At 31.8% G+C, this 62,083-nt stretch overlaps 1 protein-coding gene across 2 annotated transcripts; it reads left to right on the forward strand.

Moving 5' to 3' along the window:
- The first annotated feature begins 22,617 nt into the window (after positions 1–22,617).
- Positions 22,618–60,632, forward strand: LOC105333022 (receptor-type tyrosine-protein phosphatase epsilon). Of its 2 annotated transcripts, XM_034454675.2 has the most exons (29): positions 22,619–22,780; positions 27,763–27,993; positions 29,363–29,617; positions 29,705–29,842; positions 34,104–34,244; positions 35,355–35,489; positions 38,338–38,472; positions 39,720–39,854; positions 41,077–41,211; positions 43,305–43,439; positions 46,303–46,437; positions 46,813–46,921; positions 47,934–47,998; positions 48,530–48,699; positions 50,866–50,953; positions 51,040–51,116; positions 51,211–51,247; positions 51,434–51,531; positions 51,734–51,862; positions 52,187–52,329; positions 52,635–52,770; positions 53,125–53,274; positions 53,423–53,522; positions 53,751–53,824; positions 53,910–54,035; positions 54,157–54,279; positions 54,437–54,561; positions 59,823–59,958; positions 60,400–60,632. In XM_034454675.2, the coding sequence occupies exons 1-29, from the start codon at positions 22,714–22,716 to the stop codon at positions 60,469–60,471; spliced, it is 3,600 nt and encodes a 1,199-aa protein (XP_034310566.2). In that variant the 5' UTR covers positions 22,619–22,713; the 3' UTR covers positions 60,472–60,632. The 2 variants fall into 2 exon arrangements, with proteins under 2 accessions (XP_065929806.1, XP_034310566.2); XM_066073734.1 differs by lacking the exon at positions 60,400–60,632 and having other exon boundaries at positions 22,618–22,780; positions 54,501–54,561.
- Positions 60,633–62,083: the final 1,451 nt, after the last annotated feature.

The following is a 62,083-nucleotide window of genomic DNA, read 5'->3' on the forward strand; positions in this document are numbered from 1 at the left end:
ACTCCCTGGATAAAATTTAAATCTTTAAAATCTTACTGCACATCTATAGAACAGTCCCTATCATATCCCAAGATATGGTGTGTCTATCCATTAAATCATAAGAGGAGCTCTTGGATCTATGGTTTTTTGTTTAGTGATAAACGTCAATTTTCTGCTACTATTTGACTCCCTGGATGAATTTAACTTTTTAAAACCTTATTGCACATTTATAGGACAGCCCAAATGATAGCCTAAGAGATGACGTAGCTACTCCAAAAGTTAAAAGAGGAGTTCTGGGAACCTTACTTTTTTTGCCAAAAAACGTCATTATCTGTTGCCCACTGATCCCCTTAATAAAAAAATAATTCTGAAACCTGATCACACTTCAAAATGACACCCCCAATTATATTCTAGAAGATCATTTGGCTACTGCCAAAAAAATGACGTTTTTGAAACCAGTTTTTTTGTAAAAAAAAAAAAAACAAAAACAAAAAAACGTCAATTTTCAGCCATTAAATGACCCCCAGGACAAAATTAAAAATTCCGAAACCTTATTGCGCATCTATAGGATACCCTAAAACATATTCCAAGAGATGATTTGTCTATGGTTGAAAATGTAGGAGGAGTTCGAGGAAGAAGGTTTTTTTGTGAAAAAAACGTCATTTTATACCAATTATTTGACCCACAGGACTAACAGAGAATGTTTAAAACATTTTTACAAAACAACATGATACCCCAAATCAAACTCCAAGAGTTGAGTTTGCTGGTTTATAAGATGTAAGAGCAGTTTGAGAAAGTAAAACGTGACAGACGGACGGACGGACGGACGGACGAAACAGGGTAACAACAATATAGCCTAACTTTCTTTAGAAAGTGCGGGTATAAATAGAAAAACCCAAATCAAAAAGGTAAAATCTATCGATTTTTTTAACCTGACTTCCTTATCTCCAAACGGAAAAAATTCAAATATTCAGCTCTATTAAATATATTTTTTTTTTATTTCAAGAACTGCCTTACCGTAACATTTGTACCACTACATGCATGTCGTTTATGTTGCATTAGGGGTTGTTTAGAGTACTTTAACTGTTCATGTATTTCAATTTCCTACAAGTGGTCATCTCTCATATACTATCTAGCATTAAATTACAAGGAAGAATATACTTAGACCATAATAAACGTTTTTCAAAATTATATCGGAACAGTTTTATTTCCTACTCGGACATGCTATAAACACACTTAGACAAAAGCTGCGATGTTCTGCATTCTTTTGATATCACTGCTTCTTCTGATGGTACAATATGTCAATATGAATGTCTTGACAGTGTGAGTAAATTATTCAAAAACTATGTAAAAATGTTATATCACTGATTGCGTTCAGATTTCTTACTTAAATGTTTTAGTGGATATGCGAGTGACTGCTATGTGGATCATATATGGGATGTTGCAGGAAAAAAATGCACCCGTAAGTATACTTGATATTTACAAAAATTACATTAGTTTGCGAAATTAAAACAGTCATTCTCAAAATGAAATACGCCATTCATAATTTTTTTTCAGCCTGTCCTATAGGATATTTTGGGTTAAGCTGTAAAACAAAATGTGTCTACCCATTTTATGGGTTGAAATGTGCATTAAATTGTTTATGTCCTGAACGGAAATGTCATCATATTTACGGCTGCAACCAAAGACTAATCGGTGCGTTTTTATTGTCAAAGTACTCATGAACAATATAACGTTATGTATGTTAGTATTGTTTAACAATATTTATTTTGTAAGCTTTCATTTGCTCTTGAAAGAACATATTATTAGAACAATATACATCTGATTAACTCAATTTTCTGAAAATTGTATGTCTTATTTTTGCTTTCCATAATCCATTGAAAGTAAAATCTATCACAGTTGACCGTGTAAGAATGTAACTATGTATAAAAGAAGGAAAGTGTTTGATCCTAAATTATCATAAGTCTAGTTGAAACTGAGATCGTATCTAAGATTCCCAGCCATTATATTGGATATTAATTTTGTTTTTAGATGACACAACTATTATAGATTCACCAAAAACCTATGAAAAACTGACTACATTGTTTCATATAACAATTGGAAACACCAAATTGAAAGGTAATAGCAAAGTCGTTTACAAATAGAGAACTACATGTATCTACGATATTTGTTATCAACATTCCTTTTTATTGTACATACAATATGCAGAGGCTTCGGTGTGCTCGTTAAAAAAGAGCAGATGCATTATTAATTACATATTCCAGCGTGATTGTCTGTGCTTACATTACCTTTTGTAACTTATAGTCCAATGCACTCCATTAATGAAACGTACAATTGGGACACAAGCGTAGTTCACTTAATCATCCTAAATGAAAGAAACGTAAAAATATTAATGGTAGTAATATAATATTTTATTGAACCATAGCCGAATTACATAAATATACATGCACATGTAAATAATAATGCATCGTTCTTTAAATACTATCAAGTGATAAATTGAGGTCGGGCGTGATCAAAGTGCCTTTTAAAGCTATATACTTGTATATAAAATGAACTTTCCTCTTATCGTGCCATCTGTCACATATACTTTAATATTTCAATTTTACAAGTGGTTATAATTCATTCCAAGGAGGACACAGCAAAATATGCTCCATATGTTTCACATATTTTGAGATCGAACATACGTTTCACTTATGCGTATCATGTGTGAATCATGCGTGATTTTTCAACACATGTTAAATATGAGTTCAAAAACAAATGTTAAACGTGTGTATGGATACACACGTGTTATATATGTTAATTGTTCCACATTCTACACATACGTTATACATGTACATGCGTTATTCATGTCTTGTTTTTCTATAAAATGTTTTGCATACGTTATTTAACCCGCGATACACATTTGACGAAAAGCCTTGCTAGTGTACATTTTATTGGTTTAATTTAACTTAAAATATAGTTTTGAATAAATAAAGTTGTTTTGTCAACAGAAGCCACGTGTTTTCTTTTAATAAGTTTGATAGCGAATCTGGAGTTAAGCCAAAACCGGCTTTACTTTAATATACGTCACATTTGTATGTCACTGAGGCAGAGGATCGAACTGCAGGATGAATTTAGCTGAGGTAAGTATTGTCAAACATTCGTTGACAAGTATGTCTTTATTCAATTTATTAACTTACAACAAAAATGTTCGTAAATTCAGCTCTATTGTACAATTTCTTTCCTCTTTTTTTATATTTAAGAATTGCCTTACTGTACCATTTGTACCACTTCATGTATGTTGTTAATGTATATAAGATAATCGGGGTTGTTAAGAGTACTTTAACAACAAAACAACAATTCCATGTAATTCAATTTCATTTGTACACATTTTGTATCCACTATTTAGCACATTTTACACAAATGAGGATATATTACAGGTTGTTCATTGACATGCGATAAACACATTCAGAAGGAGAGATGCGATGTTCTGTGTTCCTTCAATTACGCTGCTTCTTTTGACCATACTGTTCGTCAATATGACAGAGAAAAAAATTTATTCAAAGATGATTTAACCTATTAAAGGTGAACGCTTGTGATAAGTTATTATATTTATTAATTTTATTTATTAGTAGAATTTGGTGTAACTGTCCTGCATATCACAAGTGGGAAGAAGGAAAATGCAAGCGTAAGTACTGCTTGTATATAAACAAAAAACTTGCTACAAAGAATTCATAGCACAAGCTACAATATTGTAAAAAAATGCATAAATTGTTTGTTTTACTTTATCTGTCAGTCTGTCCAAAGGAATATTCTGGGATAATTTGCACATCCGAATGCTTGCCTCCATATTATGGTTTTACATGAAAATCCATATGTAATTGTTCCAATTAAAAGTGTCACCATATCTTTTGCTTCAATAAAAATCCAGGTGATGAGTTTGACGGTCAAATTTTGTACATAGTTCAGTGTCTGAATGAAATGTTTGATTTCCAACCTTCAAAATTGATTTAAGTTTTGATTGTGTTTACAAATTTTATTGATAAAGAATCCCATATGCATATGGAAAACTTTCTTCGTTGTCACCGACAACAAATGGACGCGGCCAGGTACAATGTACTGACATTTTTTAACAGTGTTATACATGTAACAATGTACAATATGTGTGACATGTAAAATGTTACTTTATATCAATGATGCACTTTTTGGTAGAAATTGATGTAGCCGTTTTTGTGAAAAGGAAAAAAAATAGATTACTAAACCATAAATAGATAAATGGATGAATAAATCATTGACGTGCAATTATATTCTGTTAAATTCTGAAGATTCAGGAGTTTAGTATAAGTTCAGATGCAAATCTTAAATCCTGGGATTCTGTTAAAGTTTTGATATGAACTCTCAAATTCTCTGTTTAAATATACGCAATCGTATTTCTATCATATACTTAATGCATACATCTACATAACAATACGTTGATCCAAAATCAGTTCTTATTGCGTTTTTTAACTGCTTCACGATGAAAAAATAAGTAGTTCTGGTTATGTTTTCATTATCTTCGCTAGCCAAGGTTTTTTTAACATTCCGCTTCCCATAAACCATTGGCAGATTTAATTACGAAAACTCGGTGACAACTCAGTTTTATGATTGGCTGCAGCTGAGAGTAGCTGATCTAAATGCAGCGTTTAAAACAGGCAATTGTAAATATAAACTTTAGGAGAAACACACGTGTAATCTTTGGTAAAACATTTACACAGGTACTCGAGCACAGTGCATCCCTAACGATGTTCTAATCAAATCGTTTAAAAAACGATATATTTTAATACATGAGATCGTGGATTGAACAGAGATTTACAAATTTCCCAATGCTCGCGTGATATTATGTGAAGTAAACATTGCGAATGTAGTATACACGCCCCTGCTTATGGCTGTTGCTTTTAAATGTTTAATGAGCTGTATTTTATTTAATTTTTTTTCCCCGCAATTTTCATGACTATGATACATAGTTTTATTCCATCAATAGTTTCATGTATAGCGACTTTTTCACTCTCGGTTTAGGTCCCTACAAATACTATAAATAATGCATTCTTTGCTTTCTCTAGGTAGATGTATATCTTCATTTCTTTTTAAAAGAATCGTTAACCATGTTCCGATTCTCGCTAGTCAACGTGTTTTAAAGTTGTATTTATGGCGTTACGTGTATGTTACCCGTTGTTTCATTCTATTAAAATGTAAATATGCAAAGGGTGCAACTTAAGTTGCTCGCTAGATATTGCCACCGAGTTTTCGTAAAGAGATCTACCAAGGGTTTATTGGAAGCGTAGGTGACAAAAAAAAAACATTGGCTGGCGAAGATGTGAATCGCTTGTGAGTGCTGTGGTCGTCGAGATTTGCCGACCTAACTTTATATACATATATTCTAAATTTTGCAATTTTAATTTCAGACAGTAATGGCACTGCAGTAAAAAGTAAAAAACTATACCAACATGTACGACCAATCATTTACCACGGAAACAGAAAGTAAGTGGATGCGCCCCGTTATGTTTGGAGTTTTTGGATTAGCAGGACTGTTGTTTTTCATTAAACTGATTTACATGTATATAATTTTCAAACATCAACAGATAAAACGCCCAGCTGTTGCTAAGACCACTTGGCATAATCATGTCTTGGTAATATTTGTTTCTTTTGTGGCTCAGTTTATAAATTATTTGTATACGATGAACGCTGGTTATTGATGTCAACCATAGCAAACATGTTCTTATCTTATTTTGTCTGTCATTTATAAATTATCTATAAAAATTGGAAAAACTTTGCCAAAATAAATCCCGGAAGATTATTTTTCGCAAAGCTAAAAAACATACATGTAATTTTTGAAGCATTGTTTGCATATCTGAATACGGAAAACAAAATCAGTGTAGGCTTACATTGATTATGCATTATTTTGTGAATAGTTTGATAAACCCTTAAACTATTGCTATAATTTGATTTTGTTAGTTTGTATGTATAATATTAGTGCGTGTGAGAGGCATCTTTTAGAATTTGATTTTTATTACATCTAACTATTTTTTATAAAGATATGACAAAGTGTGTATTATTGAATGTAATTATTTCTCCCGTGATCCTCGCCACGCTTTTCTGATCTGATATTGTCTATCGACCGTCTGTCCGTCCGTCTGCAAATCTGTACGTACACTTTCACATTTTTTATCTTCTCCAGACTCTCTGGCCTATTTCAACCAAACCTGGTACATGTACAACTCACCGTAAGGTGAAAGGGATTCAAAGTTGTGAAAATAAAAGACCAAGCCTTTTTGCAAGGAGAGATAATTAGGAATTATTGAAAATTAATAAAAAAAACATTCAAACCTTTTTCTCAAGAATCATTTGGCCGGTTTTAAATATTATATGGAGGCATTCTCAGCTAGTGTAGATTCAAAGTAGAAAAACAATGATCACCGGGAGTTGTATGGGGCCACAATAAGGGGTTTGAAATTTTACATTGGGATATATAGGGTAAATCTTTAAAAATCCTCTCCGAAACTAATCAGTTAGGAAAGCTGAAAATTAAGTGGAACCTTCTCAGGTAAAGTAGGTTCAAGTTTGTTAAAATCATATTTACCGTATATGGGAGGGGTTACAATTGGGGTTTGAATTTCTACATATGAAAATATAAAGTAAATCTTTAAAAGTCTTCTTGTTTCAACTTGTTTGCCAGTAGCTTGCTTCGTCTTAAAAACTGTTAATAGGAAGAGCATGCCCTGGGTATCGAATCAACTGAGAGAAAAAAACACCATATGCAGGTGATGAATGTATATTGCTACATAATTAAGGAAGTTGAATATAGAAAAATTGAAGTAATCGTGTTTATCATAAAGTTTTGTTGTTAGGTTACCATAAATGTCTATGTCCAGTAAAACATTCAAATATGAAAAAATGACGCAAAATCTGTGGTATCTTTTATTTCAAGTTCAATGGGATATATCGAGTCGACGTAAGAATGGAAATAACAATTGTTAATTGATGATAAGTCACCGACATACCTGAATGTTGAGTTTAATGCCACAACGAGTGATTATTTTTTTCACTTACAAGTTTTTGAATAAATTTGCTTCATAAGAATACAAAAAATAGATCTGCTAACAATGGGGCACAATTGGTACCCACGGGACTTCCAATAGATTGTTGGTAGACTTGATTTCCAAAAACTACAGAGATGTACGCGTACCTGTGCACCCTGAGATCCCCTGTCAGTCCCTGTACACATCCCCTGTGTGCCACTGTAAGTCCCTGTCACCACTTGTATGCCCCTGTCATCCACTGTAAGCCATATTGAATAACTATTTCTGCAAATACCTCCGACATCCCCTTACGGTCTTTAACTGCTCGCTTAAGTATATAAATAGGTTTTAATTATGATTTGGGGTTTTTCAAAATATATACGTAGCAGTTTGTAACACATAAGAAAATGGAAAGCAAGAAAAGTATTCATGGTTTACACGGTGCTTGTTTTTCCTTGTAGTTCTCAGAAAGGAAATTAAAATTAATGTTGATATTTTTATTACTTTTTTCCAAATGTTTGATTCATTATTAAAGAGTTTGCGATTTTCAAAAAGTTTTTTGTTTGTGTTTTCACTATAATAATAGCAGATTTGGAAAGTGATCCATATGTTCCCCAGTTTGGCACAGTAATTAAATATACGCGAATTAGTGAAAATCCAGATAGTAAGCAGGACATAGATATCTGACAATAAAGCAAAGTTTACAGCAAAAAAAAATCTAGCGAGGATAGAACTCATTTTACTTACAGTAGTTTGTGTGTTTACAACGCTTTTGATCATCAGTACTAACCCTGTTTAGAAACATCAGAGTAAGATATATCCACGAGAAAAATATTTTTTAAAAATATTTAATGCACAGGAAGACTTTTGCTTTTTGATAAATGGTCCATTGCTAAATAACAGCTAATAAGTATTTATAATTAAAATCTCCAAGCCTATTATAGTCCCAGTGTTTTAGTACATCCCTCCTTTTTTATCCGTATTTTATAAAAATAAAAAATAAGAATTAAATTTTGAGCTCTTTCTCAATTCGAAATTCGTTTAACCCAAACTTGGCATTAAGCAAATTAATAATTCACGCATATGTTACAAAATGTACCTGTGTCTTGAAACCAAATCTATTCAGTAGATTCCAAAAAAGTGAAATTGGGCTTATTTACAATGTAATCTTGTTAGATTTTTTAGTTGAAGAGACTTAATTCAAATAAACAAATATATATATATATATATATATATATATATATATATATATATATATATATATATATATATATATATATATATATATATATATATATATATATATATATAAACAGTGGGGCCTCAGATATCCGGACGCCCGATAACCGGACGCTTCAGTTTACGGACGATTTTATTTGGGAACAGATTTTTTATACGTTATTTTGTCTCATTTATCCGGAATTCTGCGTTCCGGATCCGGACGGTCTGGTTTTACCACAAAACACTGATTTACTACTAATCTTGCTTCATTTAACCAGACATTAAGAATTGATGATACCCTATTCAGTACAAAAGATTACCCCTGTCAATTGGATTTTTACACTTTTCTTACATGCTAGACCCTCATTAGTAGCTTGTATAAACACACTGACTTCCCAAATCACTTTCAAAATTTAGAAAATTGCGAACAACAGTGTATTACACACATATCACACTTAGACACAAAGAATTTAGCTAGATTCGGTTATCATTATTGTCAGGTTAATATTTCATGACAAAATAATAATATAAAACAGAGTTCTTTATATCTAAAAACGTTCATATCAACAGACAACTCTAGCATGTGTTGCTATATGGTATGAAAGGCAAAAAACCTAGTATCAACACTGGGAGCCATTGTATACAAATACATTATCATTCAAGACAACAATCGACACATTTCAGATATCCGGATGCTTCACCTATCCGGACGATTGGACTTGGGAACGAAAGCGTCAGGATAACTGAGGCTCTACTATATATATATATATACATTTCGTGTTGATATATGCAAAAAATGTATATACATAAATTTTGGAAAAAAAATCATTAATAGGAACCATTTATTTAAAGAACTTTGTCAATTTCATTTTAATTTTAGATTGAATGCATTTTGATTTTCAACATGCACTTAAATGATCTAATTGCATTTGTTGTAAACTCATGCAATTATAGTTGACAACAGTAAAGTTCTTTATTCACTGTGTTACATCCGTAACGCGACAATTACGTGACAACCATCTTGCTCATTATAATAAATTTTCTTCAACCTATTTATCCAGCAGATGCTATTTTGTGTATCAGTCAGTGCAAGGAAGATTTTTTTTTTTTCGTGCATAGGCTAAACAACACCAAATTATTATTTTCATGTACTTAACAACAATTACAAATTATATATTGAGCGTAGATAAAAATGAAAATCAATGTAATGAAAACCATTATTTCTATTGCAAGGATTTTGATGAATTTACAATATTTGTTTCTTTGTTCCGCTGTTCAGTAAGTAAATCTATTTTACGTTTGAATATTTTACTAAACAGGTTTTGATTCTTTCATATTGACATCTGTCGATTATTTAGTGCGAATGATGACGCGTATACTTCAGGCTATATGTTGGATCCAACAACAAAGCAATGTATACGTGAGCACTTGAAAAAAACGTGACTGATTAATTCTTAAGCTAGAGATGTTATATGATACTTTTTAGATGAGTAGTGATTTGGTTCGTTTGTTATTTTTAGCCCGTCTTAAAGGATATTTTGGTGAAAACTGTGAAATAGAGTGTCCCTTTCCATATTATGGATGGAAATGTCTACAAGAGTGCAATAATTGTGATATTGAGGACTGCCATCACGAAAACGGTTGTAGACTACAATCAGAACAAACTAATCATTTTAACATTACAACAACCCCTGAAAGGTAGAGTTATTCGTGAAAGTGCACAATCTATATCAGTACCTTAATCAAAGAAACGTTATTGGAATTCCGTAAGGGATTTTAATTATTTAAATAATTGGGAATATGTAAGATTCAAAATATCTCCATATTTAGGTTGAATTAGTACAAGTACTTTAATAACAAAATAACAATAACGAAAAAAAGTGACGTTGCAAGGCATAAAGAAATTGCACGAAAATTTTCATTGATTCGAAATGACAGTCGTACGGTTTTTCTATAATGAAGTATATAAATCAAATTCAGAAAAACAGGTTTGCAATTCTTTTAATAGTATCATTATTTTTTCAATTTAATACAAAACTACTTTAATTTTAAATTATTGCATACGGAATTATGGTTTGTTGCTTTAAAAGAAACCAAGCTTGCCTAGTACAGTGTAAATTACAAATATAATGGAGTTTTGTAGAACAGAATTGCATTGGTAAGAGTTAAATGTTTCAACAATAATTATTTGACAACACAGTTTTTAGCAGGTATTTTTGTGATCGCACACATTCTGCTTGCATAAGTAGTTCTTATAAAAACTTGAAGTTTTGTTTAGTGTTTATATAACATTTTAAGCAGTTTTATTTCAATTCATTTACCTTAAGAGATGCAAACATACATAACATACAGTTAGACCTGTTAATTCAAGAATGAACATTTTTTCTCACGCGTAAGAATTGAAAGATTTTTTCAGTAATGCAGTTGACCTCGATGAACTGACCTCAACCATAAGAAAATGCTCCATGAACTGACCTCGATCTATTGATGTTGCATAATAGTAGTTAGGAAGAGGGCTTGATTTATAAACAAGGTTACGTTATAATGCGACCTCAATAGCATGTTATGATGGCATTCAATGTTTTTCAGTCGCATTAAATTATTTTAATACAATCTTTCTTTGCATACGTGTTAATGCTCTTTGAAGAGCCCTACTCAGTGTTCTGAAGAAGGAGAAAATACATTAACATTTAATAATTACGTTAAAAATATAAAACTAGACAAGGAGTTTACGAACGGCTTTCCCAAAATTTATTTCAAAATTAAATTTGTTGACGGTTTATAATGATGAGATTATGGTGTACAGATTCAAAATATTCTAAATTTTGTACAAATACAGTACTTTTTAAAATTATTTTACATTAAACTGATCATGCTGATTGCTTCTAGCTATCAATATATCATTATTGCCGATCATTCCTTTAAAAGGAATACTTGTTTAACATTTCAGCCTTTGATACCGGATTTTTGGGAATGAATTGTAACACAAAATGTCCGCCTACAAGTTATGGTGTTAAATGCTTATTAGAATGCAAGTGTAGCGAGCAAGACTGTCACCATATTAACGGATGTACGCAAACTTCAAAAGGAATATGCTTGCTTATACACATAAATTTAAAACAAAATCAGTAAAAATGTATGTTAGTCACAATATGCATATGTTTAAGATTCTATTTAACATCAATTTTGTAACAAGTAATAGTTAACACATTTGAATTTATATAAAATGGCTCTGTTTTGGGTTGTCAAAATCTACTTGAATATTCTTTTGTTTTTCTTTTAAATCAAAAAAAGGATAAAAAGGGTTGTCTTAACTACATGTAAAAATTGGATGTAATAAGATCAAATAAAGTGAGCAGTGTGAACTTCTTTTGCGCCTCACTAAAATGTATAAACTATATAAATCATACTCTAGGCTTTCTGAGGTAAGGTACTGTTCCTACCACATTTTTGATGAGTTTTAATGTGAAAACACAGAAGTAAAATAAAAAACAATACAAAAAAACATTAGAAATTCGTCGAGACTTTCTTTATGTTTACCAGATGAAATCAACATAAACAATAGTGGGGAATCTTTACATCTTTTCTACATTCGGAAGTACTAGGTACACATTGCACGATTTCTACGTTATCAACTTAACTCTTTTTACAATGTATAAAGTTTACTATGCAACATCCCCTTAGATTTTTTATTTTATGGTTGTGTATTGAAACCTGAAACGGATAAGAGTGAGTTTGGAATGCATTTCTGATGATCAAATGACATTTGGGTGCCAGTCGATGAGTTTTTTAAGGAAGATACAGAGCTCACAATTCTTTGTCATGTAAACAAGGCTCGTGCCCTGTTTCTGGTTACATAGGTTCAATATGCCAGTAAAAATCTTTTTCAGGCTGATTTGTCTATCTTATTATATAGACTTGCCTTATTTTAAAGCAAAATGTTAATGTCTTGTGGCTCACATCTTCCACCACTAAAACAAACAATAAACTGGTATGATTGTGTCTTATTTTCTCCAAAAAAAAATGAACATTTATGTAATTCCTTAAGAGCTTCTAAATGTTAAGTAGTGAGGTGTTTTAAACAAACTCCTGAGCAAGGAAACGAAGTATGATTTCCTGAATTTTATTCCAAAATAAATGTGGAGCCATTTTAAGCCTATAAGATACGGGGAAAAGTTATAATTAATGAGAACAACAAATCAAGCCTTGTCGAGTTATGTGAAAAAGATTCGGTGGATAAAAATGCATCACAATGATAGCTGCAGATTATTACTGCAATCACTGCATCTAATGCATTTTTGATTGATACATTACTGCTTACTGGTACATGTAACTTGACAAATATTCTTTTTAAGCTGAGTTTTTCACTCATTATTCTCCGATTTCATTTCAAGTTTGCTCGTAATTTACACTGATATAACCATAAATTGGTCATTAAACAGAATTCTGATGCATTTATGAAATACAATACATTTACGAATTAAAAAAAAAGAAATCATTGGACACTTTTGAATCAAATCATTGAATAAAACTGTGATCATTAAGAATACTAAGTAAAATCTTTCATAAAAATAATTGAGAATTATTTATTCTCAGCACTAACAGTACAATATCAGTAAATATCAGAAATTATCAGTAAAAAATGGCACTTTGTGAGATACATTTATGCGTCCGATCCCGATACCAGACGTAGAGTTATTACTCTATTTTTGTTTTTCGGTGGGAATGTTAGGACAAATTTTGTCTCTCAAACCGTTTCCTTCATCGTGTCATTCTGTGCATCCATGATACAGTGCATTTCAGAAAACTTTTTATGATAATAAGAGTACAACTATTCGAGAATTTAATTCATTAAACCCCGGAACAAACTTCATATAGAAGCAATTGATACGTGTTTGTTTGATTAATTATTTCAGGCAGAAAGAAAAGCTTCTCATTGACTGTTTTATAATAGCATTTAATTTAAAACTAACTCACTTTAATATGTGAACGCAATAGTTTGTCTTTGTAATAAACATAGGGATATTTCAATGAGTAAGTTAATTTTTCATATATTTTTAAATGTTTGAATTTCCAACATGCGTAGCTGAAATTACCTAAACGTTGCGTTCATTATCTGCATTATTATTCAATTTAAAAAAGGAAGAGAATGTTTTATGTAATAAGGCTTCCATAATTTTTTGAAAAAAGATACCGGAATTTATCTTTCTGGTTTTTTAAGCCGTAGACAACGATAAACATGTTTAGGGGGAAAGGTATGATGTTTTGCATTCTTTCATTAGTGTTGTATCTTCAGATTGTACAATGTGTCAATACAACACGGTAAGTGTATTATTCATATTAAACTTCTAACGTATTGTTTGTAAAAGCTCACAATTATATGTAGATAATTATATGTTTTCTATGTAGAATTGTAAGAAAGTGTTATGTTCACCACAAGTGGGATAATGCAAGAAAACAATGCATCCGTAAGTTTGCTTATTTTAAAAAAAATATATATAGATATGGAAATAAATTTGCAAACTATTTATTTGAATGTCTCAATTTTTTTTTTCAGCCTGCTTTGAAAAATATTTTGGGATAGAATGTGTAGCAAAATGTGCGTACCCACATTATGGACAATTATGTACGCCGATTTGTAACTGTACAAGAGGGGATTGTCATCATAAATCTGGCTGTAAAAGTCTTCTGGGTATTGTCATTTTAAAACATATAATGATATAGCACACACATATTTACCGATTAGTTATCTATTTCTATTTTTTTTCCTTTAAATCTCCTATATTTTATGACCGATCATTGATACCATCTCTTTTGAAAACACAGTATGGTTTATTTCCATTTTAATCACCTTTTTACTTATATATACTTATATATAGCCTCAATGTTTTAATATATTGCTGGTGTATCACTCATATCTGTTTCACATTTCTCATCATAAGTTGAAAGAAGTGAATGGAACAGAAAATGTGTGTATATAAGTAGATAGATATTGGTTTCTAATTCACCATGTGCTCAAATGAAATATATGTTTCATCCAGTACTAAATCTTTAAGATGGATAATGATATTTCGAATTTATCAATTATGTTCAAGAACTAAGTCTTGCCAGCGGCGATGATTTGTGCTTTGGTCCAAACACTGTTTCACTTTCGGTTTGTCAGAGTAACTGCAGAGGAGAGTTGATTAAAATCAACTCCCAAACTTGATAGGTCCTATTAATACTCACCTGAAGACTACGAAGATGACACTTCATTGTCATTGACAACTATTGAAGACAGTCAACAACAAGGTAAAAGCAAATTTTTACAACTATCTCAAAGAACTCTCTACCAAGCCATCGCAAAATTTGATTTTGTTTACTGCTTATTTGAGAGCGGCGCATTGCATGTAAATATAAAACAATACCAAACAGCTAACACGTGAATATTAAACTTCAAAATTAAATTGTTAATAGAAAAGAAACACGTTTGGAAAAATATGAGCATGTAAAAAATTTATCGTAAGTTTTGTCTTCATGTTTGAGCATAATACACGATATGAATGACAATTAGTTTTAGTCAAGTTTAATATGAGGTAAAGTTGCATAAAATAATTTTTAAAAGCAGATAAACAGCTACACAGTCCGGCATAACAGTAAAGATCACACAATCAAAGTGTGAAATATATTGTCATGCTGATAATATGATATGTACATAACTCTATTTTCTCTTTGCATTTTAGGTAATAAAGGAATAAGAAATTCTGAGCAAAAGCTCTAAACTAGATACAACTACAACGATGATTGAAATCATAGTACTCACACAAGTATCAATTGTCCTAAATCTTTTGATTACGTGTACATATCTATTGGAAAGTTGTAAAGCGACGACTAAAATTCACGATATCGAGACAATTGAGCTCACCAGTGTTTGAGAAACATTTGTAACTTTTTTGATACAGGTTCCTAAGAGTATTTTTTGTCTGTTGATGTTTTTGTTAAAAAGTGTTTGTAAATATCATTTTTATTATTACGATCAAATATTTGGATTAATGTTGATATATACTTAAATTTCAAACTGTATTTTTGTTGTTGCAAGATTTAATGTGTAAACAATATTCATTTTCGATTCATGTTTTCACACACTCAACTGCTTAAGGTAATTAGTAAACGGCAATGCTATTTGCACTTTAGAACGGAAAATTACATTAAATTCATCATCTTTGTTATTGAATATTTTAGAAGAACATACAGTACCGTCAACGCGGATCCCGTATTTTCCGCGCACCCCCGCGGTCCAAATTGCAACGCGGTTTAAACACCTGTCTCAGGTAAAAACCGCGTGCCCACGCGGTTTAATCACCCATCATGACAACACCCTCGTGGTTTGAACGATCGATTACAGGTGTTAAAAGTATCGAAAAGAAACACGAGTTATCTCCCTCGATAAAACAAAAATTTAACATGCATTAAACGTAAATGTAAGTTAACAAATGCATAAATTTAATCATGATCCTTTTATAGAAAATCACATATTTTGAAGGTAAATATTTTAAACGGCCCTTCCTTCTAACTTCAATGCCCTTGGGATCCAGAATTTGCATTAAACTATAAATCACTTTCCTTGGAACTGCAGTACCTTCTTTGAGAAACTGTTGATGCATCCATCTGTATCCATGCATGCAACCAGATCCACGAAGTTGTGTGTAAATAAAAATGGCGACATCAATGATATCAGTGTAATTTTTGTGACGAAAAAGATTTTGTCGACATAACACTCGTTTTAGAGTTCTTAAAGTGGCTCTATACACCAACAGTTTATTCCAATTTCACTAGAAGACTACAAAACATTATACTTATCAAATATTAAAATGATGATAGGGATCTATAGGTATTTTTAATGATTTGTTTAATGTTTTTCGCGTTTTTGTAAAAAAGTTTTTTTCAAAAAGACAGCTTTTTTTTATCAACCAATTGATAGGAAATTTTTTGTCATATGATGGATATTTCCTCCGGACACATGCGAAAATATATAACACTTCTTAACATTCAAAAATGTTATTATTGCAATTTTTATAAAGCATTTCCCCAATTCATAATTTTTCATAGTTTCTTACTCTGTTGACAAATCATCTGAAAAAGTTGCTTGATGTTATAAGAAAATGTATTTTAATAAATGTGACCAAAATAATTGAATGAAAATTATTGCAAATAAACAAATTATTGCAGATAAAATATTTTTCATACGTGGCCGCAACGGGCTTCCGTAATATTCTTATGTTTATAATCATTAGTCCTATTTCTAACAGGATGACTTTATAATCATATCACATGTTGAGTATTGCAGTTCTTAAAAAGATTAACGATTGTTTATATAAGGGATATAAAGCTACATCAAACGAACCTTCTTGTGAGGCTAAAGAATAGTCCCGGGACCAAAGTCTTAACAATTATAAAGAATCATCTGGCTGATTTGTTTCTGAGAAGATTTTTAAAGATTTATTCTATATATTCCTATGTAAACTTTTAACCCCCCCCCCCCATTGTGGCCCACCTACTCCATGTGTTAAATGTACACTATCTGAGGATGCTTCCACACAAGTTCCAGTTATTCTGGCTGATTAGTTTCTGAGAAAAAGATGTTTAAAGATTCACTCTTGTATTTCTATGTAAAACTGCGACCCCCCCCCCTCGTGGCCTCACCCTACCCCCGGGGGTCATGATTTTCACAACTTTGAATCTACACTATCTGAGGATGCTTCCACACAAGTGTCAGCTTTCCTGGCTGATTAGTTTCTGAGAAGATTTTTAAAGATTTACTCTATATATTCCTATGTAGAATTTCGACCCCCATTGTGGCCCCACCCTACCCCCAGGGGTCATGATTTTCACAACTTTGAATTTATACTACCTGAGGATACTACTACACAAGTTTCAGCTTTCCAGGTTGAATGATTCTTGAGAAGATTTTTGAAAATTTCTCAAAAATTTTCATTAGTTTCTAATTATCTCCCCTTGAAAAAGCTTTCAGCTCAGGTGAGCTAAAAAAGTTAATTAACTGACGTTAATTAAATTAAATAACGTTTTTATCTATTGTTATCGATGTCAACAACATTATTGACGCTGAGGGAGAAGCTGATTAGTAGAATGCATTTAAAATTGATAAGTTACTATTCTGTTAGCCCTAAATATTGTTCCACTGATTCTTAAATGATGCATACAGTACAGCTTACGAACACGTACGGTGCGACACGGCTCAACAACATGTAACACCCAGTGTATACATATATCTGTAAAAAAAAATGGAGGATTCAAGAACAATACGTTTTTGTTTTATTTAGTTATTTTTAACAAACTTAACTATGTATTAATTTAATAAAAAGAAACTAAAGGGGGAAAAATAGAAAACAACAACAACAAATTACAAGACAAACAACGCTAAGACCTATATAATTGTTCCGGTGTATATCGCCGACATATTGACAGGCTCAATCAAAACACTTATAATTTCTTTTTTGTTTAAATTATGTTTAAGTCACTTTGTAACTATAATATAAGATCGTATACGCAGTAGTCTGATCAATTTGAATAGCGGTAGAATTATAACGGTAGAACATATTTTGTTACCCGTATTATTTTGTCACGAACTCTATTCATCGAAATCAAATCTAAGGGCTGATGAAAACAATTGTACTTTATCAAAAATAATAATATACATGTAGTTTTGTATTTTGTGTTATTTTAATTTTTTGTCTATAATGCATGTTTGTGATGTACATGCACATGTCACATTGTAGGAACGTAAGTGTACAGTTTTAGGTAGTGATGTTTGTCGACGCGAGACAACAATTAGCGCTGCGAACAGAATTGTGATCGTACAATGTACATTGTAGACGGAAAATACGTAAATAACTAATATCTGGAGGGACAGTATAGCGATTTTTATACGGTTGTTAACTTGAATAAGTTAATCTTTATGCTCGTCATTTCAGTCTTAAAATCTTAAAATATCTCTTCGGAAAGTATTTTTATTGGATCAAAACAGTGCAAACATTCAATAAGAAATTGAATCATTTCTAGAAAAGTGTTTCTCATTTCTTTCACAAAACATGTTGTTTCTAGTTTTGAAAATAGTTCCCCAAAGCGATATCTTTCAGATAAAAAACTACATATATGAAGGAAGCAATGCATTCTTTGAATTTGAGGGGGGGGGGGGGGGGTTGTTTGTTCTGGGTTCATGCCTCGATATTGCTCACTGTGAGCGTAGCTCTTATAATTATGTACGGGTAGGTCTGATTTGCAGATGAACATCTGTATGCGTAGCTTCGAACATTACAATGAGCTATTATTGATAATATTTTTGTTGACCGAAATTACGTTTTGTAAGACTCGTTTTTCTTTTTAAAAAGGCAAAAAAAAAAAAAGAATTAAGAAAAAAATCGGACACAAATGTATACAAAAAAACAAAGCCCATTAATTTGTAAAATGTTATTTCCCGCGCTTGCGCGGAATGTCATCTAGTTATCTATACTATTAAATTAAGATAATAGACTCGAGTGTTATGGCTTTTATACTGAGAAAACGGAAGAGAGGTACTTGAAGATTACCAATTTGTTTTTATATCTTCCAAATCAAGCTTCCCTAATTAATAATCAACGAAAATTCCTTTTAGAAATCCGGAAAACATCTGGATTTTTTGGGATTTTACTATCTTGCGCATGCGCATTACATTCACGCTAAATCATGGGAGGCTCTTTACTTTATGTTTCCACAATATCACATGTGCATAGATAAACTCAAACGATATTACAAATACGTGTAAATTTTCATTGAAAATTTGTCGTATATTCAATTCATCAAAACAAATACGGGAGATAACTCTCAGTGCATTTAATATGTAAAATCTCGAGAGTTCCGAATGTAAACATGGTGTGTAGATTCGAAGCGAGTAAAACACGTTGTTGTTAATGTAATGCATATTGTAATAGAATCCAACAAAGCAGTTTCAGTCCATACTACAACTGTCAATCAAATCAAAAACTGCGAGCTGCACCATGTGCTCTTTCCGTGATAAAGTTTTTCAAGTCCGAGGAAAAAAGAAATATGTTTATTTTATAGTGTTTTTAATGTATAATATGATTCTTACACACTCTATGTGTGAGAATAGATTAGTTCACATACTACGTTGTTTAAGCAGAAAACTACACTTGTAAACCCCCTCTCTCTCTCTCTCTCTCTCTCTCTCTCTCTCTCTATCTCTCTCTCTCTTTCTCTCTCTCTCTCTCTGAGTGTAGATTTGGGTGCGAGCAATATTGGTTTTACATGTAACATCTTTCAAGTCCAGTCCAATCATTCCCATTTCCATTTTTTGTTCATCCAATAATATTTTTAAATTGAGATTGCTTATCAAACTTTCAGAGAGTCGAAGACCCCCCTCCCCCTTTTCCGCTACCTTCTTCGGGTTCATTGTTATATACCATTAGATTTGATAAATTCAAGGCTTTTTAAAATGTTTGGTGCTGTGCGTATTTAAAACATGGCAAATTTCGGCCAATATCGTCTTTTGTAATTATTTATAAATTACATGCATGCATGTATTTAGAGTGAAATACGGAACTTGGTCTTCAGTGAAAAAAAATATTAAACATGTAATAATTTGATTCTGGTTGTAACGAGGCATTTGATTGGGTAAACAAATTAAGTTACATATGTATAACCTGGTTTGCACGTCACAAGACACGTCACAATGCACCAACGTCAAAAACGTACCAATCCACTTGACGTTACGTTTAAATCTTGAACAGATTAATATCATTTTTAAAAGTAAAACGGACTCTATTTGTACAGCAAATTACAGAAAATTAAATTATAAGGAATGAACTCAATATCTACCCAAGTTATACTCGTATAACCTGGGTTGTAGTAATTTACGTTTTTTTATAATCCGCTTCGCGGATTATAAAGCGTAAATTGATTGCCCCAACCCAGGTTAAACTCGAATTACTTGGGAATACATTGAGTTCATTTCTTAAATTAATAAACCCGGAATTTCTACAAAATGAAGTAAAATGTTTGAAAGTAAAAAAAAAAGATTTTTCACAAATACTGCTTTTACGCATTTAAATAAAAGAACAGATGACTGCATTGAACCAATACAGAGCTCTTGATTTTAGTACGTAACTTTTTTAAATAACCTTTTAAAAGTTAAACTGTTTTCAAAGTATAACCTATTTTTTGTTCCATAGTCTATAAATCATACACACCTAATTTATTAAATGTCTTAGATTTCTTGATATCTATTTAAGATTGATTGTTTGATTAAAGGCACAAATCATTTTTCATTAACTCATGAGAGTATATATATGAATTAAACTAAGAGGGTTAAATTCTTTATTATCCATGCATATATTACTAGTATCTGCTTGATATAAATTGTGGCAGTTTAAACCACTACAATAAATATTTTAAAAAATAGCATACGAGCGTGTGTAATAAATATCTATTTAATCTAAGCCACCAAGTTTACTTTTCAATTTGTCATTCCCTCGTGAGATTGGGTATCATCAATTTTTGTGTGTACATTGGTTATTATGTGCGGTTACATATATCAAATTACGGAAACAGATAATTGGAACACCTTGCTACCTGAGTTTGCACGTCGTGTCAAATGATTTTTAAACTCTCAAGATTTTTTTTAAAGCTTGACATGTTTAAGCTATTTATAATTGAGAAGTCTGTAATAGGAAGAGAAATTCCAAACTAGAATCATCCAATTGTTACATCGTTTGACATAGAAATCTAATAATTTCCAATGTTATTGGATTTAGCTCTCGTGATAAATTACATTTACCAGTAGTGATTTATTTTCTGTACGACTGAATAAAAGAGTGTTATGTTACCTCTTCATATGCTCGTGTAATTACTTTTAAAGTACAGATCCTTGACTTTGTTTGCTTATGTTTATATTGTTACATTTTTAAACTTTAGATTGTATTTTGTTTAAGTAAGGAATGAGAAACAAAAGTAATGTTTGTTGTTTAAACTATGCAATTGTACATAAATGCTGTTTTAATGATGTTATTACAGGTACACGTTTTGTTGTTGTAAATGTGAAGAGGGTTCAGCAAGCCTAGCACTCTGTCACGTTTCCTTAATCCGCCTAAAGTTAGCTTAATTCATATATATCAAGACAGTAACCATGTATTTTATAATAATGACCCTTAATATGTGATGTTATATATTTATTTATTACTTAAATATGTCTGAATGTTTTAATAATACTATAAAGATTACCATTTCCGCCTTTGTCAAATAAAAAATAGCCATTATCTGACAAATCTGGGAAATTGGGCATACAAAAACAACTTTGATAAGACCTCTGGAACTAACCAGAATGTACATTTTTTTTGGACCATTTGATGCCTTTCACCAATAACTTTAATATGTAGAACAGAAAAAGAAATCCCTAGGGCAGAGGTTTAAACAAATGTAAAAATGTGCAAAATTGATACATTTTAAGCAAACTCCCATTGAGTCCTATGTTAAAAATTAACAAACTTTGAGATGACCCCTTAAGCAAACGGTGTGGTAAAAGTCTTATTTTTTTTTATCTTAAAATAATAATTATATCAGTAAAAATTCATGTAAGAAATTCCATTAAAAGATCTAGGGCAGAACAAATTAGACCCGGCCTCGTTAAGTAAGATTCGTGTATGCTTAAGATTCTTTTTTATAAAAATAAATGCAACCTATAATTGATACTGAACCAATTTTGATCTTTGATGTATGCAACTGTCATAAAAACAGAAAAAATCTGTACAAATCAAGGGTTTGGTTTTTTGTTCGTTAACGCGATATGCTTGAAACCATTGCATGACTAGTTAAAATCACAAAAATATATCGCTATTTCCCTTTAAAACATGCTTGGTTTAAGATAAGATGATAACAGTGGTCCATTTAAGTAAAATATGTCATTGTATTTGTATAAATAATTAATTCCTATCCTATAAATTTGTTTATATTTTGAAAAGCTGATACAATTAATTTTTACGGAATAAAATAAACCAATCATTCATTCATATTAATGCATGCCTTTACGTAAGTTTAAAAAACCAAGCAACTGTAAAGAATTGTTTGAGTTATTCGATAATATGACAGATAATTAAAGAAAATAAAATAATAATTAAATATATAACACTTTTTAAAACACGCTCTACATAACCAACATTCAAGGTTTTGTTTGCGATGGGCGGCAATGCTAAAATTAACTAGGTAGTTATATATAGAACACCTCTTCTCTTGAATCATAAGTGTTTTCTACAAAGTTAAAATTTACAACTTAAACCAGAGACATTTTTCCAATGCAGAGAGAGAGATATATAGATTTAAATTCTCAATATAAAGGTCTCGCTTTATTTATGTTCAAGCACCGAAAGCAAAAACTTCCCCTAACCAAACAAGGAAGTTAAAGGATTTCATTCTTCTTTCATCTGTTAAAACGATGTGGTCGGATCTAGCAAGAAATCTGCTTCTTCTACAAGTCTTGGTTAGTCGGACATCATGTTATGGTAAATATAGCTTATACATGACATGCTAATCATTAGATAAAAGTATAAGTTAGAGTTTGTTCTTTCACTTTAAATGTGACATGACAACAATTTGACAGAGGTTGGAAAACAACCCGGAATGTACATATGTTTAATGTATGATGAATAGTATCAAATTGCATTCTTCAAGCAATTTCATTAAAATCCATGTAAAACAATTATTAATTGTGTTTACCATCAAGAAAAATCGGAGTAATAAAGAAGCATATGCAATAAAACACACTATTTAGCGAACTTTACACTTGGGTTAAAACAGAAGAATACAGAGAATAAACAGGTAAAACGATTGCTGTCGAAAAGAAAATCTGATGACCTTGTTGATTCATCAGATACATGTGTCATGTGACACGATAAAGATTTTATTGGGATAAAATTATCTGATATATTTGACTGATAAAAATGAACAAAACGTTTATAATTTTACGCATATGTTAACCCTGTGTAAATGGGGAAATGTAAACGAATAACACCGATGCATTATCTTAGTTGTGAGTAAGCTGTAAACTGCTTTGTCCTTAGCGACACAAACGGCAACTTTCCAGACCCTTCCGTCATTGTTCTGAATTGAGCGCTTGACTATCTTCTTTGACATTAGACTCTTGTGAAAATTTTACTCGCGTAGAAAGACACTATCCCCTGTCCTTAGATGTTTTACTTGCATGCCGTTTTAGTTTCATTTGTAAACTGTCATGCAGGTGCCACACCACATCTTCATATATATATATATATATATATATATATATATATATATATATATATATATATATATATATAGATATATATATCGGTTAGAACATGAAACTAAATGTTCGGAAAACGACCCCCTTCTTTTTGGGTAAACTATACGGTATACAGTTGGTCTGAGTTCCATCGATGATAAAGAGTTTCTGCATTAAGTGATAACGACCGGGAGTTGCGTATGGTGCAAACTTCAGCCAGGTATTTAACTTTGCCTTTTAACAGCAAGTATGTCTAAATTCATGCAAGAACTACCAATGACTCGCTCTTATACTCCTCCTTGGGGTTGGGCATTTAAAAACAGGATTCTCTGTCGTCTCATCCTTTTGATATATCTTTATCATGTTATCTTAAACGTTACATGTATTGGTACTTAGGTGATGGTATTCTCGACAGCCCCCCCCCCCCAAAAAAAAACCCCAAAAACAAAAACCCCAAAAACAAAAACAGAACAAAACAAAACAAACCAAAAAACACCCCCTAAAAATAATAACAAACAAACAAACAAAAAACAAACAAACAAACAAACAAACAAATTAAACATAAACCTAACAGAAAACAACGCCTCCGTTAGACTGAAACAGTGTAAATGGTACACACAAAGAGTCTTATTGTATCTATAAGAGAACCACAAGTCTTAACGGTCACATATGTGTCATTACTCATAGATGGACATTCAGAGAGTCTTATTTTTGCACTTCAAAATTAAATTTCCACCTTCAAGACTTTGACTGTAATCCTCGCTCTTATTACTTGATGTTGGAGGGGGGGGGGGGAGACGGGATCGCACAGGGACTCTCTGATATTCTATACCCTAGCTCCAAGAGCATACTACTGTAAACTTACCTTCAATTTAATCTAATGCATCTTCTACAGGTTTCTGTGTATAGTTTGTCACAAAATCATCTGGATTTTAGTAAATTCAATACACTGGTATATTGAGCAAGATATATTTGCTTTTTCATCTGTAACACAAGCCAAATATATTGCAGTCGTAGCTATAGAAATAAACACATATTCCTGAATGCATCAGATGCAAAAGCTCTATATAAGAAGGACAAACAAAGATTTTCTTTGATAAGATTACACTCCCCAACTGATAAAATACAGAAACAATGAATGCATTTATTTATTTTTTTCTTATACATATTTACTTTGTGACCATATTGGCCCAACCCGAGAGCCTTAACCCCCGACCTAGGGACCATGACTTCCACCATGTTGTGAGAGAGGTTCATAGATATCATAACCATGCACTCAGCTTATCTCTAATCGTGAAAAAAGGGAAACAAAATGAAATTAAAATGTAAAAAAACAGGGCCACTAAGGTTTTTAAATGCCTTAGGGCTTTCCAAGTAATTTAGATAAATTCATTGATTTCTAATTGATCTACTGATGCAGATTTTGTACAACATCCAAGCACGAATTAAATTGCATTTAACTGATTTTTTTGTTTAATTACCATGTACCATGTTTCAGCTAAGAGTTTAATACTTTTTCTAACTATCTTGAACTTAACCTCATACAATTTGTTTGTATAATGATGTTTATACACTAGAGTATTTTTTTTTAATGTTTGTAAAGACTTCCTTTTTTGCAACAAAGACGATTTAAGCTGAATTTTACTTTTGTTAAATTCAAGGGTATAAACTGAGAAATCATCATTCTTAATGGAGAACCAATGTTTATGGCTTTTGTGGGTAACACCTTCCCACAAATTTACATGCTTACAAACGTATACGTAGGGACCATTTATTAATTTTTATCAAAACAATCCCAGTTACACTAATGGAGGGTACCATAGATTTGTATTGTAAAACCAAACATAAAATGATCGATGGGTAACTTATCGATAACGCTTGCAGCCGATATGTTGCCTTTGTCCTCACAAAAAAGATAACTCTTGTTTTAAGCAAAGCAAAGTTAGCAAAGTTATTATTCTTTGTTGTAACAAAAACAAAATAAATCACTGAAATAGAATTTGCTAAAACATAATGACCCCGCCAAACAGGAGATAGGTGTACCCCTACTTACGTTGACCACCACGGATAAAAACGACTCAAAAATAATTAATCTAGAGATTACTTGTATATCATATGTTATCTCTTTGCAATCTTAAAACCTAAATGATTGTGTTTTTTTTTTTGTTCATATTCAGTTCTGTTCCAACATATCAGTAAACATCGGTTTATATTTTGAGGTGTAGTTGAACGAGTGGTGCTACTGTGCTTCCCAGGGTGAGACAGTATAAACAGCTTCTTAGATACGATCACATCGAAATCCGTTCACTAAAATAACCTAGCATAGGGCAGTTTGTCATTAACTATGCCATACAGTGTAATGCACTAATACGACGCGACCTGAGGTGAATACCCGTTTTGTTCTTACCAATTCTCACAAACCAACGAATAGCTGAAGTGTGATGTGTGCTCCGGCACACCGAACACGGAGAAGATTTGTTGCTGTGTTAAGTTAATGCACTGCACTTAAAGCAGTTAGGGTGTTGCCTTCAAAATTAACGACGCTTTTTAAAACTCCCCTTGCGGAAAGCTTCACTTTCATTTTACGAATGGTTGTTTTTTATATTGTGCTCCTAATAAACGGGTCATTTGTTTGATTTTACCCCAAATATATTTTGTAAATATATTAGTTATTATGTGGTTGTTTCTGGATACATTTGCCGTGTTTCATCCTATGTTCTGTAGGTTTTAAGATTACCGTATATATCCTATTTTGATGGATTTTTGTACACTCCAAGATAATTTTACATCGCTCTCATTTTACCCATTAACTATATGAAGTGTTTAAATGGAGGTGGTTACTTAGCAAAGTCCAGGTATTTGTACAAAAAAATCTATGTTTGTCCATCTTCTTTTAGGCTACAACAAATGTAATACCAATAAATGTGCTGAGCTGTTTCAACAAATCGGCGAAAATATCGTTGTCAATCATTAATCTCATTCAAAATATCATATAGTTAGCATTGTTTTTATTCAATCCTGACTGTCAGGTTTTACAGGTTTTTGTCTTACATGTGAGTGATGCCTCTCTAATTGAATTGTCATCATATATTTACTCCAAACAACCTTAAAAATTGACTTCATTGACTGGAATTTGCTGGAATGACAATACAAATATTATTTCTTGCTTTGAGATTTGAAATTGGTCTTAAGTATATAACCAGCAAATCAATTAAAAACTATTCTGTTATGGTCACTGAGAGTTTGGCCTTAACTCAAGAGAGACTTATAGATGGCCCCTTTGTTTTTAGTTACATCTTTAAATCAAAAGCTGTGAGTCATAGAAAGGTTCAAGTGTGCGATAAGTTTTGTGGTTTAAATGATGTAGCATTTATGTGCTCAAGACCGCGCTTGAATTTGTCATTAATAACACTCCTAGTTATGTTAAAACATTGCAATACTCCTAAGATAGAGTTTATAATTTCAACTGTGGCATTTAATGCATTTGCGGGCGCAAATTCAAGAAATAATGGTCTGAACCAGAGTTTCAAAAATCCCTTACTAGATAATTGATGCACTCGTATCCGATATATTGGTATTTCTTGTCAACATAACTCAACTAGAATATATGTATATCCGTGCAGAATACTATGAAAAACATAAAGTTCTTGAGATAATGGGTTCTATTTTAAGGTACAAGTTATCATTGATACGACTTCTCTAGAATTTCTACAGGCTATGGTTCTCATATGATCGGCAAGGCACGTGGGCCTCTTGTTCAGTTAACCAGAGCCCTACCAAAATTTGAAGCATACGATATGCATATTTACTAGTTGTTACTAAGAAGTGTTGATTATAAAGAACGGTTCCTGCTATATGCATGGTAAATAATGTTACTATTTCGTCCGTTTTAACACATGACATTAGAAATACAGATATTCATAATAGTTAATTGACGTTTAGATCGCCATTTTAAAGCATTACTGATAATCTGCGCAACTAACAATCAATTTTGTTGTTGACTAAAAAAGTAAAATCCATGACAGATAATTGATACTCCATACAAGTTGAAAACTGAACAATATAATTTAACAAGTATAAATTTAAGTTCTATGTAGATATACATCGTTTTTAAATTACGAGTCATCGCGATACGGTACGTTACAGTTTTTTGTCAAAAGTTTTTTATCAAAAGTTGCAATACTGAATTAATAGATTTAAATTTTGGTGTTTCTTGTTTTCAAGTGAATGTGGCTCATAAACCCTTACAAGGGAGTGCAACGATGAACGGAATTCCCCACACTCCCAATTGGTCAGCCGATAAAGTTGTTGATGGAAATACAAACCAGACCGCTTACGGAGGATCATGTGCCATAATGGACTTTTCTAAAAACTACAGATCAGTTTGGCTGAATGTGCAGTTGCAACGACTCTTCAACGTTGCATATATTGAAATCTACTTCCGAAATGAAAATAGTATGTTGAATATGTAACTACGTTGTTTAAGCACTAAAAAGAAAGCAGGAAAACGGAAATAATAATTTACAACATTGACTTGTACATGTACTCTTTGAATTTGTAATTTACATGTAGATGAAGTTAAATATTGTACTATAGGCATGGGTATTGGTGATTGTTGATATAACAGGCAAACTATTTTGATATTCTATATTAAAGATATGTCTATAAATTGTGTTTAATAGACGTTGCAACTCCCACTTATTATTTCAAATGTTTTGTTTAACGCAATAGGAGCAAAGTCGTTTAAAAAAACAAAATAATAAAAAAACCACATAAAATAAAAACCATTCTTATCAGATAAAATCTAAAAAAAAATGAAGGGTATAAATCTTAAATTCACTTTATAAACAAGGATGTTTATTGATTATTTTTTTTGCATACTAGATGATTTGAATCTGCTAATAGAATAGATCCAACATAAACTTTACATTTTCAATCTTGATATAGAATTCTTTAATTTAAATACATCTTTAGATGTAACTGTTTTGGCATAGAAACATATATAGTGTTTGCCAGTATACACCACGTTTGTCAAGAAAGTTTTGGTGTTTATTCAACTGAATTGTTCCCCTGTATTTCTTATGTATAAAATGGTGTTATGTGTTAAAAAATAACCCTAATATTGTAATAAGACTCCACTTACTGTCGATAGTTTCTTAGGTTTTGCCCAAAAATAACTGAAGCCTCTTGTTTAATCTCCGAACCTGTCTGACGTTATTCCATGGCTTTGAATTCGTTGACAAAATATTTATTTAGTATAATAAAATGCTTACTGACAATAAGGATTGACAGTTTTACGCCATCATGATTAGTAAATAGGTGCATAATAAAATAGTTTTACTCTGCTGATTGTTTATGAAATAATAATTACTAAAAAGCTTTATATTTAGTAATATGTTATATGATTAAAAAAAAAACTGAGACAAGATTTGATATATTATTTAGAGAGTATATTTTAGTCTTATTATAGTTTTTTTTAGTATATTATAGGTTTTTTTAACATATAAAAAAGTTAACTTGTACTCTTCGAAAAAATGACCAAAACTTGAATGTTAGAAGAATTATTTGCTATGTAAACAAATAAAGCTCGAGCCTAATAATAACCATATTTTGACAAAATGACCCGTGGCAATTACGATTAACTGATTCAACGTGTTCATAAATTATATTAGCAACAGAAAAATCAAAATCTGATCGAAATTTTACCGAGAAAACACATATAAAACAATAACTAGACTAATGCTTTGTTTACAAGACAAAAAAAATCACTCTCTGTTTGTTGCTTGAAACTACATTTTTTACTTGAAACTGTTTCTTTTTAAAGCTTTCAATAGATTAGCTGGCTTTTCGATAAGCGCATTCAACGAAGAAACGTTTAATCCTGGATCACCTGACCCCCACAGCTTAGTGTACCACCATGACCCAATGTCCGGCTGTCCTGCACCGATACTGAATATAACTGTTAACAGACTTGCTCGTCAGATTGTGTTCACAAACCAGAGACCACAGGGATACCAGTCAACATGCTCTAGTAACGAAATGTATACAAACGTGGAAATTTGTGAAATTAAAGTAATGGGTAGGTCAACAGTTTTTTATAAAAACAAAATTAAATTACAAGCACATAAAACTTGCCGTGTTTCTCTAAGTTGACTGTTCGTTTCAGGATGTGATGATAACAGGTATTCTTCTGGATGCGGAAGCTTGTGCTCAACCGATTGTAAAGATCGACATTGTGACGCTTTCAATGGATCTTGTATATATGGCTGTTTAGATTCGAACGTAAACACATTAGATTGCAAAGGTATGACGTGTTTTCTTATGACTGTAAACACTATCAATGGTAAGTTAATATTTGTAAGTCATGTGTTTCATTAATGTCTGATTTTTGCAAATTCTGTTGGAATTAAAAAAAAAAGTCATTTACATACGTTCATCTCATTTGCCGATGTATCCAATCTGCATGCTATCATCTTGCAAGGAAATCACATTTAGAGATTTCTTTCTTTAGAATGAAATGAAGTGCAAGGACACTTTTGACAAATTTGAATGGAGACTATTTTTACAGTCAAGAAAAAAACCCAACTTAAAATGCTCAAGAAATAAAAGAAATCAATTTGACTTTTCTAATGATAATAAATAAAATAGTTTTTTTGGACTTGATTTTAAATCAACTCTACTATGTAGTTTCTCAGGCAAACCGAAAGTGAAACAGTGTTTGAAATTAAGCACAAACTAACACCGCTGATAACATTAAGTCCTTGAAAATAATCGATAAATTCGATGTAATGTATTCTAAAACATTGTTTTTCAAAGAAACTTAATTATAGATGCCTTGTAAATAGTCAAATCTTAAATGAGACGAACAATTTAGATATTTTTTGTAGTCATACATTGTATGTATTCCTACGCCAGATTTCAATATTTTCGTAAACTGCCGACAAGCAGAGAGTCTCTGTTGCTTATCGTAGACTAACGGGGACAGCCGAGCGTCTGGTTGAACGAGACTAGATTTTAATATTGCTTGGATCCATATTATTTCTTTGAAATATCGATTACTGATACGTAGTTTGATGGAATACATTCTTTGAATAATACACAACATGATTCATATGGGGTTTTCGCGAATTTCTTGTCGGATAATAATTCATATTTTAAAAAAAAATGTGCATAATTCAAATACATATAGGAAACTACCTGCCATGCAAAATAATATATCGCTGATTTAAAAAAAAATAATAATCGATAAAATCAACTCCCGTCAGTTCTTCAGTACTTTGATTTGTATTCAGTTATACAAATATCTATTTTTAAAACATGGCACATTATTATTTATACATACAAATAATATATTCACGAAGGAGTCTTCTCATGCTTCTAAACTTTAGTAACTATGGGAAATTCACAAACTTACACATACATAATTACCCAGAAAGGATATTTTTGATGTCAAATTTAACCATTTTACTCTCGCAGCAGTGTCACGTCAAACTTTATCTATTTAACCTCACTTAAAGAGAAACAATAGAGGCAGTTTTTCATGTTGCATTTATTTATCTATAAAATTATGTTTATCTTCTAAATGTTTATCAGTTAATACTAACATATGTCAAACTGAAATTGATAAGTTTTTTTAAATAATTAGAAAGAAAAAAATATAAATGTTCATGCAAACTATTCTTTATTTACATCATAGCCAAAATTTCGCGAAGGAATAATACTTGAAAACATCTAAATAATCACACGCTATTTCCATCCTAATATTAAAAGAGGAATTTCGAAATAACGGTAGTCGATGGTTTCTCAGATTAATGCTTTTATCCATAATTATGACCAATAGCTTATGGGACGCAGTTATAAATGACATGTGGTCAAATTGATTTCAAGTCAAAAACTTGAATTGTAGTGTTCAAAATCATTGGGTTCAGATTAATGAATCAACCAAACATTGGTAAAAATAAACAAACCTTCCCCTAGAACAGCGAAAAAACTTAAGTTTTAATGCTATATATGTATACTGTTTGCTCGTAATAACATCATAACAAAAGGCCCATGGGCCACATTGCTCACCTAGGCCTGAACAACAGTTCCTTGTTACATTTAATTTGGTTTCATGTGCTATTTCTATTTTAAACGTTGAAAATCTTTCTGGGGCCCCAGTATTGGTCTAGGGTTTATGGTTAGCTTTAACAATTTACAATCTACACTATTTGAGGATGCTTGCATAGTAATCTCACAAACTGTAGGATTGTAATTCTCGAGAAGAAAATTTTCCATTTTCCATACATATTTCTATGTTAAACTTTGAACCCCTTCCGGGATCCCAGTATTAGATCGAGGGTCACGGCTTTAGTAACTTAGAATCTACACTATTTAAAGATGCTTACGTAATAATATGACACATTAAAGCAGTGTAGGTCTCGAAAAGAAGATATTTAAACATTTTCCATATATACTTCTACGTTAAAATTTGAATCCGTTTTGGGTCACCAGTATTAGTCCAGGGGTCACTATTTTAAAAAAGTCGAAACTACATTATCCAAGGTTGCATGCATATTGATTTCACAAAGTGTAGCATTGCAGTTCTAGAGAAAAAGATTTTTAAACATTTTGCCTATTTACTTCTATTTTATACTTTTAACTCCTCTTGGGGCCCCAGTATTAGATTTTACCAATTTAGAATCTATAGCCACGGATGCTTGCATAGTAATCCCACAAACTGTTGCACTGTAGTTCTTGAGAAGAAGATTTTCAAACATGTTCCCTATATTTTTTTATGTTAACTTTAAACCCCTTCTTGGTCCCCAGTATTAGTCTGGGGGTCACGGCTTACACAGATAAGAATCTTGACAATTTGAGGATGTTTGCATAGTAATCCCACAAACTGTTGCATTGTAGTTCTTGAGAAGATTTTAAACAGTTTCCCTATATACTTCTATGTTAAACTTTGAAACCCTTCTGGGGCCCCAGTGTTGGTCCGGGGGTCACAGCTTTTACAATTTAGAGTTTTCACTATTTGAGGATCCTTGCATAATAATCTCACAAAATGTAACATTGTAGTTCTCGAGAAGATTTATAAACATGTTTCCTATATATTTCTATGTTAAACTTTGAACCCCTCTTGTTGCCCCAGTATTATTCCGGGGGTCACGAATTTAACAATTTAGAATCTACAATAGCAAAGGATGTATGCAAAGTAATATCTCAAACTGTTGCATTGCAGTTCTTGAGAAGAAAATGTTTAAACATTTTCCTATACATGTTAAACTTTGAACCCAGTCTGAGGCCCCATTTTAGGTCCGGGGATCACAATTCTTACAATTTATAATATTCACTATATGTTCAGGCTTTTGTGTAAATATTGACATTTCTGGTGCAGTGGTTCTTAAGAAGAAGATTTTTCAACATTGTTCCTTTGTTTTTCTATGTTAAACTTTGAACCCCGCCTGGGGCCCTAATTTTGGTCCGGAGTTCACGAGTTTTGCAATTTAGAATCTTCATTATATATACAAGTTTTTATGTAAATATTGGCATTTCTGGTGCAGTGGTTTTTAAAAAGAAGATCTTTAAACCATTTTCCCTCTGCATTTCTATGTTAAACTTTGAACCCCACCTGGGCCCCCTGTTGTGGTCCGGGGGTCACAATTTTTGCAATTTATTATTTTCACAATATATGCAAGCTCTTGTGTAAATATTGGCATTTCTGGTGCAGTGGTTCTTGAGAAGAAGATTGTTTAAAACATTTTTCCGTTGTATTTCTATGGTAAACTTTGAACCCCGTCTGGGGCCCCGGTTTTGGTATGAGGGTCATGGTTTTTGCAATTTAGAATTATCATTAAATATACAAGCTTTTACGTAAATATTTGCATTTCTGGTGCTGTGGCTCTTGAGAAGAAGATTTTTAAAGACATGCATCCTATTTTCACTGTTTCGCAATTATCTCCCTTTTAAAAAGAAATTAGTCCTTTAGTTTAGCAATTTATAATTGCCTTCCCATAAGGATGCCTTGTACTATGTTTGTTTAAATTTGGCCCAGTGGTTTTAGAGAAAAAGTCAAAAATTTGAAAAGTTTACAGACAGACAGACGGACAGACGGACAGACAGACGGACGACGGACAACGGGTGATCAGAAGAGCTCACTTGAACCTTCGGTTCAGGTGAGCTGAAAAGAATTGTTTTTATATATAAATTGCACGAACCTCTACAAATATTAGAGGTAGGATCAGTTGTTATTGAAGAGTAAGCATCCTTGCAAAGGTTTGTCAGAGTTGTCAGATTTTCTTTTTTAGCAAAACAATGCAGTTGCTCCATGTTTGGAAAATTTATCACGCTGATGTATGTTGCTCATGCTATACACAAAACAATAGTGAAATGAACGCTTTACCGAATTATGTCATCTTACCTTTAGTTTTTGGCGATATTAATCATCCTCAAAAAAACACACTTATGGGTGTCTTTTCGCATAGGCAGCACATTGAAAAATACATTTAAAACGTTGAAACAATCGACCAGCTAAGCAAATTTATTTTATAATACTTTAATATGATATTTTTTATTATTTTCAGAATGTATGGATGGCACTTTTGTTTCTAATAGAGTGTGTCATAAATGTCCTGGTCATTGTAAAAATGACGAGTTTTGCAATAAAACGAACGGTAAATGTGATAATGGGTGTAAAAACTACTGGACTGGATATTTTTGCCACCGTATGTATATCGAATTTTTTACGTATCAACGGAGACATAAATAACAAAGATTGGCAACTGATCGAGAACTCGCGAAATCTCGCGGTCCCTATTGTAAAGTATTCCCAGTTTGAATCAGTATGTCTTTCTAATAAACAATTATATCGAAATATAAACAGCTAAAACCTATTACAAAAACATTCAAAATATTTTATATTGTGAGTTTATGTCTTATAAACAATATTAAAAGAGGAGTTTTATGTAGCAATTGGCTACCCATCGTCCAAGATTTCGCCGATGATTTATACCTGGCAAAAATATTTTCTATATATTAATCTTATTTTTCAATTTTTTGTTTTAAACAGATCTAAAACCTATGCACATTTTTCATAAAAAACAATATGTACTTTTGATTTAAGATCATTATCTCAGTTTACTAACATGTTGTTCTCAAAATAACGTTGGTCCCGTAACATTTTTCAAAAACAAAACATGCTAATTGCGGAGTTGGCAATCTCTATTATTTATGTCTCTGATATTAACCCTAAAATAAACAAAATGCAATATGATTTACAAATAAATATGTGTTAAAAATAAACAAGTAAACATATTATTTGATTCTTCTCTTATTTAAAAATGAGCGTAAGGGCTTTGGTTCAAATACTTAATGAATTTATGTTTAATGATCATCTTGACCTTGTTAAGCTAAAAACAATTTTACCGATAGCTAAATGGATTTTAAACTAACGTATTAAGCAGTTATTACAGACTTTTCTCATAGGTTCTTTTAGTGTATCAAATCATTCATTATATCGGTTCGTGATATTTGGATGAACAAAGTAAGACAGGTGTGCATCGCTTAGCCATTAACAGTCATTCTGTTTTTATATATTTAAACATTTTGGCTGTGTATGCAGCAAATTTACTTCCATTTTCTCCCAAAAATCCATTTCAATAAATTTTATTCTCTCTAACTCTATTCAACTGCGTGAACGCAAAGCTAAAGCAGGATAAACACTCTCGATACTATAGCTGAAGTGACACAAGTTATTGATATTTGTGAAAAAATAAGAAGTTATATATATATATTTTTATCAATGAACAATATTGCTTTATTTGTCTTTATTTCAGTGTGCAGTGATCATTATTTCGGTCTCGACTGTGGCACTCCTTGTGGACACTGTTTGAACAATGACGTATGTAATAATAAAACAGGTATATGCCCAGGGGGATGTCACAATCACTGGACAGGGGAAAGGTGTGACGGTGAGTTTTAAATCGCTAACAAACCGAAAAATTGGTTGGTAGTGATTACGAAATTCTGAGTCGATAAATATCTTACTTTATTTGTTGATAATTTAAACATATTCTTATTGACACTTTAACATCAAAGTTATGTCTAGGTATGCTGAGTATTAAGCCCATACATATCTGTTTTTATCCTAATTCTTTAAATCTGGCGGTATTATGGATCGGTTACTTTAACTGTAATACAAACATGTGGCCTTAATGGGTATGTGTGAGGTTTAATGACTTCATGGTCATATTTTTTAGGTCAATAAAGTCACTCAGGTGACTTTTTGCGACTGGTCTTTGTCCATCGTCGTGCGTTAATTATTTTACATTTTTAACTTCTTCTTAAAAACTTCAAAACCAATTGTTAACCATTTTTAGTGTGAAGCATCTCTATGGTAAGATAAAACAAAATTGTGAATTTATGGTTCTATAACCTCCGAGGCGCCACAGGCGGGGCCAAATAGCCAAATTTTCAAAAAATCGTTTTCTCCACTTCCACAACATGTGGGAAAAAACTAAAAGCATTGTTATAATGTCCATGAAGCTTTCTAATAAAATTGTGAAATTCATTACTCTTGGTTCAGGCCCTAGGGTGGGGTTATTGACTGTAACATGACCATACAGCAAGAGTGTTATCAATGTTCGAAAATCATCTTCTTTACTCTTATATATTTTTTAGAAAAACTAAATGCATGGTTATGATATCCATGATTACCTAAATTGTGAAAGTAATGACCCCTATGACAGAGGTTTAGACCCTAGGGTGGACCAATATGAGCACATAGTAAAAGATATTAGATCTTAAAAGTTTACGCTATTCTCATTTGTATTTTAGAAAAACTAAGCCAGGATAATGATCTCAATGAAGCCCTTAACCAAAAATTGTAAAATTCATGGTTCCTGGTTCGGGGGTTCGGGCCCTAGGCTGGAGCAAGTGTGGCCACATAGTGACATTTTTTTATTTACAATTTTTTCTGTACCATCACAGTTGTAGGATATTTTTATCTTGAAAGCTACATGGTAAATTTGCACTTGGCAATATTGAATTGATATGTGTTTTATTTAAGAAAAAAAATACTTAAAATTTCTTTCAAAATTCCTCTTCTCTACTCCCACACATCTGTAAGAAAAACTGAATTCATAATTATGCAGACCAGGGATCCCTTTTCCAAAACTGTAAATTATATGATCCCCTGGGAAGGGGCTTTGACTCAAGAGTAGATCAAAACTAGTCATATAGTGTTGAATTAAGCCATATAATGTATGCAGTGGAATGCATATTGTGTGAAAAAATTGATTTATTTTATTCAGCTCTTGAACTACAATGATAGAAATGATAACATGTTTAGGAAAGTGAATGAATGAAGCTATCAAAAAAAAAGTTATCATAAAAACCTTTGGCATGAGATTGGGTAGTGGGTGCAACAGTTAATGGAGTTATCTGCCCTTGCTTTTTCATATTTAATAATTAATTATTGTTAAAAAACCAAATCAATTAAGAAATCAATGTAAGATATGAACAGAGTTAAACACATATTTTGTTTATTTAAAACAAAGCAGCTAAAACAATATTTCAAAATTTTTCAATCAACAGTAGACTCAAAAAGGGGCATGGTCACGATTTTGGCAACAATTATTTTTCCAATTTGAATAATTACAATGCTTACGTGAGGCATTCGTGAAGGGCAAAAAAAAAATTGAGTGACATTTGTTGAGTTATAAGCGAATTACAGAGCTTCCTATTTTTTGACATGTAAACAAAGGTTTTGTTTATAATTTGAATGTTGAAGTAAAAATTTCAAATTTCAACCTAAAATGAATGTGTTAAACGTTAAGAACTGTTTATCTATGCTTAAAATGAATAAGAGGATAGAAAAACCAGCTTGAAAAAGGTTTATAATTGGCATATTGAACCTATGTAAACAAAAACAGGACACGAGCCTTGTTTACATGACACATATTTGTTAGCTCTGTATCTTGCTTAAAACTTAAAGACTGACTCTCAAATTTCATTTGATCGTTAGAAATGCATTTCTAAAGCATTATAAATATTCAAAATAGAAAAATAGAATTTGACGAAAATCGTGACGATGCCCCTTTAAGCTTGTTAAAAGTAAAGTAAAAATTATTTAGCCAAAAATACTGAAGTGTGGTATGTGTATAATATTTTTTTGAATAAATGCCAGATGGTATCATTAAATGGATAACAGATAACTGAACAGGTACAACATGACATTTGACTTATATCAGTGATTTTTGTTTTTGTATAAATATCCTAAGGGGGAGAGTGTCTGTGTGGCACCTGGGGGTGGGAGGTGCGAGGCGGGGTTGTTATTGTTGTTTATGTTTTTAAGCATTTGCACCAGCCATATTTGGTTTATCTATGAAAACATAAAAATATAAAAACAAAAACAAAGAACAACAAATATAAGACAGTTTTTTTCCTATAAATGCCCTTGTAAGATTTCAGGTAAGAATTTTATTCAAGAATGAAACTTAATTAATTGTATATATGAGAATCCTCTAATAATTTGTGTAGGTGATATGGTACTCAAGTGACCGTTGAGGCATAATCCCTAGCAATTATTAGCTTTCTTAATCATTCGTTGCATCATGAATTGAAAGCAATTGGTAACGTTGATAAACGTTGCAAGTAGAAATATTTAAAATATATTGTACGCTTCCCAAATATCCGTATTGGAACTGTTGATTTCGCTCGTATGAATCTGTATTTAGTTCGCGATTCAGTGCAAACATTCTTATATTTTCTGGAAAGAAGCAACTGATTTTCTTTGACCAATAATAATTGTCTTTGCAGTATGCAGCAATAACTATTACGGCAGTAACTGTGACACACCATGTGGTCAATGTAACAATAATGACGTGTGTAACAACGTGACAGGTCACTGTCCTAATGGATGTCAGAATCATTGGGCTGGAAGCAGGTGTGACGGTAAGTTTGAGGATTTTCATTGGGACACTCGTGGTTGGCGGGTTGCTAGTCATAGATATAAAACGGTTAAAATGAGCATGGTCACGATTTTGGTCAACATTTTTTTTTTTAATGTTTACAATGCTTTCTTTGGGCATTTCTAATAGGCAAATAAAATGTTAGTGTCAGTCGTTGAAGTAAAAGCGAGTTGCAGAGCTTATAACTCTTTGCTATGTAAACGAAGCTTTTGTTTACATTTTGAAGTAAAAATTCCAATTTTAGACATAAAATGAATTTGTTAAACGTCATAAAATGAATTTGTTAAACGTTAGGAACTGTTTTTTATGCTTAAAACAAATTAAAAAATATACAAATCTGCTTCATAAACATTTTAAACTTGTAAATTGAGACTAGGAAAACAAAAACAGGATACGAGCCTTGTTTACATGACAGAGAGTTGTGGGCCCTGTGTCTTGCTTGAACTTAAAGACTGACTCTCAAATTTTATTTTGTCATGACAAATGCATTCCTAAAGCACTGTAAGTAATAAAAACAGAAAAAAAAAGAATTTGACCAAAATCGTGATTATGCCACTTTAAGCTGGTCAGTTTCATCCATTGTATGGTACTCCATAGACAAATTGTGAGAAATATATATATCTTTATTTATTTAATCATAACAAATTCTCAAGTACCACTAGCTTTTTTTTTATTTTAGATATGACATATTCATTCGAATGCTATAGAATGGATTGCAATGATTGGTGTTGTTTACCTTAAACGGTATCAGGACATAGACATTTTATCATTTTCCACAAAAGAAATTCAATAACATTTGGCTTGAAAAAACCCTTTGAAATTCATTTGGGTACATGTAGAGTCATGTTAACATTCTCTAACAGAATCATATCTATTTAGACCAAATTATATTTAGATACAACTGAAAACGTAGTATCAGCTTTCACTTTAACATTTTAAAATTCTGTGTAGGTGCTATGGTACTCAGTTGACCATTGAGGCCTGATGTCTTGCATTTATTAGCTATCTAAAGAGTTCGTTGCATCATCAATTGAAAGCAGTTAGTAAAATTGATGAATGTTGCAAGTAGAACTATAACACAAATATTGTACGCCTCCCAAATATCCGTATTGGAACTGTTGATTTCGCTCGTATGAATCTAGATTTAGTTCGAGATTAAGTGTAAACATTCTTATATTTTCTGGAAAGAAGCAACTGATTTTCTTTGACCAATAATATATGTCTTTGAAGTATGCAGCAATAACTATTACGGCAGTAACTGTGACACACCATGTGGTCAATGTAACAATAATGACGTGTGTAACAACGTGACAGGTCACTGTCCTAATGGATGTCAGAATCATTGGGCTGGAAGCAGGTGTGACGGTAAGTTTGAGGATTTACACCGGTGCACTCGTGGTTCGCGGGTTGCTAGTCATAGATATAAAACAGTTAAAAGGAACATGGTCACGATTTTTGGTCAAAAATAATTTTTCTGATTTTAATGTTTACAATGCATTATTTAGGCATTTTTAATATGCAAACTAAAATGTTAGTGTCTAGTGCCAGTCGTTGAAATAAAAGCGAGTTGCAGAGCTTACAACTGTTTGCTATGTAAAACAAAGATGTTGTTTACATTTGAAGTAAACATTCCAATTTCAGACAGAAAACGAATTTGTTACACGTTAGGAACTGTTTTTTAAGCTTAAAACAAATTAAAAGATATACAAATCAGCTTCATATTTTTAACGAATATATTGTAACTATGTAAACAAAAACAGGATACGAGCCTTGTTTACATGACAAAGAGTTTTGGGCCCTGTATATTGCTTAAACCTAACGACTGACTGTCATATTTCATTTTGTCATTACAAATGCATTCCTAAAGCACTGTAAGTAATAAAAACAGAAAAAAAGAATTTGACCAAAATCGTGATTATGCCACTTTAATCTGGTCAGTTTAATCCATTGTATGGTACTCCATAGACAACGTGTGAGAAATATATGGATCTTGATTTATTTAATTATAACAAATTCTCAAGTACCACTAGCTTTTTAAATTTTGGATATGACATTTACATTCGAATGCTATAGAATGGATTGCAATGATTGGATTTTTTTTACCTTAAACAGTATCAGGACATGGACATTTTATCATTTTCCACAAAACAAATTCCATAAAATTTGGCTTGAAAAAACCCTTTGAAATTCATTTGGGTACATGTAAAGTCATGTTAACATTCTCTAACAGAATCATATCTATTTAGAGAATTTTTTTTTTTAGATACAACTGAAAACGTAGTATTAGCTATCACTTTAACATTTTAAAATGCTGTGTAGGTGCTATGGTACTCAGGTGACCATAGAGGCCTGATCTCCTGCAATTATTAGCTATCTAAAACGTTCGTTGCATCATCAATTGAAAGCAATTGGTAAAATTGATGGACGTAGCAAGTAGAAATATAACGACTCCCAAATATCCTTATTGTAACTGTTGATTTCGCTCGTATGAATGTGTATTTAGTGCGAAATTAAGTTAAAACATATTTTAATATTTTCTGGAAAGAAGTAACTGATTTTCTTTGACCAATAAAATTTGTCTTTGCAGTATGCAGCAATAACTATTACGGAAGTAAGTGTGATACACCATGTGGTCAATGTAACAATAATGACGTGTGTAACAACGTGACAGGTCACTGTCCTAATGGATGTCAGAATCATTGGGCTGGAAGCAGGTGTGACGGTAAGTTTGAGGATTTACACTGGGGCACTCGTGGTTGGCGGGTTGCTAGTCATAGATAAAAACAGTTAAAAGGAGCATGGTCACGATTTTAGTCAAAATTAATTTTTCTGATTTTAATGTTTACAATGCTTTCTTTGGGCATTTCTAATAGGCAAATAAAATGTTAGTGTCAGTCGTTGAAATAAAAGCGAGTTACAGAGCTCATAACTCTTTGCTATGTAAACAAAGTTTTTGTTTACATTTTGAAGTAAAAATTCAAATTTTAGACATAAAATGAATTTGTTAAACGTCATAAAATGAATTTTGTTAAACGTTAGGAACTGTTCTTTATGCTTAAAACAAATTAAAAAATATACAAATCTGCTTGATAAACATTTTAAACTTGTATACTGAAACTATGAAAACAAAAACAGGATACGAGCGTTGTTTACATGACGAAGAGTTGTGGGCCCTGTAAATGTGTATTGCTTAAACCTAACGACTGACTCTCAAATTTTATTTTGTCATGACAAATGCATTCCTAAAGCACTGCAAGTAATAAAAACAGAAAAAAATAATTTGACCAAAGTCGTGATTATGCCACTGTAAGCTGGTCAGTTTTATCCAATGTATGGTACTCCTTAGGCAACTTGTGAGAAATATTTGGATCTTTATTTATTTAATCATAACAAATTCTTAAGTACATGTACCACTAGCTTTTTTTTATTTTAGATATGACATATACATTCGAAGGCTATAAAACGATTTGCAAGGATTGGTATTGTTTACCTTAAACAGTATCAGGACATGGGCATTTAATCATTTTCCACAAAACAAATTCCATAACATTTGGCTTGAAATAACCCTTTGAATTTTATTTTGGTATATGTAGATTCAAGTTAACATTCTTTAACAGAATCATATCTATTTAGACAAAATCTATTTAGATACAACTAAAAGCATAGCATTAGCTATCACCTTAACACTTGATTGAACTTCAATTTAAGCAGTAAACAGTGTTTCGGTGGCACATATTATTTTATTTATTTTTAAACTTTTGTCTCTGTAAAAGAAATATATCGTATTCGAATTGGATTGTATTTTTCTCAAGAGAAGGTGCTTAGAAAAAGTGTAGATAGTGTGTTATAGTTTTTCTCAAGAACAAACTATATTATTATACTTTCATGTTAAATACTGAAATCTGATTGGTTAAGACGCAGTTGATAATCAGTTCTATTACCCTCAGCGTTAGCAACACACTTAGCAACGGGTAACACAACGAATTTTTACATGCACATAAATTATGCGCGCATGGTTTGCCGTGGAATTCACGTCATTTCTTTATTAAATCAGTAAAAACGTCTATGAAATTAAGACATTCAGTATAATAAAATAAATAGTGCATGTTTGGGAGGATAACAGTTGAAATTGACACCCCTCGAAAACCATTGTCAACCTCCGCTTCGCGTCGGTTGACAATGGTTTTCTTGGGGTGTCAATTTCAACTGTTACCCTCCCAAACAGGCACTATTTATATACTGTAAAATCCAAACTTTTACATTAGTTTTCTAACATATAATACATTTATATTTGTTCAAATCAGGACTCTTTGTTTAGCAAGACAATTTTTTTTAACATGTATCTATTTTACTTTTTAAAAAAATAATTTTATTCTTCCTACATTTCTTTAAACCTGGAATTAAAACTTGCTGACATTGGCAAATATGTTTGTAGTTTACTAATATATGTCCAAGGTTTATTCTAGATATTCCACATCATTTCATACTTCAATTATTGTTATGAGGGCTAGATGATCATTGCTATTTTTAGAATTTATGAATATCATTTTAAAAAGCTCTTTATTTAAAACAAGTAACTATTTTTTAGTCTTTCTAAATAAAAATTTACAACTGAAAAATTAAAAAAAAAATGAAAATATTAGCTTAAAAGAAATATAGTTTGATAAGGTAAAAACTGGCAAACCAGGTAAATCATTTATGTATGTAGCTCAGGATAGCTACATTAGGTATCATTTATTTGTTTTTTTTTTATTGTGTACTAATTATTTAATATGTACAATTATTAGAGTTTATGATATTTTCCTTTTTTTTCAGAATGCAGCAACAATTTCTATGGTGCTGATTGTGATAATCAATGTGGAAACTGTATGAACAATAGTGTTTGCCACAATATGACCGGCATTTGCTCTAAAGGGTGTCATAACAATTGGCAAGGACAGAGATGTGATGGTAAGTTCAAACATCACCAGTCGAGTTTTATAATTTACATGAATCAGAAATCTGACAGACAGTTGAAAATAATACACTAATAGTCACACATTTTAAACTTATATATATATAAAGAACAGAGAAATTCACTTTTGTTGGAGCTCCACCTTCCGCCCCGACCGAGGCTTGAACTCACGACCTCTGAAACCCATTCTCCTAGCAGTGAGCGGCCACTGCGCTCCCCACTCGGCTATCTAGGCAAGGCAAAAATCTTGTTTTCGATAACGAACGGAACCTATGAAAAATGTAAATCGTAATTCTATTAATTTCCTTATGCAGTAGTTGTTCATTTGTCTATCTCGACTACATTTTAAATCCATATTACACCCAAAGTCAATGAAAAATTTACGATACATTGTCTAATTTTGATGATTTGGTTGAGAAAAAAATATGTTATTGTTTCAGCTGACTTAAAAATTAAAAACGAAGTTAAAATGTTTACATGGATATGAATGTGTTATGTGACTAGTCAATAGGAACTGATTGCAAACCTGCAAATTCCATTTGCATTTCAACTTTTTAACGCTATCGGGGGAAGTCAATCCCTTGAGAACTTGAATGCTTTTAAAATAGTTCATCAGTGGTACAGGTTCATTTGGATAGTTCGTACTCTGGAATGAGTTCTCTAACATAATTCGTACCCTTTATATCTTTATATGTTTTGGTTATACTTCATGCATATTAAGATCACAAATAAATAGCTATATCCATTTCATTGAAATGCGGAATTTTACTTACATGTTTTATTTTGTTCATAACATGTAGCAAAGTGTATTAAATCACTGCGAAATTTGTCCATATAACCATAATTATTTTGAAAAAAAATTGTTTATACAAAAACAAGCGTAATTTGAGCAAATAAATGAAGCTAAATGAGCGTTTTAGCTCATCTGAGGTAAAAGCTCAAGTGAGCTATTCTGATAACATGTTGTCTGTCGTCCGTCTGTCCGTCGGTAAACTTTTTACATTTTCATCATTATCTCAAGAACCAATGGACCAATTTCAACCACACTTGGCACAACGCATCCTAAGGCTAAGGGAATTCAAAGTTGTGAATATCAACGACCACGCCCGTTTACAAGGGGAGATAATATTAGAGATTATTGAAAATTTTAGGGAATTTTTCAAAAATCTTCTTCTCAAGAACCAAAAGGCAACGAAAGCTGAAACTTGTGTGGAACAACCTCAGGTAGTGTACATTTAAGGTTGTGAAAATTATGACCTACGGGGGTAGAATGGGGCAACAATGGGGGTCGAATTTATACATTGGAATATATAAAATATATCTTTAAAAAATTTCTTCTCTGAAACTGTTAGGCCAGGGAAGTTTAAACTTTTGTGGAAGCATCCTCAAGTATTGTAGATTTAAAGTTTTGAAAAGCATGGCCCCAGGAGGTAGGGTGGGGCCACAATGGGAGGTCATACTTTTACATAGGAATGTATAGAGTAGATCTTTAAAATCCTTCAATTAAAAAAAAAAACCATTTAGGATTAGGGTGGGACTACATTCGGGATCCAGTTGTACAAAGGAAAACATTTTAATTATTAAAAGAAAACCCGGAAATTTTATCATATATGATTTTACTTATATGCAAGCATTTTTAAATATTGATGATTCTTTAATTTTTTTAAACTTTGGCCCCTGGACGATTATTGGGCCTCACAAGGGGTTCAGAGTTTGATGTAGGTTTATATCGTGTACATAAACAATTGTTTAGGGTCTTTTGAGAACTACAATTTTGAATGTGATATGACTATAAAATCATCAGTTTAGAAAAGGAACTTGATTATAAATATAATAATATTCAGGGGGAAACTTATTTTCTTTAATACAGGATTTAAATGAATTATACCACATTGTCCAGATATTTTGTATTATGACTCCATGAAGCTGATTTTATCATGCCTATTGTTGCCGAGGTGAGCGATGTGGCCCATGGACCTCTTGTTCAATTGTTCTAGTATTTTTAATAACTTTATAGTTATGATATATGAACAGAATTGAAATAGGTGATACTTTAAATTTTAGTTCATTATTTAAAAGAAATAATTTTAAATTGATTGATAAGGTTTTGTTTAATATTGCGTACAAAAACATATGTCTCAAATTGAGGTTTTATATAGCAGTGCAAATTATTGTTGAATGCAAGTAAAATAATTGAAACATTGTTGTATAAAAATGCGGTTTAATAGTTAAACTATAGTTTTGACAACGAAATCAATTAGCTTGACACATGATATGTAAATGTTAGTCTTGTGTTTCGCGCCAGTCATGAATGACCCCGGGTTGGCTACTGATCATTAAATCACAGATGATTGTAATGTTTAAGAAGCGAGTTGTTTTGACGACACTCTTAATAAGCAGAACAATGCAGTGTAGTGTCTAATGACCGCTAAATTTCACTGTCCTGAAAAATGAAGCAACACTCATGGTCATTAATTTGACCATGTTGGTGGGAATTAGGTCAAAAATATACTTAATAGCAATAAAAAAAAACCTGTTTTAAATGAATGCCCATTATCAAAACAAAGTGAAGCAGTGTAAGAAACAGCAAGGATGATTTAAAACTTGCTAACTGTTTTTCTATATCTTTACTGTCAGGAGCATCCGGATCCGTACATTGATTATTATGCAATTAAAACGTGTTTAGTAAAAACACAGATATAGCGAAATCTCGGATATAGCGAACATTTTCTTAAATCCCCGGCAGAACTCTTAAAAAATGTTTGCAAAAAATCGTATTACAAGTAAAAAGCCAAAGAAGAAAAAAGTATATTGCAAACTATTGGGGAGAAATGACACCGGTAAAACATTATTTTGTAGAATGTAGAGATGGTTTTTACAATGTTACTTGTAACCAGCAGTGTGGAAACTGTAATGAAGGGAAGCCATGTGATAAAATTAACGGAATATGTCTCAACGGCTGTAGTCCACAGTTTCAACCTCCTTTGTGTAAAGGTATTCTTTTTGTTGAAAAGAACAACCAATTTATGTTCTGTATTTCATATAGATAAAGATTGATTACATTTTTAAACGGACTTAATCAAAATTTAAACTATAAATTTTTTAAAATAAATTTCATTTTTCGGGTTTTAATGTTTGGAATAGCTAATTAGAGTATCTTGTATGCTTGGACAAACTATGAAAGTAAAATAGTGAGCTTTAATCATGATGCAGAGTTTGACATTTTTTGCAAAAAGCTCAAGCCTTGTTATTGTGTTCATGTGTTGGTAATTGGTATATGTTTCAAATAAATGTTGATAATATTATTTATGAACACATTAAATCAGAATACCTTGTTTGTCACGAGTCACGTTGTCATTTTTTTTAAAGCTAAACACGTCTACAAACAAGACACAAACTCTGGTGCTTTAGCTGGTGGGATTGTTTCGCTTGCTATTGTTTTGTTGGCTGTAGCAATTATAATTTTTATTTATAGAAGGTAAGCATACTCAATTTATCATTTATGTAATATTTGATATTTTTTTATTGACGACATAATTGTCGTTGGATTGTACATGCATCTCTCTAGATTATTACTTTTATTCAAGATCAAGGATAACGGTAACTTAGGAACGAAAAAAATACTATAAAGAACGAGAAATAACCTATTGTATATAGTAGCTCATATAATATCCGTCGATGATCTAATTTTCATGCTACTGACCTCTGAATGTTTATCGACAAATTCGTCAAAATTGCCTATCAAACTAAGTCTTTCTTTAGTGTGAAATTATAATAAATGAAAAACAAAATGGAGGGTAAAAAACGGTGAAATGCAGTTATCTTTATTTATTAAAAAATTCAAAAGAAATGTCAACATCTAAGTTTAAATTTTATTTGTTCAATGTTTTGTTGTATCAATTTTCTTGAATATACTTATCATAAATTGAGCATTACACAACACTGGGTAATAGTGGCATAAAAGATGGTTGCCTTAAACTTGATATATTGTTTGTATTATGTTGGTTTTGAAATTATACACTAACAATTATAAAATGTTTCATATATTATATATGGTGTTGAGTCTGTGTATCTTTCAGATTTTTCCTTTTAGCGGCAGCCAGTGATATAAAATTCTACACTAGTCTATACAACAATTAAATATATAATGCTACAAAACACATATACACAAAACTTTTACAATTAGATTACTTTAAAAAAATTTTTTTTATTAAAATGGCATCAATTCTCATTTTAGATAATGTTTTGTATCACTTTTTTGGTGTTTTAGAACAATTTTAGATATAGTTATTCAGTTTTCAGAAAAAAAAATACTAAATCCTGAGTAAACGCAATTCTTAAGAAATTCTGATTTATCTTAGCGATAGAAGCTTTTTCATTACAATAACGCAGAAGATAATTTGAAAGCGTATTACGTTTAAATAATTTTTTTTCCTGTCGACAATACTTCAATTATTTGATATTGTTTTCACATGTATTCCATATTGCAGACATAGAGGAACTAAAGAAGCAACAACAAACGCTAAGAGTGGACAAAACTATGCTGATATGTGCAGTAGGTGTTTAATTAAGACCATTTTATGTTCAACAATTAAAACTTATTTTATACGATTAATTTGCAGTATTTGGTTTGACGTCTCATAATTTGAAGGATATGTTTTCTTTAACCAATAAACTACTGTCCATACGTACACATGAATATACTCAAAATAGAACAATACTTACATAAAATAATCCTGACAATTTTTAGCAGTCAAGTTTTTTTTCTCAAATACTTTCCTGTTGTTGATGAGTTCAATATCCTATTGCTGTTAACCCCCAAAACACTTATTGAAGCACTTTGTTTATAATTTGCACTTGTTTGCCTTATTCTAAATGTACATTGGTGCAATACACTTTTACAAATCTGGCAGGTTTTTTAAAAGTGCGTGTCATTTCGGAACAAATCAACTAACTTTGAAAATGAAAATCAAAGTATGATTAATTTTTTACCATGTCACTTCATTATAAAAGAGATGTAGAGCGCAATATTAAGGTATAACATTTTTATAAGGGCGACTAATTGTACTGCCTTGTTTTATTGAAGACACACACGAGGCTTCTCCTGGCGAATTTGTAAATGAAGCAGTGATTGGAGATAATGGAACGTATTGTAATACAACTGAATTAAACATAGCCATTAGAGTAGATGATCTACAATGTGTTATATCTGAGAAAAGCATTGGGGAAAATAAAGCTTTTCTTTCCGAATATAAGGTATTTGGGAATAATCGTTTACAAAGAACAAATGATTTGTATAAATATGCTTTACAAAGAGGCATTCAGAAGTTGGAGATCTATTCGATTTTCGTTATTCACTATTCGAATAGCAAAAAGAATTGTGTGCTCGGTTCGTTATTTAAATTACAGTAAACATGCTAATAAACGTAAACTCAAAAATCCATACAAACTTCATTTTTAATTGAAAGAAACAGTTATATAATAGGAAGTATTATATCCTGATCTGACCTAAACATTGGCAGTATTAGCCTGGCGAGAAGGTAAGCCATGATATTCTGTTGAATATTTCAAGGGGCTGGCTTGTATCCTGTATCCCATATTTGGGCTTCATATTTCGTGGGGATGGGACCCCGGCGAAGCGCAGTTGACTCTAAAAATGAATTGGGTTTACAGGGCCATTAACAGGCTAAGATAGCCTGGCGAAAATAGGAAATTTAGTATAATACAATTATAATGGGATATCTTTCAAGGGGCTGGCTTACACCCTGTATCTCATATTTTGGCCTTCATATTTGATGGGGATTGGGCCTCAAGACAGCTCAGTCGACCCGTAAAAGGAATTGGGTTTACAGGGCCATTAACAAGCATAGCTAGCCTGCCGAAAAGAGGAAATTTCGTATAATACAATTATAATGGAATATCTTTCAAGGGGCTGGCTAACACCCTGTATCCCATATTTGGGCCTTCATATTTTTTATGGATCGCGCCCCGGGACAGCCCAGTCGACCCTCAAAAGGAGTTGGGTTTACACGGTCATTAACAGGCTTAGTTAGTCTGGCGAAATGGGACATTTCGTATAATACAATTATAATGGAATATCTTTTAAGGGGCTAACTTACACCCTGTATACCATATTTGTGTCCTTCATTTTTGGTGGGGGTGGGGCCCTGGAAAACCCAAAGTGACCCTCAAAGGAATTGGGTTTACAGGGCCATTAACAGGCTGACCTAACCGGGCGAATATGGGACATTTCGTATACCACAATTATAATAGTATATCTTTCAAGTGGGCTGGCTTACACACTATATCCCATATTTGGTCCTTCATATTTGGTGGGGGTGAGGCCACGGGGCAGCCCAGTCGACCCTCAATAGGAATTGGGTTTAGATGGCCATTTACAGGATTAGCTAGCCTGGCGAAAATAGGAAATTTCATACAATACAATTATAACGGAATATCTTTCAAGAGGCTGGCTAACACCCTGTATCCCATATTCGGGCCTTCATATTTTGTAGGGATTGCGCACCGGGACAGGCCAGTCAACCCCCAAAAGGAAATGGGTTTAAATAGTCATTAACAGGCTAAGCTAGCTTGGCGAAATGCAATATTTAGTATAATACAATTATAATGGAATGTCTTTCAAGGGGCTAATTTATGTTTATTACCATGTTTTTGGTAATTTGAATAGCGAACCGACCACAGAATTCTATTCGCTATTCAAATAGTGAAGAGCGAAAAGCAAACAGAACTCTGAATGTTTTACAAAGAAGGATTTAAGTTATTTTAAAATACCATAGATGTAAGTCATCCAATAATATAAGTCTAACTAAAATTGGTATGAGGTGTAAACGAAAAATCGCTTGGAAGAAATGATTCAAAACAAAAAGAAATCGTTATTTACTATTTTTTGAATTATTTACTAAACATATAACTTAATGTATGCACATCATTTTCTTAACATTCAAGTATATATGTAGTGTACACATATAAATAGTATTCAAAGTAATATGATACAGTACCCACTAATAATATTAAGTTGTTATAGTGGTTAGACTCCAGACCATTACTTACACGATTTAAAGATAAGCAGTGTATTAAATCGTTCAACAACAATACAGATTCAAATTGATATCATTAGTATGTTTCATTGATTGATAATCTCTTCCGATAGTCCCGCATTTAGCAAGTCAATTTTACTTTACATTTTTACATTTACCACAACATAATATTTAAATGTAGAACTTAGTAATAACATCAAGTGTGATTTTTCATACTACTATGAATATGTGCTTTTTTAAGGATATTCCATCACCAATCATTGAAATTTCTTTTAATAATTTCGTATAGCACTGCTTAGCCACATAATCCGATCGCAAAGATATATAGTACAAAGGTTTAAAATGCATATATTAATTTTTGTAGCGACTTCCAGTTGGAAATACTGAAGTATGCAAGCAAGGAAGAAAAAAGGAAAACATAAGCAGGAACCGATTCAAAACAACATTTCCATGTAATACATTTTCTTATAAGTGTTGTTTGTTATTTGTAACTGATGTCACCAATACTTATTTTGTTGTTTGGGAAATTATATTTTAGATGACCATTCTAGAGTGATACTTAAAGAAGGTTGGACTGATGCAGACAATGACTATATCAACGCCAATTTTATTAGAGTAATGTTGACCTTCGAAAATCCAATATGTATACAAAAATAGTGTAAAAATATGAATGCATGTTATTGATACTATTTCAAACATTTCTTTTTAGGATTTTAACGGCAAAACAGTCTATATTGCTGCCCAAGGTAAATTTGTAATTTATTTTACTTGGTTTTGATAAATTCATAAAGTGTCAAGATCAAAACTTTGCTTTGTGGTTTCAATATATTTTAAATAAGTACGCTGATGTTAAAACGGATTTTAAAATAGAATGTCACAGATAAAAACAAAACTCCATAAATCTCAGACATCTTTTTTGAAACAATGTGTAGGACCTAGGACCAACACACTAGCTGACTTCTGGAGGATGATTTGGCAGGAGAACGTTAGGTGTATCGTCATGCTAACAAATTTAATCGAAAACGGAAAGGTGTTTAAATTCTTTTCACATTAATTCTTAAAAGTATTGTACAAGTATTTGTAGTTTATGTTGGTGATATTTTTTTGTGCTGATGAATTGTCTCTGTTCCATGCTATATCTAAAAAAAAAATCATACAAAATATAAGAAACAAAGTACATTGATTGATATTTAAATCCACTGATTTATGATTTTGTTTGGAATACTTATAAGAACAAGTGTACACAGTATTGGCCTGAAAACGATAGTCCATTTGAGGTCGGTCCATGTAAAATGCAGCTACTTGAGGAAACTACGTATGCATTCTACACTCTGAGAAAATTCACGGTGCTAAACACTAAAGTAAGATCACGCATGCATTGTGTTTTCAATTTTGATACCGTTTTTCTAAAGTTATCGTTTCGAACTTTTATTTAAATACTACTTTTTGATATACAAGAATGCATATGGACGTAAATTCCATCCAGTCACTAAAATACAATTCATGTACATATTTTTGTTTTTTATGAAGAACATTTGTCCTTACTTTTGTTTTGATGACAACAATTTAATAATCAGGAACGACATTAGATACATAATTTATACTTATTGGGTTGGTTGAGTTTCATAATAGTACACATTCTCTACGTATACTGTTTATCCAAAATAAGAAATGATTTTCTATAGACGTCTGGAAAAAGAACGATAACACAGTTTCACTATACGGCCTGGCCAGACCATGGAACTCCAGAAGAAATAGGATTGGTTCAGTTCCACAGAGCAGTTACTAGAAAATATCAACAGGGAAAATTAATGCTGGTTCACTGCAGGCAAAAACAAACTTTATATATATATATATTTATGATACAGTTTGCGTCATATGATAAAGTCAAATAATTCTTAGAAATTTCATAGAAGTCTTTTCTGAACATTAGCTTAGATTTTGTAATTTTAATAGGGGAAAACCCCTTTTTATCATAAATTTTGATTCTGTTAATTATTTATTTTATTTTTTCTAAATTAAAACAGATTAAACTAAAAACGAAAACCAAGTTACAAAAACATATACAGTTGAATTCCTTCGAAGAGGTACGTTTAAGTATTTAAGTCTTCTTTTTTCTGCTCCTTTTTGTAGTGCTGGTGTTGGAAGAACGGGGACATTCATTGGTCTCGACTCCTTACTTAAACAGGGACGAGAAACAAGGAGAATCAATGTGTTTGAGTTTGTTAAACAAATGAGAGAGGACAGAATGACCATGGTTCAAACACCGGTTAGAAATTTAAGCATTATGATTTTCGTGTTGCAAACAATTATAATCTGTACTTGCATAGAATAAGTATTTTGTTAACTGTTAAATAATATGATTAAATTAAACTATGAAATGTATACCTCCCTGAAAGCAATTATACGTGTAAGCAAAAAGTCTCATTTTCTTTTAAGTTAGATATCAACACTTATCAGATAATTTGAAGTCAGCGATTGCCTTAAACTCACATTACTCTACTAATTGATTAATGTTTAATGTTGTTACATTATACTTGTGACAGTCAATAAATGTTATAAGAAGGGGTTTTAAAGATAAAATTAAAAATAAAAGATTGCTTTTCATAATTTTCGTTTCCAGGACCAGTATATATTTCTTCACAAAGCATTGCTATATGTATTCGAATACAAAAATACAGCTGTATTGCAAAATGATATACAAACCAATATCAATGCACTACTCCACGACACAGCGCCTTTTAATCAGAGAACTCTGAATGAAGAGTACAAGGTATGTCCTTCATCTTTCAATAGGCCTCTAGTTACTCTTAATTTATATATTATATCGAACGTTTAAAATCATAACACGTTATGATCTGGTATAAATATGTTTCACAACATTAAACTTTATGAAACTTTTTCAACCATCTAATATTCAGTTCCTGCAAACGATTAAACCAGCATATGATGACGAAGATAAAGCAGATGGCAGGAGAGTCGAAAACAAGAAAAAGAATGTAAACATGGATATCATTCCGAGTTAGTTTTTCTTTACACATTGTGTAATGTTTTCTTGAAAATTAATTTCCATTCATCTTTACAGGAGCCTTATATTCCTTTGAGATTGCCAACTAACAATGTTTGATCGCCTATAATCATATAATGAATAATAAAAATATAATGTGCCATCACTTTTTAATCTAAAGCATATCCATGATGCCCAGCGCAATTAAATTCTGATACTTACGGTTTATGGTTTATTTTAAGTTTCAAAGTATCGACCTTATTTGACGTCATTTGTTAATGGAAGGAATGATTATATCAACGCAGTGTGTGTTCCGGTAGGTCAAAATATATCAATTTATTATTATTATTATCTAACCTTCAGTTGCTATGAATTTTTTTATGCATATCATTGTTTTGCAGTCATTTGTGGATTTGGGTGCCCTTATCATTACACAAATGCCCCTCCATGATACAGAAGTAGATTTGTGGAGACTTTGCGTGGACCATGATATTCAAGCGATTGTCATATTGAACGAGAACAACGAGGTACCTGCCATCTACTGTGACAGTTTAAATGTTTTAAGTGTTTATTTCCTTTGGCGATGTAAAGTCTCATTAATTACAACAATAGATTGTAAGAGTGTATATAGCACAGTCTTCATTTCAGGAACTACATTTAATTCCGAAAAGAGGTTCCAATCGTATATGTGCACCGTATATCTTGACTACTGGTAATACCGGAAGTGACATCATTGGATTGTCACAGAACACACTAATGATTGCACACAATGTAAGTGGATAGAACCAATGAGGAAAAAATGCTATAATGATATGTCTACTTAACTCTTCACATAAAAATAAAATGGCATTTATTTATTTTTATCTAATATATCTTTAATGATAAAATATGATTTGTATTTGGAAGCATGTGATGCATTTTTTTACAGGATCAAAAAATAGAAGTTGATGTTCTCAATATACCTGTTGGTAATGACAGTTCTATGCTTAAAGGCGTGGAGTTGCTGCTAGAGAAAGAAAAAAGAAGCAACTTTAAATCGGTTATAATAAGCAGGTTAGAACACAACATAAACTGAATATTCTGTTAAGAATATATTAACACAGAATTTTAACAAAACAAAATGTAATCAAGAATAAAATTATTACGTTAAAAACCAATTTCAGATTATATGAAACTAATGAATTAAAAAAATAAGAAAGGGCAATATACCGATATAGTTTTGGTTTTATTTATACCTTTTTAGCTCACCTGAGCTGAAAGCTATTCTGATTACATTTTGTCCGTCGTCTGTCTGTCTGTCTGTCCCTCTGTCTGTCCGTCCGTCTGTAAACTTTTTACATCTCTGAAACAGCCAGACCAATTTATCCAAATTTGGCACAAAAGCATCCTTATGGTAAGGCAAATATAAATTGCAGAAATAAAACACCGATCTGTATTCAAAGCGAAGAAAACCTCTAAAATGGAGGAAAAGTGGGTTGCATTTTGAAACCCCTACTGGGTTAAGTTTAACGTAATTTAACATAAATATCCTTATGGAAAGGAAATATAAATTGCAAAAACTATGGGTTAATTCTATCTCAAATCTGAGTTATTACGAAAGTAATAATAAAGAAAATGCGTGTTTCGACCAGATTATAACTTCAGGTTCGGTATCACATACTTCTAAAACGGTACGGTGTAAAAGTAAGTTCTTTGTTTAAAGCAGCCATGTTGAATAATAAACGGGTCGATCTGACAAATGTTGTGCAACAGTTCGCGTGTAAAGGGAATCTTTGAAACATGCAAGATATATTGGTGCCGATTTTGTGAAGTAAATTGAGGTTTAATATTTCAATGCGTTGACAGTTTTTACATTTGACGGCTGTGTTATATTAGCTTGATTTGATTTTCGTTCATTTTCATATTATTTATGCTTTGTAACCTTTGGAACCATCGCCTGTATTTTGTAATTTTTACCTATCGAATCAAACATAGACTTCGGTAAATCAGACAGCTGACTGTTTACCTTTCAAATAAGCAAAATCTGATGCGTTAACAAAGTAAATATTCCATAAGAAATATTTATGTTAAAAAGATAAAAATACAATTCATTCTATTGGTTTTTCGGTATGATCTTTTGCGTAATGATTAATGCAAATTGTTTGGTTGAGATGCTCAACATTTTCTCGAGTTTATTCAGTTTAAACAGAGATCAATATCGCTGACGGAAATATGTACTAGGTATATATATAATTCATTTTGAAATATAAATTGTGTTCTTTGTTTTAGTGCATGTCTCTTCTGTTTAACTGTTTAACTGTTTACAATTTCTATTTACTAACCATATTTGAGTGTTGAGCTTCAAATTATAAGCAAGATACAGAGTTTTGTACACAGATATGAGGCCATTTTTTGCTTATATTTTTGATGCTGAAGACGAATTACCAAGTTAAAAATCTAGCAAAATTTTGAGCTATGTATCTTGCTTGTACATGTAATTCTATAATTGACGCTAAAATGTTGGTTGATCATACATTAGAAATTTCTCGCTAAATGTTAAATACTTGTACAAAAAATGATAGGCTGTTTCTACTTTCTGGGCCCCCCTTTTTATACAATGATTCAGAATTATTTGAATTTCACATTAATTTTAATAGTTTTTCAGACTCGAGTTAGGGGGGCAGAACAAAAAAATTAGGTGTACCCCTACCAAAAGTTTAGTTTTATATCTTGCATAGGATTTTCTTATTTTTGGTAAAAATGGTATTACATAAAGGTACAATGTCAAAGATTATGTGTATGCAAAAATAAAGGTAAAATTCGATTATTTACAATATCTATGTTTTGTTATTTTACCGAGGGGCCATATGGTACAATATCTTTTGAACGCCCATAAAAGTCACTGTTGCTCAGGTGAGCGATGTGGCCCCATGGGCCTCTTTTTTTGAGTAAACTCAGGTGACCTATTGCTATCCGTTTTCGTCCGTCGTCGTGCCTCATGCCACGTGCGTCGTGCGTCGTCCGTCGTGCGTTAACTATTTTACATTTTTAATTTTTTCTTAAAAACTAAAAGGCTAATTATTACCATTTTTGGTGTGAGGCATGTCTATGGTAAGAGGAATATAAATTGTGAAATTCGTGGCTCTACCACCCCCGGGGCACCACAAGTGGTGCCAAATATGCCAAGAAAGGCCAAATTTTCAAACATCTAATATCTTATAATGTCCATGAAGCCCTCTACTAAAAGTGTGAAATCCATGACCTCTGGGTCAGAGGTTCTGGCTCTAGGGTGGGGCCAATATGGACATATAGTAAAAAATGTATCAAATTTTAGAAAATCTTCTTCTCTACTCCCATATATATTTCTTAAAAACTAAATGTATGATTATGATATCCAAGAAGCCCTCTACAAAATTGTGAAATTCGTGACCCCTGAGCCAGGGGTCCATGCTCTAGGGTGGGGCCAATATCGCTATATAGTAAAAATGTATTAAATCTTAGAAAATCTTCTCTACTCCCAAATATATCTGTTAAAAACTAAATGCATAATTATAATGTTAATGAAGCCCTCTACCAAAATTGTGAAATTCATGACCCTTGTGTCAGGGGTTCAGGCTCTAGGGTGGGGCCAATATGGCCATATAGTAAAAATGTATTAACTCTTATCAAATCTTCTCATAAATCCCAAACATGTGGGCCAAAAAAAACCTGAATACATGGTTATGATGATCCTCTACCTAAATTGTGAAATTCATGGCTCAGGACATGGGGGATATGGCAATATAATGTTAATGCATATTATGTTTTAAAATCTTCTTCTCTATTCTCACACATCTGTATGGAAAACTGACTTCATAGTTATGTTTACTAGGAAGTCCTCTACTAAAATTTTTAATTTCATGTCCCATGGAGTATGTGTTTCGACTCTAGGACAGGGCCAAATGGATGTATAGGTGTTAATTCATATAATGTTTAATGAACTTCTTTACTCCAACACACCTGAAAGGAAACTGATTCATGGTTTTGTAGACCAGATATTTAAATTTTTCGCCCAAATTATAGGTTTCATAGTTCTTTCTGAAAGATTTCAGGCAGGGAGGTGGTTGTCATTAAAAATTAATTATTTTTCCACTCCAAAATGAACCCAATTGAATAAATGTATGACACTTCTCGACAAGTTTGTATATGGATTATATGCTACTCAGGTGACCGTTAAGGCCTGTTAACCTTTTGTTATTAAGTCAAATTTTCTTATCTGTGTTTATTATTTGATTACTTTTATATTTGTCATAATATGTTTAACTGTGCGACCGTTGGGGCTAGCGAAGCGTGTGATCAAATAATGATTTTTGATAAATCAATAAATGAAATTAGCAACGTAACATTGATGAATTTGAATGCAAAATAAACTTAAACATACTTATTTTTCAGTAAATTTGCATTACTCCTAATTTATAAGAATATTTTTATTATTTGTGTGAAGAATTTATCTCAGATGCAATGTTGTTGAGAAATAAAGATTATAACATAATGTTCCAGGCACGTAGCATCGTTTTTGAAAGAGGGGGCAGACTCATCCAACAAATCTTGAAAAGCAAAAAAAAAATTAAAAAGAAAAGGAAATATTGTGGAGGGGGGGGGGGCTGGCTGGCGTAGAATATGTATAACTTCAATTTCACTCCTAATTTCCCTACTTTCATACCAATTTTTTACCTAATCCCAAAAAAGTGAGGTGGGGGGGGGGGCAACTCCATGATAATTCAATTTTTTTTATGTAAATATAAAAAAAAAATAGTTGCTGCGAGAAAAAGTGTAGGGGGCAGGCCCCCTTGCCCCTCCCTGCTCCTCCCTACCCCCCCCTCCACCCCGATGCTACGTGCCTGTCTTCATTGCAGTTAATTTCGTCTTTTAAAAGTGATTGTAACGTCAGTTGCCCACCTTCCCCTGGAAGAGTGTAATAAATGGAAGTGAAAATAAAAAACCCTTGAACAGTTAAAGAGCTAAAGCAATGCTACACACTCCCCATCCCTCACCCCGGATTATAATTTTCATGATTTTGAGAATTTTTTTCTTTTTGCTTGTGAAAATATTTTTCATGTCCCTTCCCATTAAAAAACCGATACTATATGTATGTTCCTGTATATTACCCCAACCTAATAATAAATGAATATCCTAATTATAAATGAGTGCAAATTGCAAATGTCTCCTATCCCTGAAGAAATATCCCATTCGTTAGCTTTGAAATATTTTGAGAGGATTTTCGTAATATTTCAGCAGATTTACAATAACTAGTTTGAGTAATTTCCACTTATTGTGACGTCAAAATCAAGTTGATTAAGTGTCGTCTGGCTCTTTAAAAACTACCATGAGAAATAAAATTACGCAAAGTATGCTGTTTTTTTACTTAAAAAAACATAATGTTCTTGAAATTACACATTTCATCTGCTTCTCCAACGTTTAATTGGATTCTTGCGAGAACATGAGAACGCCATTCCCAATGCTTGTGATTGCATTCCGTCTTCTTAAAATTGCATTGTGGGTCAAAATTAACTGACACCGAAACATTCTGTCGGATCAATGTGTAGGAAAGCCATTGTGACATCACTCGATTAAGGGACGAAAACTCCGTTAGTATTTTGTAATGGAATAAGGTTGTGTCAGCAACATATTAACAATGCATGTACACAGACTTTAATTATTTTTATCTTGTTCTCGTGAGAGCGTGAAATGGGCAACAATATTTACAGGGAACTGCTGCTCCGATAAAAACAGGGCATTACTGGTCCGAGTGACGCCAAAAAAAAAATCATTTGAATCGATGAGCAACTAGTCTGAATTTTCTATTCAAACACATCTTGCTTGTAGAGCTCGCTTCGCTCGCTATTATTATTTTGCACTTAAACATTTGAAAAAACCCACAATCTACGTTGCAAAAAATATTGATTGAATTACTAAGGCAGATACATGTACATTAACAGGTACATTAACAATTAATAAACAAACTTTTCATTATATCAAATTTAACAAATTTTCTACGAATCAATTTTTTTGTAAATATGATTAAAGATATCAAATTAATGTAGCATTGCAGTTTTGTATGAGAACCTTTGTTTAATTTCCTAAACCGACATATTAAACCACGCACAAAACAAATTGTCCTTTCATTACTCTATGACATCAGCAGTTGCAACTAAGCAAAAGTAATCTGATTTTGTTTTACATTAGTCCTCTAACATTTTAATAAGTATTTATTTTTTTAGACAAAGTGGCGGCCTAGCTTGGATATTCTGTGTTGTACATAATATCCTTCAATATTTTACGTTTATTTCATACAGGGACGGTGCCGGCCCAGCTGGTATATTCTGTGTTTTACATAATGCACTTCAACAGTTACGTACGGACGGAGAGGTTGATATATTGACCACAGTCAGATTAGTCCAATCAAGACGACCGGAAGTCATAACTAAACTGGTAAGTTAAGGAAATTAACTCAATCAAATATTTTTTAAACCTTTTTTTAAATGTCAATAATACTGGTTTAGATAAGGAATACTGTTTTGAATGTTTCCAATAATATTTATAAAAAATATGGTTTAAATTATTAAAGTGTACACATATTTAGGACCAATGATATATTTTGTAATCAAACAATGCAAATAACGCAATGCGTTCTAGTGATTTAGGAGAAAATGTTGAAAAACATGCTCAAAAATATGATGTGATACTAATTTTGATATAGTAAAATTCAGACAGTTTAACATTAACTGTAATGAATAAACGAATATATCATATTGACTTTCATATCGCATGTACTTACTGGCTAGATAATGCCATGTTTTAAGCTAGACCTTAAAACATGTTTATATTAGATTGAAAGAGCTTATTTTTTTTTTATTTTTTTTTTATTTTTAGGAGGAGTACAAGAAATGTTATGAACTGATTTTACTCTTTGTGTCAGAAGATGGAATTTACGCTAATATGTGAACCGTCTCTGTATGCAATAAACACAAAGAAATTTTAATAAAAATGTTTTTTGTTCATAAATATGAACTATTTACAAGATATATAATAGTAATCAAGCCTAAGTATGTATTCTTATCACAATCATATAATTAAAAAAAAAATGTTGCATGTTTATCTACTTATGCATTTTGATATACATCGATTTCTTTTAATGTACAGAGATATATAGGTTAGTCATTCCCACTTATTTTTGTAAGCAAATTCATTCAAGATCTACCAGCTTTTATTAATGATTCAATTTGTTAAGTTCTGTTTACTTTTACATTGTATGTCAGAAAAAAGTATTCAGCTATTATTTATTGGAAAAAACTTACTAAAACAAATTTCATTGTTGTGACTGGATGATCTTCCTTTAATTTTGTTTTAAACACATTGCAAATGTAATGCTATCAAAAGTGGCTTTGGTAATTTTTTTTTATGATACATGGATTTAATTTGGTAATAGAAAGGAAAGAAATTGTCTCTCTCTCTCTCTTTATATATATATATATATATATATATATATATATATATATATATATATATATATATATATATATATATATATGGAATTACTATTGTCTAAATTCAGTTTGATTTGCTATTTCCTTGCGTAAGACCTTTACAGGTTCCTTTAGTGAAGAACAAGAGCAGCGTACGTTATCAGATATCGCAAGGAAACCGTAGTGAATGTTGTGCATGTTCAACAGCCATCGCGCGTGATTACAGAAAACACACGCCCTTCTAAAATCATGAGATGAACTTGTGTGTCTCTACAGCAATCCATCCACGTTTGACAATAAGCCTTCAGCGTTTTCTCACGATAAAGATTAATTTGTCTCCATTGCCATTCGAAACTCGGAAATGAAAAAATCATCTTTGAAAAGAGGAAAACATGAATATTTGTTTATGATAACGACAGGAATTTTTTTTATTAAAGTGTGAATGTCGTTTTTTTTTAAATAAATGCATTTTGATTCTTCAAAGCTTCGAATGCTCTTTTTATATAACGTTAATCACTATACAAAATAGATCCTGTAATATTTTTTCTAAATGTGTTGATCCATTATTTAGTGTAATTTTGGGATTTTAACATATATGTTCATTTATAGTTTGAGATTTACCTAGTGAAATTTGCTCATCTTTTTTTCGACCTGCTGAGGAACACCTTTTTCCAAAAAGAAGTTTTTATTTTTGATATCTAGAAAGGTTAACATGGATCTTTATATTGCTCTGTAAAAATTTGGAGTCAAATATAAGATTACAAGCAAGATACTGTTTTGTTTTCTTTGCAATGTAAGCAAAGTTCGATCTTTGTTATTGTGTTTATACATTTGTGTTCATGGTAAATGTTTTAATCAAGTGTTCTTTTTTTGTTGATGATAATACTTATGAACACATAATTTAAGTTAACATTGTTTCAACGAGTAGTTTTGTCAAAGAAATGGTTTTTGTCTACTTTACATTTTTTGTAAACAAATATAACAATCGAATTTTGTTTACATAATTATTTTCTGACTCTGTACAGGCATCTCGCTTGTATCTTGAATCCCAACGTTTAAAGTTTGCTCATTTTAAAAAAAAAAAAGCACTG

Source organism: Magallana gigas, chromosome 10, assembly GCF_963853765.1.
Source record: "Magallana gigas chromosome 10, xbMagGiga1.1, whole genome shotgun sequence".
NCBI classification, from domain to species: Eukaryota; Metazoa; Mollusca; class Bivalvia; order Ostreida; family Ostreidae; genus Magallana; species Magallana gigas.

Bases quoted from the DNA above. Each gene is read 5' to 3' on its own strand.
- LOC105333022 (XM_034454675.2), top strand. From the start codon at position 22,714: ATGTGGTCGGATCTAGCAAGAAATCTGCTTCTTCTACAAGTCTTGGTT. The intron at 48,700-50,865 runs GTATTTGGGAAT...TAATTTTTGTAG, and splicing joins CTTTTCTTTCCGAATATAAG to CGACTTCCAGTTGGAAATAC. The intron at 54,280-54,436 runs GTAAGTGGATAG...ATTTTTTTACAG, and splicing joins CACTAATGATTGCACACAAT to GATCAAAAAATAGAAGTTGA.